The sequence below is a fragment of the Anguilla anguilla genome, chromosome 1 (assembly GCF_013347855.1).
Source record: "Anguilla anguilla isolate fAngAng1 chromosome 1, fAngAng1.pri, whole genome shotgun sequence".
NCBI classification, from domain to species: domain Eukaryota; kingdom Metazoa; phylum Chordata; class Actinopteri; order Anguilliformes; family Anguillidae; genus Anguilla; species Anguilla anguilla.
The window spans coordinates 32,057,011-32,115,352 of record NC_049201.1 but is presented as its reverse complement, the minus strand read 5'-3'; the positions used below and the strand labels follow the sequence as shown (position 1 = coordinate 32,115,352).

At 38.8% G+C, this 58,342-nt stretch overlaps 2 protein-coding genes and 1 long non-coding RNA gene across 6 annotated transcripts; 1 reads left to right on the top strand and 2 right to left on the bottom strand.

The window, feature by feature from the left end:
- Positions 1–12,538: 12,538 nt before the first annotated feature.
- On the bottom strand, positions 12,539–29,634 carry LOC118234014. 3 transcript variants are annotated; one of them, XR_004766608.1, is made up of 5 exons: positions 23,792–24,257; positions 17,490–20,457; positions 17,294–17,337; positions 16,217–17,163; positions 12,539–13,442 (listed from the first exon to the last, which is right to left on the bottom strand). XR_004766608.1 is itself a non-coding variant. In XM_035430271.1 (5 exons), the coding sequence occupies exons 4-5, from the start codon at positions 16,982–16,984 to the stop codon at positions 13,371–13,373; spliced, it is 840 nt and encodes a 279-aa protein (XP_035286162.1). In that variant the 5' UTR covers positions 16,985–17,163; positions 17,294–17,337; positions 17,490–17,621; positions 29,527–29,634; the 3' UTR covers positions 12,539–13,370. The 3 variants fall into 3 exon arrangements, 2 of the variants coding, with proteins under 2 accessions (XP_035286162.1, XP_035286170.1); XM_035430271.1 differs by lacking the exon at positions 23,792–24,257 and adding an exon at positions 29,527–29,634 and having other exon boundaries at positions 17,490–17,621; XM_035430279.1 differs by lacking the exon at positions 17,294–17,337 and having other exon boundaries at positions 23,792–23,851.
- A 19-nt stretch (positions 29,635–29,653) lies between these two features.
- On the top strand, positions 29,654–36,230 carry LOC118234102. The gene is made up of 3 exons (XR_004766625.1): positions 29,654–29,711; positions 34,233–34,299; positions 35,572–36,230. It is a non-coding gene; the product is annotated as an uncharacterized LOC118234102 (long non-coding RNA).
- Positions 36,231–36,880: 650 nt separating this feature from the next.
- On the bottom strand, positions 36,881–55,982 carry cenpo (centromere protein O). Of its 2 annotated transcripts, none has more exons than XM_035430247.1 (6): positions 55,639–55,982; positions 55,236–55,477; positions 54,782–54,944; positions 39,040–39,308; positions 37,915–38,080; positions 36,881–37,202 (listed from the first exon to the last, which is right to left on the bottom strand). In XM_035430247.1, the coding sequence occupies exons 1-6, from the start codon at positions 55,667–55,669 to the stop codon at positions 37,093–37,095; spliced, it is 981 nt and encodes a 326-aa protein (XP_035286138.1). In that variant the 5' UTR covers positions 55,670–55,982; the 3' UTR covers positions 36,881–37,092. The 2 variants fall into 2 exon arrangements, with proteins under 2 accessions (XP_035286138.1, XP_035286148.1); XM_035430257.1 differs by having other exon boundaries at positions 55,314–55,477.
- Positions 55,983–58,342: the final 2,360 nt, after the last annotated feature.

Genomic DNA, 58,342 nt, shown 5'->3' with positions numbered 1-58,342 from the left:
CTAATCCAATTTGTGAAAAGAAAAAAAACAAGTTTTTTTTTTTTTTAATTTATACGTAGTGGAGCTAACTGAGGATATGGCTTTTCTGACTGCATACCCTGTAGACTTTAGTTCGTTTGTGTGTGAGTCAATGACTTCAAGGACAAACCGCCGGTTTATTAAGAATATAAATCTGTGTGTGCAAAGCCAACGTTGAGTGAGTCTACTTGCATGACCGATGAGCACGTTGATTGGCCTAGCCATAAACACACATACAGGTATGGTGGCTCATAATGAACAAACATAGCCAAATGATCTCCATCCCCTTCCTTTAGCTCACACCTCCTATATAAAACAAAATAGCACTGGGTAAATATCAACATTACGGAACATTTTTCTTACCATGTTTTACGATTTTCGGTAAACAACCCAATAATGAACAACCCAATAATGATATTCTTGGTTAAACTTAAGATTATCCAACAGCAAATTAAGGTGGATGAGCAAATCACTTTAACGAGTAGACCTATTCATAAGGCACCCGGTATAGAATTCATCATGACCAATTTCCACAGACGCGCGTTTGCCTTATCTACGATCATTTTTGCATTGCAGTGAAAAGTTCGTGGGAATCAGTGGATATGCTGCTACAGTTGCCTATATATTGTGTGACAAAAACAAATTAACATTAGACCCTTGTTTCAATAAGAACAAAATAATTCACCCATATGTAGCTTATATCCTTTTCCCTGGGCTTCCATGAAGTCCCAGACTATGGCTTGTATGTCCCGATTGATGCTTTTTATTTTATCCTTTGTAGTCTATATATAACTATACTTATTGAAACTATCACAAGGTCTCGTCTTAACTGACTCTTAAAGAGATTAGCAGATGATCTCTATTAGGCATAGCTTCCTCTTCTGCAATATTAGATTGATGTAAAATGATTATGACAACACTTGTTATATTAAAACGTCATTCACAAGCCTTTACAAGTGAGACAATCGATTCGCTTGGCATCGATTGATAAACTTTTCAGCACCACAGTGAAGGCCAGATCCAACTTACGCTGTACCTTTGAGGTGTCCCTTAAGGCAACTGTTAAGGTATAGTTTGGGAAACACTCGTAAAAAAGTGGTTTCCCTTTGAAAGGTATACCTTAGGAGCCTTCGTAAAATGTTAAGGTACATCAAAACTCGGAAACGCAGCCCAGCTCTTTGTTACTTGTCGCAGAATTTACGTGCCATACACCCTGACACATCAACTTATGTAGCCATGGGTGGGACTACTCTCCCTCTTTTGGTGCTTGAGGTCCGAGGTTAAACTGCCAAAATATTTTATTTCAAAATTACCTTCAGAAAATATTGGGAAACTAAGTGTATGGAATGGCCACGCCATATGGAACGGTGCATGCACCCCCACCCCCCCCCCACCCGCAACAACACCAATAATAACTAGAAAGGTTACAATTCCTGAAGGAATTGTGTGAGCTTGCTTTGCTGAAAATCATTACCAGAATATTTGAAGTAAGGATAAAGTTTGAAGTATGAAATTGTAACTGTATGAAGTGTACTTAAAGCAGAATCAAGTTCAAGTTCTGAATTAACATTTTAGAAAGTATGTGTCTTCAAAATGAAGATAAAATCACTCCTTCAGGGCAGTTATTGTTTGTTTTAAAACAAAAAGATGTTTTGCATCAACATATGAACACATACATATGCACACACATCTGTGTTGCTCCCCCTTCTCTTGAAGTCAACCCTCATTTATCTTGATTCCCAAACACTTGAGTTCCATCTGTCCTCCCCTACTGCTTCTCCTCCACCACCAGAATGTGAACATTTTTTCAGACATCCCACTTTCCACCACATCCCTATCGCCCACTTCCCACACCCCATCCCTCCACCTGAGTCCAAAGTCTCTAGAAGCCATCCCTATGTTTTTTGTATTATGTTATTCTGATGACTGTTGAAGCATGCGATGCAAGACAAATTTTCATGTGAACGGACTAAAGTTTTATCTTATGTCCCTCCCTCCCTCCCTCCCTCCATCTGAGTCAAAAGACTAGCGGTAACCCCTACCTCCCTTCCTCCCTCCACCTGAGTCAAAAGACTCTAGCAGCCACCTGTCCCTCCCTCACTCCCTCCCACCCACCCACTTCCCACACCCATCCCTCCACCTGAGTCCAAAGACTCTAGCAGCCACCCCTCCCTCCCACTTCCCACACCCATCCCTCTACCTGAGTCCAGCGACTCTAGCAGCCAGCCACCACCCCTCCCTCTCACTTCCCACACCCGTCCCTCAGCCAGGGTTGGGATCAATTAATGTTCAATTCAGGAAGTGATTTTCTTTAAAATGCAAACACTTACAACCTGTTCATGTCAAAAGCTTTTATTATCCAACCTATTGATGATACATGAGAATGAGTCTTCCATTATCAGCAAGTAATCGTTAATATCTGTTTAAATTTTGAAGTGACTGAATTGAAGGAGAATTGATCCTAACCCTGAAAAAAATATCAGTTTTACTTTATATTCTCTTGATTTTATAAGCCAGGTAATCCAAATGTATCTGAAATTAGTTACTGTTTTGGTTACTGTAATGTAATGGATTAAAAAGAAAAACATTAATAAAAATTGTCAACCTTGTATGTTGATTTAGGAAACCAAGTGGGTAATGTCCAGGATTCATTGTAGGAAGGTGTATCCCTTTGGTTTAGTTCTCCTGCAACAGCATTTTGCTCACATTGGGACAAGTTGTTCTCTCCAAAACAGTGTAATGTTCATCTCAAGGGAATCAAAGTTACAAAAGTCCAAAGTTTCACATGATCACAGTAGTTGTTCCTTGATGTCGTAACTCCTTTGTCAGGATAATTGTCCTTTAGAGTTTGATGAGTAGATCTGCAACAGGTGAGCGGTAGAATAGCTTGGGAATTGTGCTCAATGCAGCCAGGAGATGGCAGATGAGTGGTGCCTTTCAGGCTCTACAAAGATACTGCTTCTTGGAGGGTGTTTGGTATCTCACACATTTTAACAGAAAAAGAAAAATACAAGTGCACAAAATAAATACAAATTGGTTATGATAATTACAAAATTATCACTAGTACAACTGTCACTTATTCCAAATCGCATGCCAAAAAATAGGTCTACTTGTGGCTGGTGAGGTTTGCTGGACCAGGGAGCTGCTGGAGTGGAGCTCAGGAGAAGATAGGCAGCAGGCAAACTGCCATGGAGATGATATGTAGCAATACAGTTTTCTTCGGCAGCAGGTAGGCAGCAGCATCTCTTTCTTGGGGAGCAGCCCAAATGGTGAAGTTTTCTCTGAGGTAGGATTTTAAATCCATCACACCCTCCTACCCTGCCTCTCTGAAGCCGAGACAGCTATGCCAGATGGTAAAGCCTTACTGCCTTAATGTTTGAAGTAGAATTTAAAAAAAACACTACAGTAACATTTCACAGAAATGGGGTAGGCTGTAGACCAGGACTCCTGCCAGGAACTTTCTGAACTTTTACATTTTTCAGAGAAATTCTTATACAAACTTTCCTATTTTTCAATTGCCATCTATTGGATTACATGGAAAGTTTGATGTGGGATTATTAAAAAATGCTACAGTAAAATTTTACAGAAATGGGGTAGGATGTAGACCAGGACTCCTTCTGCCAGGAACACGTGTCAGAATTTTCTGAACTTTTACATTTGGACAGAAATTCTTATCCAAACTTTCATATTTATGTAGTATGTCCATTTTTCAATAGGAGTTTATTACTGTATTTGTTTATATAGACAGTTTGGAGTTTTATTTGCATATGGGGCAGTGATATTTCATCCACACCATTTCAAATGTACATTTCCTGTTCTCTCATACACACGTAATGTTGAGACGATTAGATTTTGAGGAGAAAACAAAATGCGTGACACTTGTGTATCTGATATTTCAATATTACAGAAAACGTAGTCTTAAACGACATGTTAAGTGAACGTAACAAAATAAATAATACTAATAATAATGATAAAAACTCATTTCAAATCACCACCTTTGTTCAATTCCTCACTTGAGCCGTATCTCACTTTTAGAAGCAAATTATAGCCTGTGCAAACCGCGAAACCATCCGATCATATAACGCAACCGATTTAAGGTGGACCGGAAATTTTGAATCGGGAGCCAACTTCAGCGTCGTCAATCACGTCAGCTGGCTAGTCAAAGTCTTGTTCGGTTAAAAAAAGTTGCGCGCATTTTGAGGATAGACATTTTAAGCAGTACTTCGTAACACCCACCAGCGCCCACCACATTTTTTTTTTTTTGACACGGCCCCAAGCAGCCAGGCGACGCGTCGACACGCGATGTTTGACGCTGCAGTGGACATTCCTCGTAACGTGTGATAATGCGTTGGAAATGTAATACACTTGTGCTTTTCTCATGTTCAGTACTAGTAGTTGTAATTATGATGGAGTCATGATTTTAAATGTAATGTTTTAATGGGGAGTTGCAGACCGTACGTAGCCTACGTAGGCTACACAGCCGGCACATGACTTACCTTCAACGTTGAAATGTGGTTGAGATTGAAAAAACGTTGAAACAACGTTTAACGCTAAATGGTTGTAGAAAGGTTAACACTTATAAATCAACGTTGAAATTTTAACTAGATCTGTACGTTGAATCAGCATAATGTCTTCATCAATGTTCTGCCTTTTAAAGTAATAATCTCGAAGATTTTCATTTAAATAAATGTCTTGAGTCAATATCGTTGCATTGGGTAACACAATGGTGATTGAGCCTATTTTTATATTAATTTATACTATTATTATTATCATAATTCATGATTTAAAAACTTGGTGTCTGTGGTGACATTCCCGGGAAAAAAATCACAAGCGGCGCACAGTTAGTGACGCGTTTTTTATCACCCATCAGTGGTTTGTCCGCCAGAGAGAGTAGGCGGAACTAACGCTCTTCAACTCACTTGTGTGTGAGCGGCGTAGTGTGTAACATGAGAGATCATATTATTTGTTGATGTAGATTTCGTATTACATTTAATGACAATGTAACTTTACTAAATTACATAGCTATTTGCACAGCTAACGCTAGCTACTGGACCATGTCAAGAAAGACAACATTAGTTTAGACAACGTTGCGCACAGTCTCCATCTCTCATATCAGGTAACGTTGCGTTACCTAGCTAGCTAATGTAATTAACACAGTCTAATGTCGGCTAACAATTAGAAAAAAACGCTAGCTAACGCTACCGACCGGTACCGACCTCGCAAACCGTCTCTCGAATGCAATGCTATCTTGTTGCAACGTTGCAGTGTAGCTAACTTAAGGCCAGTTCAGATCAATGATTTGCAACGAGACTGGGTGCAACTTGCAAAATTCCAAGACGTCTGATTGTAAATGTTCTAAAACTGCACTTGGCGATTTGACAAGGACGGTCTTTTAAAACCTCAGGGCAGGCAACGGCTCTGCTACTAGCCAGTTCACACCGCTGCAATTTTCTCTGCAACATTCTAAAACCGTTTCGCCTCGTTGCGAATCATTGATCTGAACTGGCCTTAACGTTACCGTTATTTACATTGCCATCGAGTTCATCAATATATTATAATGATCGGAATAAAGCCGGGGTATGTGGAGCAGAGCCGGATCTGATTTCTGAAGACGTCATGCAGGAGAAAACGAAATAAAAGAATACGGCAGTATGGATTAGCATTGTTATTATTAAATAGTAAGTGTTATAGTTGGCGTGCCAACTGACTGACGTCACACAGGCGACACTGGTTGGATCCGGTTGGATCTATGGGAAGTGAGGTCCAAAAACACACCTGCAATTACCGCTTCTCACCATTGGCACCGCCATAGAGAACAAAACTGAAATCTTCGAGATTGTCACTTAAAATAATAATAATGATCATAATAATAATTTAATTAGCATTTTATTATATTTTAATCATAAGACCTCTTCAAAAATCTAAATTTATATGTTAAAAATAGAAAACAATAATAATAATATTATTATTAACATTAATAATAGTTCTTGTTCTTGTTCTTCTTGTTTTTGTTCTTTTTGTTCTTGTTATTCTTCTTCTTCGCTACACTTTATTGATCCCTGGGGGGAATTGAGAAAACATTGGGCAGCATTGCTTTGGAATACAGCTTATTTCATTTCAGTGAGGCAAGGAGACCGTGAGGCAAGGAGACTAATTTCAGTGAGGCAAGGAGACTCCCAGGAGACACCGGAGGGGGAACGAGTTGTAGCAAACTACAACTCGTTCCCCCTCCGGTGTCTCCTGGGAGAGTACAGTGCCAAGCCCGACGTTACTCACGTCTGTATCCAGGATAAACTTCCATCTCAGGTCGGGTGCAGCCAGTACAGGCACATTGCACAGAGCTACTTTAAGGCTAGCGAATGCTTCCTACTGTTCCGGACCTTACTGAAAACTCCGTTCTTAGTCTCCAAACCGACAAGACAGGGCCAGATGTGACACCTCAGCATTTTGGATGTGGCTGCCCTGAACATCCAGGAGGATCTGTTGTGCATCACCATCTAGAGCAGCTTCCAGCTGGCTGTCTTTCGCTGCCTCATCCCGACCATTAATCTCCGCAATTAACTCAAAATTCCACCTAAATGCTTCATAGGATGTCCGCCCATCATATTGGCCCAGTTTCTGGGAGCCCTGGTGGTAAGCTCCGCCCTAGTGCAAGTACAGCACTCTCTGCCGCCATGAATGTGGGGAACTGTAATAGGAGATTATGAGGGTGGTGCGTGTCTTGGAATGAATTGATGCATGGCGTAGGCTCTGCAGCCAGGAGAGGGGAAACCTGATGCTCAGCTAGGATTTGCATCACTGCTGGAACCAGGCTCATGTGAGGCCCAGTCACATGAATGGGCATATTACAGGGGGCACAAGGGGACTCCGATGCACTGTTAGCTCGGAAGTTAGTATTGCTAACCATTTTGGGTGGGAAGTTAGCATGTGGGCTAATGCTGCTATGTTCAGCGTAACCCTCGGAGATCGGTTCCACTGCGGTGGGCAACCTGCTAACGTCATGTGTACCACTGTATGCCAATGAGTTAGTGTGACTGGAAACACAGGGGCGGCTGAAGTTATCCTCACTCATGTAAGAAAACTAGCTAGTACTCTGTTAGCTTCTGCTAGCTGTGTGCTGGTGAACTGGATGTTTTTATGAGGCACAGGGGGTCTGATACGTTATCAGCGGGGTCTATTGGGTGATGCAGTCATTGATGTTCACGCACAGTGACAGCAACGTTCAAAGCTTCAGCTAGCGACAGTGGCAGGAATGGGTTTGTGCTAACTAGCAACTTAGCTAGGGAGCTAATATCAGCTACTTCATTCTGTCCCTTGAGACAACGGCTGCTTTGCCCATGTCGGGGCCTTTCCTTGTCAGCAACTGGCTGTGGTAAGAAAAATCCAATGACCTTACCAGTAGAAACATTTTCTTCCATTACAGGATAGCCTTTGTCACCGTTAATGCTCTCCATTCTTTTTCAGCTAAAATCATGATGAAGATGGTGTTTCACAATCCCACTTCTAACACCAATGTAACGTTAGCATTGTGATCGGGCTGAAAGGAGAGGCAGGAGGCAGCGATTAAAGTGAAATGGAATTAACATAACATAACGTAAGACGAGAACAGGCCATTCAGCCCAACACTGCTCGCCTATTCCTACCACTAAACTGTACTTAATGTTTAGTTTACCTAAAAGCTAGATAGTATCTAACACTGTATCAAGCCAGGCCTTGAATACCCCCAGTGTTTCTGCCTCCATTACATGTCCAGGCAAGCTATTCCACACATTGACCACTCTCTGTGTGAAAAAATATTTCCTAATGTCTGTGTGAAATTTACCCTTTGCCAGTTTACATTAATGCCCCCTCATTCTGCTAACCAAACTCAACTTGAATAATTTCCTGTAGTTCACTTTGAGGCTTTTAAATTTATTAAAGGGATTAACAATCAAATCTCCCCTAAGTCTCCTTTTACTAAGCTTGAAAAGTCCAAACATCTCAAGCCTTTCCTCATAACGCTTATCTTTTATACCCGGAATCAATTTGGTTGCCTATCTTTGGACCTTTTCCAGCGCCTCTATATCTTTCTTGTAGTACGGTCCCCAGAACTGCACACAATACTCTAAGTGTGGTCTGACAAGGGTATTGTATAGGGTGAGTATGATCTCCTTAGATTTATACTCAATACTCCTGGCTATGTATCCCAGCATCCTGTTGGCTTTTTTTACTGCTACAGCATATTGACCAGGCCCTGATAGGCTTCGATCAACTATTACTCCCAAGTCTTTTTCTACATGTGCACATTCTTATTTTGTACCACCCATAAAGTAATCCTGCCCTATGCTTTTATTCCCCACATGTAGAACTTTACATTTAGTTATATTGAATTTCATTTGCCAGATTTCTGCCCACTTCTGGATTCTGTTTAAATCTTCTTGGATTACTTTAGTAGATTCCAAACTGTTGGCTAAACCTCCCAGTTTTGTATCATCTGCAAATTTAATTAGTGTACTTTCTATGTCCGTGTCAAGGTCATTTATGTAAATGAGGAAGAGCAGTGGACCCAGCACCGATCCCTGTGAAACTCCACTTCCCACAATACCCTGCTCAGATAAGATACCTCCTACTACTACCCTTTGTGTTCTATCACGTAACCACTTCCGAACCCACTCTGAAATGCCTCCTGTAATTCCTACTGTCCTCATTTTGATAATGAGTTTTTCATGTGGTACCTTATCAAATGCTTTTGGGAAATCTAAGTATATAATATCATAAGCCCTGCTCGCATCCAGACACTTGGTAGCTTCCTCAAAGAATGTCAAAAGGTTTGTCAGGACACTTGGTAGCTTCCTCAAAGAATGTCAGAAGGTTTGTCAGGTTTGTCTCTAGTTCAGCAGAATCTCTAGATTCAAGTATTTTACATGTGATGCAAGTTAAACTGACAGGCCTGTAGTTTCCTGGATCAGTACAGTCCCCTTTCTTATATATTGGTTTTACAATACCCTGTTTCCAGTCATTCGGTATTTCTCCAGTTTCTAAAAGACTGTCTAAAAATACTTGCCAGTGGTTTAAAAATGATCCCGCTTAACTCCTTTAGTACCCTTGGGTATATGCCATCAGGGTCTGCTGCTTTATTTGTCTTTAGTTTATGTAATTTATTTAATACTTCTATATCCCCTATCTCAATATCTGCCAAGACATTCTGAGTATTGAATATGCCTTCCGGCCTATTAGTAACCTCTTCTCTGGGTTTTAGGTTTATTAGGTTTATTGCCTATAAATGTACAGGCTAATGCGGGCAAAAGGAGGAGTCCTAACTTTTTTTAACCCCAGAACATAACGAAACAACTAGGTATGTGTGGGAGTTCGCTACACACACAGACACACATACAGGCCACACAACAATCCGTAAGGACGTGACTCTCCCTAATTGTTAAAAAGACAACACCCTCTTAAAAAATGTCCCTCTTCTTGATACTACCCCTTAATTCTACCTCATAAAAACAATGCCTATCTAATGCCCTAATTATTCCCACCCTGACACCTCCCCCCAATCAAAAGTGACACAGAACATAAAAGCAACAGGTGACAGGACACACATAAGGGGGAAGGGGACAGATGACACATGCACACACACAAGGAGGGGGAACAGACACAGACAACTGCACATAGGGAAAGGGGCCACGGCGCTACAATTTTTACTGAGACTTGCGCTGGAAAAACAAGAAAAATGTGGCATCCCTAAAATTTGCATGTTTGGCTTTAGACCGCAAAAATATGGGAGAAGAGAATGGAAAATTATGCATATTTCCTGCTACAGGTGATTTATCACAGCTGGTGGCTGGTGTTAACTTCCGGCACAAGAGCAGAATAGCAATTCTTAAGAGGAGACATCGTCAGCGTGTTAGAGTAGGGGAGAGGTAACAGTACATAAAGGTAACAGTTTTCACATTTTGCTCATTTATTAAGGAAATATTGAGCCTAGCACTCTGGACTTTTAGTACAAACAGCTTTGGCATGTCAGTAGTCATTAGCCGTCTCAATTACATTCATAACTTATTCAAGTGAGGTAAAATTTAGACCAAGGAATACTGTCTGATGTTACATTCATACCACTTAGTCCACATGATTATATTGGATGTGGAATAATTTTACAGTAAATGGAAATGCCCTATTATGTGCATGCGTGGGTATACTAATGTTAATCAAGGAAACACATTTCCATTGGTAACGTGCAACCAGCAACATCCTCAGATTATGAAGCATGGGGCTTTATTCATGAAAAAATACTGTATGTAAAAAACGGACACACAAGCAACTTCATAACTTAATGTGAAGTGAGTTGTGATAACGTCCAAATAGATGTGGAAAGGTGCTTTTGTTTGTTTCTTAACACCCAGGAAAACTTTTATAAAGCAAATAGCCAACTATATGGACCAATCTGATGTGTGCTTATAAATGCCTGTGACCAGGTAGCTGTTTTTTTACATTAACCAAAAAATGAGGCTATGTCAACACTGATGCAAATTAGCTGAACAAATTTAACATTAAATTCCAAATTAACTTAAAACTTCAAACACTTTGAGTAAAATTACATTTATTAAAGAAATTAAACCGCATTTAAAATGCCTATGGTCTCCCCAAAATGATATTACATGTAGATAGTTTTCAACTCCATCTAGTGTCCCTAATCTCCAAATCTGAAGCTCTCCCCATGACCTCCCTGGGTACCAAACCCCTCGTTTTCTTTTTAGATGGCATTCTGTAAGCAAATAACAGCAAAAAAACACATTGTTTTCTACAGCAACTCAAAGGCGGTATAATTTTAACAGCTGTTACATTTATATAGATGGGGACATCATGTTTTTTGGTCACCTAGCATCCAATTTCTGCTAGAATACACACCGAAAGCCATACTAACTTTTCAAGGACAGTTTGAAAAGTTAGTAGACATCATTTTTTAAATGATATATGATTGCAACTAAAAATAAAGCCAGAAAATTACTTTCTAAACTTACTTTATTTAGCTTGCTCCAAAATATTTTTTGTCAGTATTTCCCGCAAAGGTTCTCACATTGCTTCGTTCCTTTGGGAGGTAGTAGAGCATTGTACATTGGTATTAATCGTGTTACCTGTATGAAGTGTTACATTTATTGCGTCTCTTCCCTACATTTGCAAAAGGAGGGAAACTTTTAAAACCTTTATAAAACACATGACTTGTCATCTTTACACTGTAAAGAGATACTTCTTGTTTTAACTTTAAAAAGTTAGTGTCCGGTCTGCCTTAAAATTTTAAGTTGACTGAATTTGAGAAGACAAGTTGAGGTAATTTTGTAATGATTCAAAACAAATAAACTTTTCTAGTCAAATAAACTTGATATTAATTCAGTTGTACTTAAATCCTTTAGTTTGCGTAACTTCAAATCACAATTCAGTTCCTATAGAATTCTCTAGTTGAGTCAACACAATCTTTCAATTTCTTTCAACTGGAATTCCAAAGCTGAAAATACTTCATCTACATTACATTCATTATATTACATTACAGGCATTTGGCAGATGCTCTTATCCAGAGCGACATAGAATGAAGTGTATAACCATAACCAGGAACAAGTGTGTTGAAAACCGTAGAGAGAAGTACCGATCCAAGTGCAGGGAACAACCGCATAGCTTAACTTGGACCCTGTAGGTTAATCTAATTAACACTAACACAAACAAGAACAGCAACAACGCAGTCTATGCAAAAAATACAAGCAGTAGTTAAGACACGAGTGCATTAACTAAGTCAACTAATAAACCGCTACCTAGTTACAACCCTAAGCTTACAGTCAATTTAGAGGTTACAGGGAGGTAGGGAGGGATGGGGAGAGGTGCAGCCTGAAGAGGTGAGTCTTCAGTTGTCGCTTGAAGGTGGTCAGGGTCTCAGCTGTTCTGACCTCCACGGGAAGGTCATTCCACCATCGTGGGGCCAGAACAGACAGGAGACGTGATCGGGAAGCGCAAGTGCAAAGAGGGGAAGGTGCCAGGCGTCCTGAGGTAGCGGAACGGAGGGGTCTGGCTGGCATGTAGGGTTTGAAGATCTTGTGGAGGTAAGCTGGGGCTGATCCCTAGACTGCCTGGTATGCTAGGACCAATGTTTTAAATTTGATGCAAGCCATAACAGGCAACCAGTGGAGGGTAGTGAGCAGGGGAGTGACGTGGGAGTGTCTGGGGAGGTTGAAGACCAGGTGAGCTGCAGCATTCTGAATGAGTTGCAGGGGTATGATGGCAGATGCCGGTAGTCCAGCCAATCTCTACAGTTCTACAGTCATCTACAGTTCAGTCTACCTACAATATCTAGTTTACCTAACTATGTTATGTCAACTTTATTATATATTTATATTTGAGTTAACTTAATCATAATTCAGTTCTGCTTAAGATTAAGTTTATACTACATATTTAGTAATTCTCTTTACTTTTATTAGACTTCAGCTTCATTTTAGATTAGGTTTAAAGGTCTCATCTCTACAGGTTATTGGTTGTTTAAAAGAAACCAAACCAATTCCAGTTCTTCAAAGATTTAATAACACAGATGGGCAAGGTAATAAAACAACCTTTGAGTATACAGCAAAATAACAGATCCCATCAAATACAAAAAGATTTTTACCCCTAAAACAGCACAAGCTTGTGGGTAAACATCCCCGCTCTAGAATGTGCACAAATAAGTATTCTCTACTCATTACTGCTGCCGCTATCTTTCATTCTGTCACTATGCTTACTTATACAAGTGTTTGCAGATGCATGTAAAAAAATTAATGAAAAATGTATTTTTAAAAATACAAGTAAAAATATGAGTAAGTGCATAATAAACTAAAAATATCAAGTAAAATTATGCACAACCAAAAAGGTCAATCTCACGGTAGTAAAACAGACTTTGCAGTAAAGACCTCAAACCCCTAGGCTTGTAGGAAAAAAGTTATGACTAATTTCAACTTACAACTTTATGGAAAAGCTCTTAAATTTGCTCAACTGAGAATGTGGCATAAGATCGGTTAGTGAACAAAGTTACGTTGTAATAGTGGAACAGAACTCTAAAGAAAACTGTAGGATAATGGCCAACCAATGTATCATTGTCAGCTTTCACAAAACTCCTGTCTCAGTGTAGTGCCTACACAGTTTTACGAAGAAGTCTATTCCTCAGTCCATGAACGCTTGCAGAGCATTGCTCACTGCCGATATTCATGAGAACCTTCTGAATGACTTTGAAGGTATATTGCAGCTCCTTCGGTTAGTCAATGTTCAGTGCATATAGCAGACCAATTAGCATAGCTACCGCATGTGAGTAGTCCTTGATGCCATGGAGAATGATCTGATCCTCCAGCGCCACCGAGACGTCAAGAAGATCCTTTCATCAGGAGGATGCCGACATTCATTTCCCTTGCCATGCTGTCCTCAGTGTCTGTGGCCTTCCCAAAGACAGAAAAAAAATAAATATTGCTGGTTAATCATTTGTAATTGTCTACGAGAAAACAAGAACATGTTTCTCCACTGGTGCCCCGTTGGTGTGGTGTAGGGAAAGGTAAGTTGTGGGATTAGTGGGTTTGTACATTTGGTTGAGAGTGGTGCTAGAGGAAATGTTATAAGGTAACCAAAATTGATTGTGAATAAAATGGGGACAGAGTTTTCCACAAGCACTGGCGGCCGGCCATACAGCTGGACATTAAACATTTACAGCTGGCTACTTTTTACAGAAACATTTACAGAAGGCACATTGCGTGTTTTGGCTGTTCTGCATGCTTATGTGGAGAAATATTGGAGAAATATATTCTGAAGTGGTTGTTTTGCGCTTATACATTTGCTTCAACAGAATAATGATAAAAATGTAGATTGGGACAGGGCTTCACATGATCTTAGCCAAACTGTTGCTGTCAGGCAACGTTAAGCGTGTGTGTGTATGCGCGCGTGCATTATGCAGTTAAGTGTAAGGGGCACTGGGGTTGTTTGGCACACTTTTTCGCTGTCATATTTCTCTTGCATAATGTTAGAATATTCTAACCAGAAGCAAAGGTCATTCAAAAATAATAATTACACATTGGCACATATGACGTCCAACCTCAAAATCAGCGTGCCAACCAAATCCATACACACTAGGGCCCTGCAGAGGGTGTTGTGTGGGTCTGAAAATTGTCTCAATTTAAAAAAGGATGATTTTGATCCACAGAACTCTGCTGATTCAACCCTGACTGCATGTATAAATGCATTTATTATTCAATAATGTTGCAGAGTAGATATGTCACAAAAAAAAGAAAAAGAGCACCAAGCCCAACTCAAAGGACTCAGTCTTCTTTCTTCATGAAACAGCCTGCCTAGCTCCTCCTTTTCCGATCGAGTTTCATTGATTCATTCAGCATCAAAAATCAAGCTTGCCTGAGGAACTTTGAAGGATCTTCATGGAGGAAATATGGCAGGCCCCTCAGAATGACGGCCCTTTTCATTTAATTGGAATTGTGTTTAAGACGGAATGCACTATTAAAGCCACACAACCACTAGCCACTTAAGTAAATGTGGCCATGAGGACACCGCTTTAATAACAGAGGTCTGACCACCATTTAACAATCTATGGATTAACTAAATTCATGTTCAACAAGCAACAGTCTGTTCACTCTCTCAAAATGGTACTCTGTATATAAGTATACGAATGAGTGACTGAGCGTGAGACAATGAGAGAAAGAGAAATTGTGCAAGAAAGATTTAAGAGTGAGTTAGTGAGGTTGCTACTATAACTCACAGTACAATCACAATGACTAATTGTGATTGTATTGTTTTATTATTGTTCTATTAGTACTACTATAACTACTAATGCTGATACCAATGTTACTACGTGTTAGCATCAGTAGTTGTATAAGTTGAAAGTGTACAATCATCATTGACATTGCCCTAAAATGTTTTTCATGCATGCTGAGAAGTAAAGCAAATGACATCTCACATGCTGGGATTTCTAGTGTAATAATATCAGCTGTGGCATCGGCCAAATTAGACATCACCGTTATTAAACTTTAGAGTGAGTATTGGCCAAAATATATCATTGACCGATACTTTGGTGCATCCCTAAGCTAAAATACATCATCATCAAGGATGCTTAGGAGATTTTTCAGCTCTGGAAAGCTGCCAATCTTGGCCCTGTAGAGCTCCAGTAATCGAGGCAAATGCTGGTTCAGCCCAGAAAAAAAGGGCCCTCTCAGGTCAGCTGAAGTGATTCGAGTGAGTTCAACTTCAATCTATAGGAAATAAAAAAGAAAACCGAAGACACAAACTTTTCAGCTCGATCCGTGCAGAAAGGTGAGCCACCTCGCAGCCATAGGAAATAATGACGTTTTGTCTGGCTCATCTCCCAGCCAAACTGCAGTTCTCCTTCACAACAGCAGATGGCTAAACATTTTTGTTGCTATTGAGTGGGATTGAAAATTTGTTGTTTACATTATTTAAATACCATATTTTAAATAACTTATTTTTGTTTATAATGTTGTCCATTAAAGGCCATTGAAGGAGATAGCTATGACTTAAGACTGCTCAACAAGCTGAACCTTCCTATACTGGATTGATTTTACTCACTTCAGTGCATTCATTGTCTGTAGCTGTAAAGTGAGAGAGATTGGTTCGGGACTCGGTATCGGCAGATACTAAATATTGAATAACTGATCGGATCGAGGGCAAAAAAACGGGTGATCGGGACCACTACCATTAGATGTCAGGCTTCACAGGAATTTGGGTTTGGTTCCTGTTTAATACATAGGCCTAACTGCTCATTCTGCAAATATTAAAAAAATAATAAATACTTTCTATTTAACTGACCACAATAGATGGTTGCTTGAATTATATATTCAAATAATTTTTGAATATATGAGGCACAAGGAAGGGTACATGAAAGCAACAGTTTCTCATCTGTACTTGAGACCAGACATGCAAACTCTTTAGGGTCAGAAATGTGACAGGGCAGATGGGTATTCTGGGGGGATAATAATGGAATTATTCACATATTTCTCCACCCATGCATTATTTTAATATACTGAAGAGCTGTAGTTACTGTATAGAGTGCTGTTATCCCTGTTAATTTGACCAATAACCCATAAACCCAATATAATGTTATATATAAGTCTTGCAAACTAACCCCCGACCCAAATTCAGGATCAGAGTTGCAATTTTCACTTAAAGGTGTCTAGCCTGCACCCCTGACCCTTACCTGTTGCTCCGTGAACAAAGCTGGCCACTGGGTCTTCACCTCTGCCACAGGTGGCTCTTGTTCCACAATTTGCTTTTGTTGCAGGGAGAAGATGCTGACCATCATTTTGTTGACTTTCTTCATACCAGCTTTCTTCTTCTTCATCTCTCCAATAATGGCTAATCTATCTTCTTCCAGAACATTTTTGGTTCTTCCTTCAGGGAAGTCAGGAAGAAAATTGACTTCGGCTTTTTTAGCTTTCTTGAGCTTCTGTTTTGGTCCTGAGGAGCAGCGATTAACTTGGAGTTCAGAGCATCCAGCCACACAGAGCTTGTTCCTGTAGTTTCCCATTTTTAATTTTTGGCTGAATTTCCAGCAGTGCCAACCCTTGGCAGACCCAGGCTCCCTCAGGCAAGGATGTTTCTTGATGAGACTTGCAACGATGTCATATTCTTCTCGTGATGGGTAGGCAGTGTATGCGTACATTGCTTCTGCCAATTTGTCAAGTATCTCAGATTTAGTGTCTTTCCTTGTATTAAGCAAGGTTCTGTTCTCCTGGTAGGCTTCATTATCCCTTTTAAGTTGCAACTCTACATCATTTGAAAATCTAGGAATCTCAAATGGGTCAGGCCAAGGCCGATGGCAGGTGGAAATGTCTTCACGAAAAGACAATGGGGACAAGGACAAACTTGCCGTGTCAAACGTTGAATCAGTGTGATATGACTCAGGGGCCTGCTTGACAGTTACCTTCAGTGTTGCCTTCCCCTCAGGAAGATCAGACAAGCTCATAAATTTGCAGAGCTCATTGTCAAACTCTCAATCTTCATATTGGACCACCAAGTCACCTTCCAATCCAAGCTTACATTTCAAGAATGAATAAAACTCATCAAGAGTCTCTGGCAAACTATCAATCTGGATCTTCCTAATGTCATCTTTGTTGAGAATGATTTGCAGCAGCATGTTGGGCACTGGAATAATAAAATAAGTATTTATTTCAACAGTAACCGCAATTTGAGATTTAAGATACGACACTTGAATTATCAATAACCGTTGTCGTGCAATAGCAGAATTTTGGTAGAGAACAGAAGTGCATCTCACATCATACACGCCAACAGGGGGAAGTAATCTTCAAGCTCCTCTAGCTGGACAACAAGATACAGGGGGTGGACAAAACAAAAGAAACACCCTACAATGCAATCCAATCCAGTAGCCATACATTTGAAAAGGTCATAATGTTGGTGTTTTTTTAAAACTGTGTAAGAGAGGTGCTTCTTTAACTCTGCGGTTAACCCACCTCAATGCAGCAGAAATGATTTAGGAGAAACTAGATGTCTGTCTTGAGCCATATACGCCAACGTGGAAGTAATCGTTGAGCTCCTCTAGCTGGACAACAAACCAGGATGGCAGCTCGTGCTCCACTGTGAAGCTGAGAATGACAAAACATGACAAGTAAATGGCAAGACTTAACTGAAGCAAGATACAGGGGGTGGACAAAACAAAAGAGACACCCTACAATGCAATCCAATCCAGTAGCCATACAGTTATAAAGGTCATAATGTTGGTGTTTTGTTGAAACTGTGTAAGAGAGGTGCTAATTTAACTCAATGAGGCAGAAATGCTTTAGGAGAAACCAGAAGTCTGTCTTGACCCATATACACCGACAGGGGGAAGTACTCATTGAGCTCCTCTGGTTGGACTACAAGCAGAGTGATTTTTGCAGACCTCATAACTCAAGTGCTTTGTGTACCAATGCTGTGTACGTTTCCACAAAAAACAGCTTGTTTTTACAATTAACACATTAACAATTTTCCAAAAATCAGGCAGTCCACTTGTGTTTCGAATTGATAAAAACATTCCTTGTGTGTACTGAGTTCCGTGTAAGAATACAGTTTTTGCAAGAGAAATAGCAGTCACATTTCTGAATTGATAGTGTCTTTGACAGAGGGGTCCAAAATGTCAGGACAGACAGTTGATATTTTTCCAACTTCCAGTGCTGGTTTGAACAGGGTAGGCATGCCCATGTAATATGCGAACATGAGCTGGTGCCTGGAGGCTAAAGTTAGTAGTATATTTTTTTAAATTATTAACATCGCGAACAACCATCTTAAAAAAGCTATGCTTGGCCTCAAATCTAATTGTCCAAAAGTCAAGCAAAGGCCCAAAACAACAAACTAGACGGGGATAATGCTCTAAAAAATTATGTTTTGGTTTCAGCTTAAACTCAGGAAAAACCTCCTGTAGGAGTTGGCGGTGTTCAAAGATTCTGGCTTCAAGATAAAACAGCTTTTCCTCCGTGAACATGGGCGATGCTAGAATTTCCACAATGTCTTTAATATCTAAGATGATACCCCAAGTCGTGCCATTCTCAGGTATTTTATTGCCAATAAGCAAGGGGAGCAGCCTCAAAAGTGACCAATTTTCATGGCCGTTCCCACCAACTGTTCCTTTTGATCTAAAGGCCTTGGGAATTGTCTGTGGTCTATTTGTCTTATCTGAGAATTTATACGGAAAATGCTGAATGGCAGAATTCAATTCCTCTAAGGTAAAGTAATTCTTGTCAATCAGTGTCTTTAAACACAAACACAACTCCACACGTACGATTCTTTCAAATAAGTCATGTAAGAAGTCTGATGGAAAACCTGTTACATAGTGAAAGTTTAGTCTGTTTAGGACACAATCCCTTTTCACTCCATCAACAACAAGACCCTCGTTCTCTTTTACTCTCTGAACAGCTTCAGTGTGCGATATTTTAGTTCTCAGTGGAAACAAACCATCCCTCACAGAGACACTCTGAATAGCATCATGGCTGGCTAAGCAGAATCTACAAAATTTATCAACACAAAGTGACTCTTAAAACCCAGCCAAAGAATGAGCTCCTAAATTGTCTGATGACACATACAGGACTGTGCCTTTGATGCAAGTACTCAACCTATCAATGTAAAATCCCTGGTTTAAAGTATACAAAGCTCCCTAAGAAGTGGTTCAACAATTAGTTCATAACCAAAAGTCTTCACATCACTACTATTGCTCAGTACTGAAAGGTATATATTGGATAAGGCTGATCTGCATCTGACAGACAAATCTGCAAATACCAAATAAATAGCAGTAACTTTATGTTTTTTTCTTGAAGTCCCAAAGGGTTGCATATTTCAAATTCATCAATATATAATCCTAGAGAAATACCCAAGTCTTCACCTGAAAGAAGTGGATTATCTTTGAAGTATAGCCCATCACAAACTGATTTGTACTGACCAAACTGAGGTTTTACATTTGACTGTTCTAGGATTTTGTCAAATACGTCACCCCATTCAATAATTTTGGCAATACAATTGAAATTGGGACATATACAGAAGTTTTCTTGTGCAGACCATCTAAAACATATTCAACTGGCTCAATAACATCAAATCTTTTGTTGTAAAATGACTGCCTTTCATATTCAGTTCCAAGAGGACCACTCTCTGAAAGACAGCTAAGAGGATTGGTTTTCTGGAGGGTCTCAGTCACTAACTTCAGTGTGGCATCATCTATATTTAAGTTATGCTCTTTAAGAACCACTTAAACAGTGTTTTCTGAAAGTTCACCAGCTAAAATACCAATTTCATAAAATTCATTAATTATTTCCTGTGTAGACTGCTTGCATGCGTAGAAGCAAAGATGCAAGTCTTCCCTTAATTTTTTCACCAATGTCATTGCCATGTTCAATGTCAGCATCTTCGTCATCATCTGACTGGAAGTCAACACAATTTCCATCTGCTGATTGAGTGTTAGTATCGGCTATTTGTGCAGCAGTATCTAAAACATGATCTTCTGAGTGTTCAATTTATTTTGGTGGGCCAAGAAGAAGCTCTGCTTTAAAATCTTGTAAAGAGTTGGAGTTATGATAGACTTTTGTGTGGTGGAAAACTGGAGTTAACACTTGATTTAAAAGCACAACGATTAAATGAGCAAATGACAGTTTCCTTATTTCTCAAATGCGTGCCAAGATTACGAAAGTATAGTTTAACGTCTGCAGGTTCTTCAAAGTCACATAAATGGCATCTAATTCTCAACACCATGTTGTCTCGTGTGTTTGGAGAGACTTTTGTAACTGGATATTGTACACACAATCGCTGTAAATGCAGGGGAGAGCTAATCTTCTTCCATAGTGACCATGACTGGATCTGTAGTGTTCAAGTATTCTTCAATGATTTCTTGTGACATAAGTGCAAAACTACATATCCATCTCATTCATGAAGAAGCCAAATGTAGCATCCGACCAGGACCTAAAAGATACAACATCATGTCAGTATAATGGCAATGGTTACAATACACGCTACAACCATAACAAAATCAATTTACAAACAGTTCATACTGGTAATATTGCTAATTAATATTGTGAAATGACAGTTTGTGTGTGTCAACGTTCCGCTACAATCCCCATCACATTGACATTACAGTAGGGCTATTGTTTACAATTTGCAAGGCCACTACTTCTGTACAACTTAACACATGCTCCTAAATACATTTTACAGTTCGCACACATCTATTTTTAGTTGCAAATGCGAGTGAAACGCTTGCACTGTTGAGCCTGCATGGGTTTGGAGGTGGGGGGTCAGAAGCTCGCGCGCAATGCATCCTGGTACATGTAGGCACTGTCGTATGGCAAGCCGTTTTAGCTTTAAATCATTTCTAGAGGATATCACAAATACAATTCTAACTAGTTGGAATGCAAACTCTTGATATCAGAAATTCAATTATAACTAGTTATAATTCAAGCGTTTCCCCCATTCATTTCAATGGGACCTTTCATTTTTGATATCAAGAATTAAATTTTAACAAGTTAAAATTGGACATTCAAATTAAAACTAGTTAAAATTCTATTCTTGATATCAAGAATTCCAATTTTTATCTAGTTACAATTGAATTGATGATATCAGAAATAGGTATTTTAACTAGTTGAAATTATATTGTTGATATCAGTAATTGATTTTATGATATCAGAAATTAGCATTTTAACTAGGTCAAATTCCAACTCCCATTGAAATTAATGAGAAAAATGTTTTCAATTTGACTAGTTAAAATTTAATTTCCGATATCAATAATATGCATTTTAACTAGTTAAAATTGAATTTCTGATATCAGAAATACACATTATAACTAGTTACCATTGAATATCTGATATCAAGAATTTGCATTCTAACTAGTTAGAATTTGAATTTGCGATATCCTCTAGAAATTAATTAAAGCTAAAATGGCTTGCCATACTGCCGGCATGGCTCTGCGAGCCGGCAAACAGAGATGAGGAATTTGTTGCTCCAATTGACTACATTGACCAAAGCACCAGTTAGATGTCTTCACTTATTGGCACCTCCGACGCAACTAAAAACACACATGGTCAATTTGGACTGGACTAAAATCACTGGGGATGTCTGTGATACACGAAATTATTTTTATCTGACGTCCCCCTGTTGTTAAAACAACTAATTGTTAAAACGTCAATATTATTACTAAAAGCTAGGTTAGCTACCGCTAACTTGGTAGCAAAAGAAAGACAAAGAGCCATTTAAGATTATATACTGTAAAACTTCAAATAAAAGCCGACTCCCAGTTAGACTTCAGTCAGTTTAAAAAAAGCCCTGGATAATAATTGAAGTTTTACGGTATGTTTACTTTTAGCTACCTTATCAGAATTCCAGTGCTACAATCCAAACGACCATAGATCCACATGTGGTGAACTTGAACGAGAGTGAAAATGGCGGACAGCAGCAATGGTTTTGTTGGCGAAGCACGTTCAACGTGATTACATATTTAATAAACAGCCAATGACAGAAGCTATTATCTGTACATCCTTTTGATTGCCATTCTTAATTTCAATTGAATCATTTTTCTAAGTTTGAAAACTTTTCATTAGTTGAGACGACATAAACAGAAAATATTGAGTTATCACAACAATTTCAATAATTTGTAGTCATACTGACAATGAATTATAAGTTATTATGACTAATGGGCAAAATTAGTTTTTACAGTGTAGGAACAGCTGCCAATTACATAAGATGGGGACACTGGAGATGGTTGGCTATTGGGTACGGAATTAAACAACTTAAAATATGAAAAATGTGTTCTGAAGTTTTTACTAATGAGGCATTAAGATTTTAACATGGCAGCGCCTATCAGTTGCATCCATTGATCCTGACACCTGTCTTAAACCCGACTTCACCAGCGCTGGAGCGGTACAACAATGTTGCTTTCCTGTCATACAGTATGCAAGAGTTAAATGCCAGCAGTGCATTTAAATGAAGTAGCTGTGGCAGTGCTCATTTACATAACCAGACGCATAATTTTATGGCACTGACAGTAATTTGCGGCATGCTTAGTAAGTCCCCTAAGTCCGCTAAGGGACACCAGGGTACACTGCTTGCTTTTTGCTTCATAGATTTTTAGTACCTCTCAGTATTTTATTTCAAACTGCAGGAGAACAACTGCATTTTTTACAAGATGATCAATATAATTGCATTGGTCGCATCTTATATTGGGGCGACATAGCTCAGGAGGTAAGACCGATTGTCTGGCAGTTGGAGGGTTGCCGGTTCAAACCCCGCCCTGGGCGTGTTGAAGTGTCCTTGAGCAAGACACCTTACCCCCTAACCCCTAACTGCTCTGGCGAATGAGAGGCATCAATTGTAAAGCGCTTTGGATAAAAGCGCTAGATAAATGCAGTCCATTATTTCTTCCTAAATTATGTATATTATCTAATATATTGTAAATGGTATTGTAAATGGTAGAACTGACTTGCTTCATTTAAGCCATTTCCCAAGTCTCTGTGATGCTCACATCTGGAGTTATAACGTCTTAAATAGAACACCCCCTAAATTGGTGAGGATTGATCAGATTTGGCTGTGCGAAGGGATTAATATATGAGTGCTGTATATGTATACAATATTAACTTATGAGAGCATATGATGGACAGATAATATTTATGAGACAATATTAAATATTAAAATAAAGTTATATTTCATCTTCTCGTGTGTGCAGAAAAGCTCTTTGACTGATATGTATAGTCAGAAAATACTGGAAATCTTACAGTGTAATGGCAGTAATTTCCCCTCTCCCTTATCTGTTCTCTTTTCCGATTTTACAATTAATATTTGTTTGGTTGTTTTTCTTATTATTGATATATGATTTCTTATTATTGCTTAAGGTGAGGTTCTAGTATTAGCCCTGTAGGGTTTCCAAGCTCTCAAGCACATTTGATTTTGTAAATTACTTTGTGTACTAACATTTATTCTTTATTTGTGTAAAAAATAATAAAAAATAGATGCTTTGAGGGTGTGGAATTGGGTAAAGGAAGGCCACTACTTTGTTATTATATACTGTACCTTTGTACTTTGAGGTAACATTAAGCCTATGTGGATGTCCATCCATCCATTATTTATACCCGTTTATCCTGGGCAGGGTTACGGGGGAGCTGGAGCCTATCCCAGCATGCATTGGGGAAGTGTGAGAGGCAGTAATACACCCTGGACAGGCTGCCAATCTATCACAGGGCACACATCATTCACTCACCATTCACTCACACACTCATACCTATTGGCAATTTAGAGTCTCCAGTTAACCTACCTGCATGTCTTTGGACTGTGGCAAGAAACTGGAGTACCCGGAGGATACCCATGCAGACATGGCGGAGAACATGCAAACTCCACACAGAAAGGCCCAGGCCAGATTCAAATCCAGCTCTACATCCATCAAATAGAGTAAAAGCAGGGTTACTTACTCCATATTGCAAAAAATAGGACTCACGCATGATTGGATCAGTTGTGGTTTTGTCATGTTTAAAATACACTTATTTATGTACAGCTGTCTATGTAGTCATGTCAACAGATTAGAGTGAAGAGACCTTTATCTGCCAGTTGTGATTTTCTGTAGGCTTTACATCATTTGTTGGCCAGTTTGTAATCATGTGTCAGGTGGAAAAGGTTATGCCTTTTCTATACCCTTTTAAACATATGTTCTATTTACATTCTACATGTACACTCCTGGGCAAAAAAATGGGCCAAGCCCAAAATGGCAAAATATTAAGCTTTTAATGGTCTTACCAACAAACCACCGTGCTGCTGCCAGATATGCTGTAGATACTACAAGAATATTTTTTCCATGGAGTTCAACAGGAAAATTAATCAGGAGAAACAATGCTTGTAGTATCTACTGCATATCTGGCAGCAGCATGGTGATTTGAGGCTCATTTGATACCTTGGACCCTTGATGACTTAAAGCCATTTAGCCAGCAAATGTGTTCTATACAGTATCAGCATAATTTACAGCTGAATCTAGTCCCACCCCCCAATTCCAATAGAGATCCATTCAAATACAAAGAGTTTTTGTATCGCTTGTAGGACAACCTGAAAATAAGATGTCCAGTCTCTGATGATGTTGATAGGTCACAGACATCAGGAAGTCATGGCATGCAAATGATATGCAACCAAATACAAAACATGACTCTTTTATTTAACATTATGTTAATTTGTCTACTGTATAAATTAATTTCCCTGTTTCTAGCTTTCCCCCAAACAGTTCACTGCAGCAAAAGTAAACGAGCAAATAGTGACACAGGAAGTCTCAGAAGTGTATGTGTTTAATTCTTGCTAATTTTCTGACCAATGATTTGTTGTTAAGACCATTAAAAACTTAATATTTTGTTTTGGCGGTTGTGCTATGGGGTGGGGGGTCGGGGGGGGGGAGGGGTTTTCGGGTGTGTGTGCCTGGGGGGGGGGGGGGGGGGGGGGGTGGCGGCCTGGCAGGTGTGCGTGCTAGTAGCATTTATGACCACTATATATACATATATATATTTTTTTCTTTCTTTTTTTTCTTTCTCTCTTTCTCTTCTTTGTTTGATTATTGGTTTTCTTTCCTCTTTTTCTGTTTTGTTCTGGTTTGATTAGGTCAGTTTATTTTATGACTTTGTTACCTCCTCTGTCCTTTTGTTTTGTTTGTTTTTGTTCACTTAAATAAAAAATTAAAAAAAGGAAAACAAAAAAAAAAATTAAACTTAATTATTTTGCCATTTTGGGCTTGGCCCATTTTTTTTTGCCCAGGAGTGTAGATGTTAAAAAAATGCAGCATGGGGTAGGCTTGCTCTTTTGCTGCTTAGCAATATCTATGAGTAAGTAATACTAGTCAAACCTATGCTGATTTTGAACCAGGAGATACAGTAAATTATCAAAATAAGTGTATTTAAAGCATGACAAAACCACAACTCATTCAATCAAGCTCAGTTCAGTTAAGCCATGCCATTGATATGAATTATGATAGACATGTGCCTTATTATTTTTCTTCTTTCATTTGAGCAACACCAAATCACTCCCTTGGTTTTATTTTGTTTAACAAAACTTCCAGGTGCTGTTGTCATCATTTCTTAGTTATAGAGCATTTAAGCTATTTAGCTGTAGGTTTAATGTGAAATTAAAACTGACCCATAATAAATGTTTAGACAATTTTATCATTCTGAAGGAAAATTTTTATCATTCAGTAGAAAAGAGAAGTCTCTGTGAAATGTAATGGAAAAAGAGCAAGAGCTGGATTGGAGCAGAGATCCCGGCACACTTCAAGGAAACCTGCCGGAAATGAGTGGCAACTGAAACATTGAGATTAAGTCCTGGCTGCCAGGGAGAGAGTGAGGAGGGAATGAGAAGTAAGTGAGTGTGCAGAGTGAGTAAACCAATGGGTGCACATGTGCTAGTGCTTATAGGTGGTGGTGGTGGAAACTTTGTGCCAGGGAGGGAGTGAGGACAGGTGAGGACTGAAACGTATTGCCACTTTATTTCAACACTTTAGTGAACTGTTTTTGTTATGAGTAGAGCCTGGAGCCATGCCAGTCTTCTTTGAAAGGCTGCCATGCTGAAAGAAGAGACAGAAGCAAAAGGGGAAGACAAAATGAGATATAAACAACGAGAGGCATATAAAGTGAGAGTATTACAGAGAGGCCGAGAGCAGAAGAGGGATAGGTTATGAGGAGAAAATGGGAAGGCAAGACTTAGCTGAAGCAGCCGAAGCTTGATTTGTTTTAGTGACATTGCTGTAAGGGAATAAAAAGGCAATGCTTAACCGGCTCTGTTGGAATACTTTTCGAAACAAAGGAGAATTTTAATTTCAGGCTGTCAAGATCGGGCACTGCCACATGGATGAAGAAGGATCACAAAGAAAACAGTTTATACTGTCTGTTTTGTTGGAACACATTATTTGTACAAGTTGGGTTCTTGTTCCTTACTTTCACCATCAAAGCTGTTCCCGGTGACCCCTCTTGAAAGGAGACAGACAGATAGCTCAAGGGCTGGCTGTCCAAAATCTAAAGAAACAAGAAGCAATTTTTTAATCTCTTTGCTCCTGAGCACATCTGTGGATTCAACCACATCTTGGATGGAACCATGAGAAGTTCATTTCCACAAGCCAATTAATACTATTTTATTTTAGAAGCAGTGGGAATATGGTTTGAAATCGAGTGGGACGTCCACTCTCATCAATACGAAATTTGGATGGGTTTCACCCTCCCTGCTGCTCCTCTCTGAATGAGGGCTCAAGCTGGCAGAGCTCAAACATTTCTCTGACCAAGTGTGTGGACCTTCAAAACAGGAGCATGATTGTCACTTGAAAATTCCTGGTAAGCTTATTTCTTCAATTAGCTTCTATCAATTTGGTTCGAATGGAATCTGTTTTTGCTGTATCCCCAGTGCCCACGGAGGTAAACAAGGAATTAATAACTGAGCATTAAGCTTTTCTGAACTTGAACAAATGCCCAGCTAGCATAAGATGTTGCAACCTTTTTACAAAACCTATTCAAAACTGAAGTTAAATTGTAAACAGGTCCAGAACATGTTTTAAATACTGGGGCCCTGTTTCACATATGTGGCTAACTCAGTTAACCTGATTAGTTTGTTAACATTTGGGAATAAACTCTGGATTTTTGGTTTCAAGAAGCAAGTTCACAATTTAGCCGAACTTGTCTTAAGCCCAAACCGGCAGAATCACAGATTTATGTTTAAATTAGCTAAATCACACAAACACCAACAGCAGAAATTAATGCAAGGTTTTTGTTGATGAACAACTCATCGCTGTAAGAAGAGCATTTAGAAGGGAACCTTTTAGAAACCGACAAGATCCTTCAAGGCATTTATACAATTATCTTTATGATTGCTACTGATTTAGTTGAGGGAATTATTTACCTCTAGCAATTAATAGCAGGGCTCAGAGTGAAGAGAGCCCTGACAGTGATATAAACAACTGTATGGAGCTCCGCCTTCTTGCACTGGTACATTTTAATATTTAATAACTCTGCTGGGTCCAGTACTGGCTGAAAAAGAATTTAATACAAAAAAAACTCAGGAACAAACAAAGGGGCCATGAGGGGCAAAACCACAAACTCAAAAAAAACCCCCAAAAAAACGAACAGAACACAGGCAGGCCAAAACACAGGCAGGTCAGAAATACGGGCAGGCGGAACACACACAAACAGGTGGAAACTCACAAGCAGAAACACAGTCAGAAACACAAACACAAGCAAGCAGATACATACAAGCGGAACACAAGCGGGAATGCAGGCAGGACCAAATCGGGCAGATACATAGAGTCAGAAACAAACACAAGGAACCAGCACCCGCGTCAGGGGAACAAATAACTTAAATAGACAAGACACAAGTGAACTCAATACATAATCAAACGAGAGGGAAGGGATAACGAGAGGCAGGTGGGGACAATGATGAAATAACGAGACAGGTGGGAACAATGATTAAATAACGAGACAATAATGGAAAACAATAATACAATTAACACAGGGGAAACCAATGAGGGAATGAACAGAAATATAAACACTGACAAGTGCCACCAACTGGCGGCCCAAAAAGGAAAAATAGAAACAAAAAGACAGAACCATGACTTGAATAACCCCTTCGGGTAAGTATTTACTTCACTGGACTATCTCTAATCAAAGTACAGATTTTAGAAGGATTCAACTTTTAAAGGTAAGTATGGATTTCACTAATTATGGGTTTCCCCCATTAAGGTAAGTATATTTAACCCAAAACACCATATCAGGTAAGTAGCCTATAACTTTCACCAGAGTTACACAAATCTATGATAAGTATGAACTTCAACAAGATTATACAGGTAAATATCAAAAGTACCAGTAATAACTAACTCAGGTAAGTATGTTAACAAATATATAGTCCCATTTATTCACAATTATAGAAAAAAAAACTTCAGTTTAGTAATAGATTAGCCAATAGAAAACACAAAACAAATAAAAACAGGTAATTTGAATAGTAGCTTTTTGTTTAGGACACTCAAATTATGCCAACAGGGCTTCTAATAGGCTATTCCTTTCACAGTGCAATTTAAAATAGCTTTCCGTTCAGAAATGCAAAGTTAGTGACCAAAAGCACTTTGCTCAATATAACACCTTCAAATATTTTGTGGGCCCACACACCTTGAACTCAAAAGACACAAGCTGGCAATGCTTAAACAAAATAAAATAAACACCCATTGCAGGCCTGATCGTTGCTTGGGTACGTTGTGACTAAATATCAATAGCCCCTTCACTCCGACAGAGCAAGAAACAAATATGGTACTCACAGTCCCTACCGTAGGTAATCTGTGGATATGAGATGATGCTGATGGTGGTAGAGTGACACAGGTGGGTAGATGAATGCTCTCAGGAAAAAGGGTATTTCTCCAAAGCTGCCAGAGGAACTTGCGGGCTTTTCCGGTCATTTTGGTGGCCCTAAGAAAATCTAAGGGGGAGGGGGGGGTGCTGTTGGATTCTGTCGGGGGGGGGGGCATTTCCCTGTAAAATCCTTCTTACATTACATTGTTATGAAATGCTCTGTTGCTGTTCCATTTAAAATTAATACCGTGAGTTCCGCGATAGGGGATGAATAACGTTATTACAAAAATAACGTTATTTACCTCATATAAACATTGGATCATGTGGCCCCCCCTCTTGGTCGTGTGGCCCCCCCTAGCGGTTGTGGCCCTAAACAACAGCATAGACTGTTTATGCCACGGGCCGGCCCTGGCTATCTGGGATGAATTCTTGGGTCCTGCGCTGCCAGAGGAACTCACAGGCTTTTCCAGTCACCCAGAGTGCTATCTGGGTCTGCAGTTTTCACGTGTAGTACCGAACTAGCTTAGCTAACTAGCCCAAACAACATGGGTGTAATTCTAGACTTCAGTAGCTGACCTAGCATTAGCCGCTGAGCTCATACCAACTTTACAAAGCTAACAGATACAAAAGTGTAATTCACAGACACAAATTCACACTTTGGTGCATTAACTACTTGCATGCAGTGTGTAAGCTTTTCAATTACCGTCTTTTCACCTAATACATAATCTGATACGGCTTTTATCTTCCAAGCTGCATCTGGCTCTCGTCATGCAGCGCTCAATCCGGCACTCACTCTCCTCTCCTCTCGTCTCTCCCCGTATTCTCTCTAGCAGCATCCCATACTTCTCCGCATGTCCCACCCCACAACCAGTCAACATCAAATAAAAGGTGAGTGACGTTCATCTGACCAGTAGGAGGTTGTTTTGGACTGCAAGCAAGGTAGGCTGTATATATAAATTCACACGTGTAAGTATGTTACTAACAAACTATATTTCGTGTCTCCATTTCTTTTTCTAAAAAGGAAGATATTTATTGGATAAAGCCCAGTCTTAAAGGGCAAAGCCCAGGGCTACAGAAGTAATTGCCGTAAAGGCTATCACATTGCTCCTTTCCTTTTGGAGATGGTAGAGGACTGAATTGCAAATGTACAAACCTGAAATGGCTACGGTAGCCACATTGTACATAAAGTTATTGACCGTTTTACATTTATGGGGACTCTCCCCTATGTTTGCAAAAAGAGAAAATCTGTCTAATTCTTTTAAAAATACATCACTACTTCATCTTTAGGAACAGTTGCCTGTTAGAGAAGTTGAGAAATGGTGTCTCTGGACTCTTCCTTATCATCAGCACAATCACAATGCTACAACTAATAATACAACATTTTAATAACAGCAGACTGTAGCAAAATAACAATGCAGTCAAAATACTAATATGGTGGCATAATAGGATCTTTATTTAAGAGCAACATATGCCAGTTTTATTACTTATCATTTATTTGTCAAAATTCATCACCATAAGCAATAAACACAAGAACATTATGGCACGTAACATTATAATTTGTAATATTAATAATAATATTATCAAAATAGCAATATGATCAAAACAATACTGATGGTGGATTCATATAATTCTAGGACAAGGTTTAATACTCAACGTAGGCCTACTCTGATACATCGGTTCTGTGCTCCACAGGCATGTCTCCCAGTTCAAGCCCTTTTGGCATTAGTCAATTGACCAGTCTGTCACAGCCTCATTCTCGTTCATTTGTGGGTGTGCCCGTTATGCGCATAGTGACGTAAAACCACGCAGACCCATTTGGAATGAAATTAATCTTTTTCTGTGGGTCTCAGAAAAAAATTGGGGGCCGGGAGAGTGATTAGTTCAGTGTGAACAAATTTTAAAGTGTTTTAAAAGTACTGTCCAAAATAAATTTTTGTAGGGGAAATTTGCTTTTTAGAACCAGAGGCTTACTAAACTGCAATTCCTTGAGTAACCACTGGTGGTTGAGTGATCGCAAACATCTCAGACAATGGCAATCCCTCGGCCCCTGAGTACAAGAGGCCAGCTTTCGGTTCTCAACCTCAGAACCGAATGAAATGTAATGGCTGATATCTGTGCTTTTCTCTCAAAATTCCATTTTCCCATTGAATTCCATTCATTTTTGTCAGCAAAATAAAAATACTTCCACTCATATGTTGATGTTAACTTGCATTATATTAAAAAGAAAACTCATTTATAATGTTTTCCGAGGTGAAACATTTTTTTTTCCAACCACACAGACAAAGATATGAATTTTAAAATTTTCAGCCAACGTCATATTTTCGCATCCTAATGTTTGTTGTCCTGTTCTTTTAAAGGCAATATTCAATATCCTGACTGGTTAAGAATATTGATTAATAATCAGCTAACCTCATTCCATTAACATTGTTCAATGTTGGTACATTTGTGATATGTAAGCCATTGTGTCATAATGGCAGCTGCTTACAATTGTAACCATTGTTCAGTCTCAAACTCAGGTATACATCTTTTCAGGTAGCTAACTCCAGGGCAGCTTGTGAAGCTGGTATTGTTACAGAATTCCCTTAACAGCTGAGCTAATCTGGTTCATAAAATGGTAGGTCTATAATAATGTTTCCCATAGCAGCTTGGCCTGACATGTTAACATTATGTTTCTTTGTACCGTGAACAGTGAATTAGCACCTTTTATTGTTTTGGCCAATTCTAGCATAGCCTACACAAACAACATACAGTAAAATGCACTTTGCTATCTCCGTACATAGGCTCTCTAATTAGCCATCGGTGCACATTGGCATGAGGTTGCGATTTTCAGGTTTTGTATGATTACCATTTTCATCTGTGAGGATAATATTTGGTTGGCTGTGTGAGTAGGCTATAGTGTAGCGTAAGAGCGCGGAACAAAAGGACTGCAAGACGGTTTGTTAGATGCAATCACGTAGCGTGTCTCTTTACTATTTACTTCCTCCTAAATACAATCACGTCACTTTAGAGCGCTCGCTCAACATCCCCGCCCCTCTCTTAAAGGAGTCCAGTCTCAAGTGTCCGCCCAACCCTGAGACTAACACAGGGCAAATATGAGTGAATTCTACTGTCCTTATGTGATATCCCCCACAATAGCTAATGTTAGCTGTCTGATGATGCTGAAAAGTTTAGGAGCTGACTAATGTCAGTTTTAACAACATACATTGTTTGATGTGGTCCAAAAACACTTTACTCAATATAGTAGTGTTGTTTGCCATCTGTGAATGTGGGTGCTTTATATTCCAGATACATAAGTGCATTGCCAATACAAAAACTGGCTTTTAATTAATACCCGTGGAGGAGAATGAAGGGCTTCGTTTTGCCCTCACGTCACTGCTCTGCGCTATCCTTGTTGTACACGTGATAGGCACGTGACCAAGGACAAAACTGAGAATGTTAATTGAGCAAAAAAAACTGTGCTTCCTGGTTCTGATATACTGATATAGGTCTATATTGGTATTGGTACCGCTCTCTTTCTCTCTCTCTCTCTCTATATATATATATATATATATATGTGGGGGTCAGTTAAAACAATAAATACAACGAATACTGAGCAGGTGAACAAACAAGCACCACATATATTACATTAGTTTGCCTATGGCATAATTCTCAGAGAAAAAAAGTAATAATTCATGTCTGGCTCTCTAGGCTTATATGATGAGGCACTCAATCACTAAATTGAGATAGAAAACATTCCATCATATTTATTGCAGTTTGTGGGCCAGAAATAGACCTAACATTGTATGGCAGTGAGAGAGAATTCTGCTATCTTAATATTTGTGGCTTTTATATAACTTAATTTAACATCAGGTTACCTAAACAAATAACATACAGTGATGAATGCACATCACACAGATGTATAATTTAATAGGCAGTTTAGCAACAAATTAGATATGTTGATCATCATTATTGGCTATGAAAATCAGGCAGAGCTCATTTGATTGCAAGGGGAATGCTTTTTAAGTGGCACAAAACACCCATAAAAACATGCGTTGTAATGGCAAAAGATGGGCGTAAAAAACAGGCACATGCATTTTTATGCATTTTGTGTAACATGTAGTGAGAAGAAAACGTGTTTTTACACAATTTCTGGAAGTAAAACGTATTGAATTTAAGGCGCAATTGTGACCCATTTGGTGTTCAATATTTTTCTGACCCACTGATGTTGCATACATTTGCACATTGTGAACACACAGACAACACATGTTAAAAATCAGTCTTTAGGATTAGCATTAAGGCACAACATTTTGAGAACTGTGACTAACAATAATTATTGATCATGATGGATAAGTTACAATAGTGTTATTAATGAGTTTTAGTTTTGATTGGACCATTGTGACCATCTACGGGCTCTCATTGGGTCGCCAGGCAGCGATTCCTTTTAGATGCTGCTGTTTAAATGCATTTGGGAGGGGACGGAGGGCAGGGCACGATTAAACCGAACCACTGATAGCCAAAGGTGCAGGTTGTGATCTCGCTTTATTTTGTGAAAAGCACTATGGACAGCCACCTTATACCTGCACTAAGGAAGCAATTGAACACAATGACTCATTAGAAATACCTATGAACCCATTTGTCCGAAACATTATCGTCCCTGAAATATGGGGTTTATGGATAAAAAGCTCTGTAATTTGTACATGGTGAAACAAAAATGTATAAATATTTGAGTTGATTACAAATCTAAACTTAAGGAGTACAGAGCCAAATCAAGAAAAAGTTTGTCCCAAAAATTATGAAGCTCACTGTACTGTATATCAAAGAGTAACAGTAGAGATCACTTATAAACCACTGACTGGTATTTTTATGTAATCCCTAAAAAGTATAAATCCCAAACTGGAAGCTGAATACCAAAATATAAGAGGGCTGCAATAATACAGGAATCTATACACAATATACATTTCAGAGTTGACATCATATATGGCAATTATCTATTCTAATCACAGCATGCCTCTTTTTGGTTTCGTACACAAAAATATAAAAATACTGACTTCAGCTGGAAAATTCAGCAATAAATAAGACAATACATTTCCTTTTAAAAGTACATTAATAATGTACAATGGCTTATTCCAGATAAATTGAAACCATCTTATAATCACAAGGTTTTCTCTTTAGTAACATACCATAAAGTTATGTGTGGCAGTCACAGTGAACATGGCAGGGCATGGTTTTTTTTTTTTGCCAACACCCTCTCTCCTAGGAACATGATATAGGACTTAAGAACAATAAGTCTTAGGCTGATAACCAGTCCAGACTTATTGTCGTTATTTCCGTGTGAAGGCCTTTAAATACAAAACAGACTGAATTACCATTCGTGACTTCAACTGTCATAGCAGCAAATCCACACTTACAACCTATTTCTTAATTCCGTAGGCTAAAAGTGCTGATGTTCGATGCAAGGATTTCTAAGAGGTCTGTTGACTGCAGTCCATTTACCAAGGTAAGCTTTACAGCACATTTATAATTATACATACACTGTATCCCATTAATGATTTAAGTTGCTAAGTAACAGACATTTACAACAAACAGGTTTTGAGTGACTACATAAGGGACCCTGTATTATCTACTGCAAAGAAACAGGAAATCAAATGTTATGTTACAATATTTGCAGCAAGATTGGTTAAATGCACACGTATTTGAGTATTTTTATTTGAATCAACATTTTTAGAAGCTGTTAAAGGTGTCAGTAACACTGGAGCAGTAACAGAGACGAAGCAACAGCGAAATTACATTTAGGTGTCTGATGTGTTTACTTACACAAGGAAATTCCTGTGCCAAAACGCAGTTACAGAATTACAGTTTCATCTTAAAGCTGGCCATCAGCAAGGTTAGCACGACTGAGGAGGCTTTCTGGGGATAGTGCAGTTACAGTTTCTCTTTCTTGGTTTCCATCTCTAAGAGGAAATACAATAAGCACGAGTCATGTGCTGGAGTCTCAAGAAGCTTCCTAACGTAAGGGCAAGGACAAAATTACTACTTTTGTAGTCAAGGGGCAACAGCAGGCTCCCAATAACTGAATAGTGAGTTGTCTCCCTGGGTGCTGATCTGGGAGCGCAGCTCTGGCTGCAGCAAATTTATAGTGTTGGTAGAGCCATGTAGCATTAAATGTAAGGGGGGGGGGGGGGATTGCAGCTGGACAGGCAGTCTTGCCACAAATTATTTAAATACCTCCTACAAGTAATAAATATTTCACACAATACTAACTGCAATAGCTCCTTGCAATCTCGATCACAACGCGATGCGTTTTGCAAGAGTAAAATGAGTTTAAAGAGCTATGTTAGCATAAAATGGCTAACATGGCTTAATGCGTGGATTTAATTTAAAATGTAGAGCCAAAAATTATTTTGTATTTATAAAATACTGTATGTCAAAAGACATTTAAATACAGCCAAGATGCATGTTCCAATACATTCTTTATTCAAGTACTTTATAATTGTATTTCCAATTCATTCAGATTATAACAAATTAAAATTTTTAAATTTTGGATCAAATCATGACTTAATCATGGCTACATATAAATATGACATACTTGATCAGGTACCTCCCTAAAAATATACCAGGATTACAAAATGTACAAAACAAAATGTATTATTTGAATTAAAATGACATTGTAGCAAATCTGCTTAATTTAGCTGACTAAAAAACAGAATTTCATGTTTGTAACTTACATGAACAATAAAAATCCTAAAAAACAAAATTTTGGGATTTTCAGGTGCTAAGGAAACTTCATGATGAATAAGGCAGGCAAATCTACAAGGGCGAGGTCTACTTTTTCCAAAGACATGAGGCTAATGAACAAGTATGAGGACATTCATCTCCAGCAGGAACTGGACCTCATTGACCGCAAGTGCCGGGCCATTCTCACCACACTGAGCCAGGACAGAGATTCACTGGTCAAAGATCACAAAAAAATACTTCACCTGAAAGTCTGTGAACCACGAGCTACAGTTGACAACACTATGCGAGAAATAATGGAATCTAAAGAAGCTAACTTTGACCTGCTTTGCCTCACGTCCCCTCCGCAGACATCACAAAACAGACTGCGCTCCTCCAAATCTCTGCTGTACCAGAGGGACACAACAACGCTCATCTCAAGGAGATCAAAGTCAGCATACGCTTTTGTATCAAACACCAGAGGAGGCAACTGCTCTTCCTTGATGACTCAACAGGAGGACAATCGGAAAACCATGTGTCTTTCTCCTTGCAGGCCGAAATCGACAGCCAATTTCTCCAAGCAGCTGACAAAAAAGAGATCCCTGGAGTCAAAGAGTCAGGTTCTTTCGATTATGCAACTGAAACAAATGGCTACAATTGACAACATCTCAGAAAAAGAGCTGGCTAGCAAACAAGAGCGCGTAATACAGGAAAGGGAACGACTGAAACTAATTATAAGAGAGAAACTACATCAGAAAATACAAACCTTCTTGCAGAAACTTGATGTCCTCGATAACAATATGCCCACAAAACCCATAGGCAGGAATGAGAATTGTGCTTAAAATTAGGGCTGTATTGGAGGGAAAAACTTGAAATGACACACATCAAGCATTTTCAAATTATTTGCTTTACAATTCACACATACTGAAGACAGACCTGGAAATGTGATTGCAAATGTAAATTTGGGTCATACTCAATCCAGTTTTGACAAAAGTAACAAATGTGATGCCACCATCAAACAATAACACATCAGACGGACACAACTGCCAAGAAATATCCAAGAAATAAAAAGGATGCTTTAACCAAAATCAACAGATTACTGAAGCTTGCACAGTTTTACAAACAAACACTTATGTGGGCCAAGCTTTTCCCTTGGAGAACTGGACTAGCTCAACTTAAATATCAATATGAATTATACTTTCAGACCAAAAATAACAATGATGTTGAAGGGTTTTTTCCATGTAACATGTTTAGCTGTCGTTTCAATGCATATTCTATGAAATTATAAAAATGTTCATCAAGGTCAATCAATTATTTGTTAAATATCAAGATGCATAAAGATTATTTAAATGACAAAGAAAGACCTGTCAATGCATGAGATTCCTTTATTATTTTGTTGGAATACAGGAGTCAATAGATGCACAGCTGTAATCAAGCGCGAATGGGATGAACACCAGAAATATCTAGATGGTATGTAACAACCCAAAGCTGTAAAACCTCTTATGGCACAGATAGTAAGTAACATCACATGAAACAAATAAAACAGAAGATGGTAAAAGGGCCTTTGTATAGGCTAGGATTAGGCAATCAGCCCCTTCATCTTCAAAGCCTGGAATGCTTTGTGTGCTGGAGTGCACAGGAGCAGAGACTGGCTCTCCTTCCACCATGGTGTACTAGGCAGGTCCTGATCTGCAAGCATACATACAGGCATGAGACTTATTTATACTGAATGGAAAGACCAACAGCCATAAAAGTATTTGAATACAGAGCCTTGGCGACCTCCACAACTTTTACTATAAATGCACCTCAGTGTGCTTATAATACAGTCTTTTCTAATGCTCTGTAAGTTGCACCAAATAGACATTTTTAGTAAGGGTTCTGCAAATATCTGCACTACAAGGCCAAAAGTACATGGACACCTGACATCCAATTTCTCATCCAGAATTATGGGCATTAATATGAAGTTGGTCCACCATTTACTGGTATAACAACCTCCCTCTTCAGGTTTTATACTAAATGTTGGAGCATTGCTGCTAGGGATTTACTTCCATTCAGCCAGAAGTGCATTATGAGGTTGGGCACTGATGGAGCACAGAATCATCTAGAATGTGATTGTATGCTTTAGCATTAAGATTTGCCTTCACTGAAACGAAGGTGCTGAGCCCAAACCACGAAAAACAGACCCAGACCAAAGTCAATTATGTAAACAGAGACCTTAATGTAGCAATAATTGTTCCCTAATTTCACCCAAACTCAATTCAGTGATATCAGTTTAGATTCTGAGGTTTAGTAGCACAGTATTCTTCTTCTGGGTTTAGAGCAGTTATTAATCACCAACACCAAAAAATACATGTGAGGAACTGATTAATGATTTGCCCAAAGATTACCAAATGCACTGTACCTTCGGACTCTATGGTGACCTTGGTGGGCAGGTATCGAGAGAGGTCTGAGTACTCCAGCGTGCAGAGTATGGCTCTGCCATTCTCTCCGGCGTCCTTGCACATAAGAACAATGGTGTTAAAAAGCACGTTGCTCTCCATCACCTCCACTGAGCCCAGAAGAACTTCCTGAAATGTGACAAACGGAGACAGAGAGATGGATTAGTCCGCGACAAAGAGATGAGACAATTTTTCTCTTTTAGCCAGGGCTTCAGAAGTTTCCAAGCAAGTTAGGCAGCATGGTCCTGAAATGCAAAAATGAACAGAGGCAATAATCACTGCGAAGAAATCTGATTGCCATCTGCTTTCATCAGCAGTCGTGCTAGCCCATGATATGTAGCGTCTCTGGAATGCAAGGCATTTCAAAATCTGTGTTTTACACTGATTCACTTGCGTTCTGATAAAAATAACTATTTTCCCATGATATGCCAACACACAATTATAACACAATAAATGTATGGAATTCATAACTTTATTATTACTCGTAACAGAAGCGGGAACCTACAAATAATATTTTGGCGTTATGATCAAAACAAAAAAATTGCCACACAGGCTAATAATGTACAAAAAAACCCTAGGAGCAATTTGTTTTAATTTACGAATGTTGAGCAAGCTAGCGAGACATCTTGTTTTCAACTGTTCATTCAAATTAAGTGCTCTCTTTTTGAATCATGCAATGTTACCAATGGCTGTGTAAATATTATAATTAATAAACACAAATGTCAGACACAGAAAGACGACTGGCTCAAATAAACAGAAGCAATGATTTTGTTGTGGTTCATGTCTGGGTCATCGCCTGCTGTAATCTTAAAAAAAAGACCTAAAATAATTGTTTAAAGAATAGAGTGTATTTTTTAAAATATGCATTTTGCCTCTTTTTTCAGCATAAAAATGCAGAATCCTGCAATTACGCGACTGTCGTTTCATGCAAGTAACTTAAATTATAATCAATATATATATTTTTAATGAAATCAATCAATTCAGGGTGTTTAAGCTGCTTTTTATGAATACTGACAAGAAATATTGCATCACTGTAAGTTTAGAGACCTCAGTCAACCATGTAGCCCCCCCCACCCTTCACACGGTACCTGGATGAGGCAAACTTGTTGCCGGCGCCCAGCAAAAGCGTTGAGGTGGTCGCTGAGGGCACTGAGAAAGTCCATGAGGTCTGTCTGTAGGTGCACCTGGGCCAGCTTCTCCAGGGGAATGAATGGGGGGATGTTGTGACGGCAGATTTGTACAACGTGACCCAGGTCCAGCTCCAGGTTGTATGTCTCCAGGTAGAGGCCCTCAAAGGCGGTGGCTATGGAAATGTACACACCTTTGCCTCTGCCAGTCTCAGTCACATCGTAGCCACCTGAGAAGCAGAACAGTGACAGAGTAATTGTGCTTACATTGACACTGGCATCATTGTAATTTAAGTTTCTGTTGAATCCTCCTGGTTTGTTCTGGATTTTGTCAATCACATTTAAAACAATGTTCCCTTACACCAGGGGTGTCAGACTGCAGTTCAGGAGGGCTACAATACCTGCTGGTTTTTGGTTCTTTGGCTAGGGTCCAAAAACCTTATTTCAAAGACCAAGAGACCTCAGACTGAAAGGAAACCACAAAAAACCATAGACACCGCGGCCTTCCAGGACCCAAGTTTTGCAGCTACATTTTACACAAACAACGCTGCTTTATCGGTCTGATTTCATAGCCTGCAGTTGAGTGGAAATCCACTCTGAGTCCCTGTAGCTATAGCTTGACTAAGGGTTACACTCAAGAGCAACAAAAAAGTAACACAAACATTTTAACAGAAGCGGAACTAAACCAAACATGTGGTTGCAGAATGCTGCTGGTGTGTAGGCTGACAGGGCGATCATGTGAGGCCTTCATACTAGGGCTGGGCGATAAATCAATATTATCAATTATCGTGATAAGGTTTGCCACAATAATGGCGATAAAATCTTCAGCATGATTTCTGATACAATTCTGTCCATTTTCCTCTACCCACATTGTCATTACACACAGTGGCGGCTATGATCAGTTATAACATGCAGGCAAATGTTACATGAAAGGCTGATCATGTGCCACAAATAAGCCTACAGAACAGAAAACATCTGTAACTGGTGAGGAGTAAACACTTGTCAAGTCGATATTAAAATAATGAGTGAATACAAAAGCTGTAAAGAAGAGAGGAAGAGAGATCCACACTGTAAGCTTCAAGCATGAAGAAATCCGTCACCAGGTCCAAAAAAAGTGAGTGACTACAAGAGTAGCGTTCATTGCAAATAATGCCAGAGACCAGCGACAAAAAAAACAGCCAAGACAACAAATCTTTTCCACCATCAGAAACCATACCACCAGTTATAGCACATAAGGTTTCATTTTAAATGGGACATATCATGGAATTCACATATTGCAATATTTTCAGTGGTTTGTAGACTCTGCTGCAGCAGTGTGAGATCTGTAAAATAGTTTGGAAAGAGGTTTTATGTGGAGCTTTTTTTTTTATATCGAGTTTTTCACAATTTCTCTCTTGAAATGGGCAAATCTGAACAACAGGTATTTTCTATTTTCTACATAAAAAAAACTGACTGCACTTAATTCAACCATCTTTTACCTGCTAGTCCTCCATCCTCCCACCACCCAGCAAGTAGGGACCACCTACTCTTATGTAAACAACAGAGAAATGTTACAAATATTTACGCCAGCTGCCTACAATCTATCTGAGAAAAAATAATTAATAAATAAATGATTAAATAAATCAATTGGTGCATTTTATTTTTGGGCATGCCCCCATGCTCAGCTTAGCTAAAAGTATTTGTTTGCACAGGGCATTTCTCAGCGAGCAGATTTTCCTCCAAGTTAGTTTTTATTTATTTATTTATTTAACCTTTATTTACCCAGGGTAGGTTCGCTGAGCACAGATGCTATTTTGCAGCAACGCCCTGCTTCACACTCATACACATTCACACCTGGGAGCTGCCCAGAACAACCACAATACTCTATTGTTGGCCACTGAGCAGCTCCACTGGAGGGAGAGAACATATTTTAGTCAATTAACTCAGGGGATGATTAGGTGGCAAGTTTTTGCGAGAGCCAGATCTGGGATTTAGTCAGGACACCGGGGAACCCCTTACTCTTTGCGATAAGTGTCATGGGATCTTTAATGACCACAGTGAGTCAGGACCTCGGTTTAAACGTCTCATCTGAAAGACGGCATCTCCTACAGTACAGTGTCCCCATCACTGCACTGGGGCATATTTAACCAGAGGGAAGACTGCCTCCTGCTGGCCCACCAACACCACAGTACTAAAACCAGGTGTAGTTACAAATGTTTGAGACCTTACTGCAAACGTCCAGCCTGTAAGTTAGAGCCCCGCACCAGAATTGGGATGTTTAAACTGATGCAGGTGGGCAAAATAGAATAGTACATTAGTACATTGCTTATGTACGCAAAGACCATCTAGTTTGCAAATGGCATTCATTATCAAGAACGATGACAGCCTGGTTATTTTCTTTTCCAACTGCTATGACATACACAGTCCCTTAAATTTCAACTTTGTTAAATCATATTGACCAGTTTGAATTAAGATTTGTGAGTGAGGCCACAAATTCTGTTTTAAATGCATTTTAGAAATGCCTCCATGTAGGCCTATATTGCTGATGCAAATGTTATGTTAAACCATGTTGTTTCAGTCTTTTTGGCTCATTGTAACCATGCCTTTGGTTCTACAATAAGTATCCCTTACATTTAACCTACACATTTAAGTTGAATGACTAATCTCTCTATACAGTTGAGGCCAAGTGTTTACATACACCCTGGCTAAAGACATTCAAATCAATTTTTCACAAATTTCATGTTACCATATATTTCCTGTGTTAAGTCAATTAGGGTATCTACTTTATTTCCATAAGAGGTCATTGCAAAATAATAGCTAAGGCACGCAACCAGACATCTCTTGTCAGGGGGGCTAATAGAGTGTTACAGTGATAATGTCATTTTGTAGGCCAACCCGGAATTTTCCTCCACTATGGATACCCTCTGCAGATTACCAATACTTTTCTCCCATAGAGATTTCAATTTGTCATTTTCTGTTTCACGTTTTGTTCTACCAGATAAATTACACCCTTTAATATAACCAACTTATTAGAAAATTACTTTTCTAAAGCACTTTTTAAAGCATGTATCAGCTTGGGATACCCTCCAGACCAGTCGTGATCCAGTTTTATCAATGCACCATTGAGAGCATCCACATCTCATCTATAACTGTGGTTCAGCCAATCCTCTGCCTGCACAAAGGACAGACTACAGCGGATCATGCACACGGCAGAAAGGGAGACTGGCCAGAAACAGCTTTCAGTCAAGAAGCTGCATGACACCAGAGCCAGGAAGCAAGCTGGAAAGATTACCACTGACCGCACACACCTAGGCAATCACGTTTCGGAAACACCCCTTGGGAAAGCGGTACTGCTCCATGACAACTAGAGCCACATTTGGTTTCTCCACTCAATCACCAAAATAAAAAGATGAAGACACCCACCCCCCTCTCTGTCACTGTTAAATTGGTGAATTTACAATACATGTTGAATTTATATGTTGGATGGCACTGTTTGGATGGTCACACATTGTTTGTGCATGACCTGTTGCATGTGTGCATATGTTTGTGTATATTGTAGATGTTGCACATCTGAGTTGTCATTTCTTTTATACCAGTATTGTTGTATGCACTGAACTACCATGTTAAATTTCATTGTACCCTGTACATAGGGTAACCAAAGAAGTTCTGAATTCAGAACAGTGACAGATTGCTTTCCCCCCTCACTGGTTCCACCTACATGCTAATGATGCATTACTGACTGTATCTAGAACAAAACATAACTATTTAAAGTGAATGCAGTGTTCAATAGACAAAATATTGAACATTTAACAGATAGTTCTGTCTCTTGCATAAAGGAGTCTGGGGCCTCATTTATAAACATTTTTTAACTATAGATTTGATCTTAAGTGGAAATCAATGCACAAATTGAGATTCATAAAACTAGAAACTGACTTGAAAACATTCTTCTGTAAGCAAACTCGAGAATGCTTTTGAAATCCTTGTGGCTATGCAGCTGTACTGCAGTCTCAACACATTTTTTCTCTGACATTACATTATTTTGCCAAACCCTCACACACAGTATGTATGGAGGATTATTCAGCCCAAAATTAAAATCCAAATAGAAAATGGAAAATTACTTATTTTTTTATTGTAGAAGTTGGAATGATCATGCCATTATAAAATGTTGAAAATTAAAAGATAACAGAAAATTGACACTGAAATGTCAAATAGAAAACATGAAATGGAAAATTAAAAAATGAAACTGAAATCAGAAAACTAAAAGGGATAAAGTGTAAATGGAAAAAAAATATATATATTTTTTTTAATGAACATGGTCTCCAATATATCAAATAACCATTTTCCAATCAAATTTTCTTAACTCCCTTTTCCATCTCCCATTTTAAAGCTGTAGGTAAATGAGGGGTTGTGGCAAGCAGGGTGGGTCTCATTTTGAGCGCAGCAGCAGCAAGCAAGCTAAGGGTATAATTTGCATACTACACTCAGATTTGCTAACAAAAACAATGTTGTTCCACCGGACACCATTAATGAACAAGGAGACGCTTGCAAGAGGAAAAAGTAGGTAAAATGGCACAATGTCATACTTGGTAATGCACTTGCATATATGTTTTGTGAAAGGATATCTTGGGGTTTTTCAGGAAAAACGAGAGCCAGACTAGAATCCTTGTCCTCACTGCTTGCAATAAGCATTCACAGTCAGTGCACCAACTGCCTGGGCACCACCCTACACAGAATTTTTTTAGTTGCCTAAATGTGTGTGGCAGAGCAATGAACACAAAAGTTTATGTGCACTGCGCTTGTGTCCTGAGGAGTATTTTATGGTTCTTGGACACTCAGAGCCTAGAAAATTCCAGTTATTCAAATTGAGTTAATTGAGTCTGACACATTTTTAGCCAAGTCTGCTATTGTACTGAAGGTGTTCCAATCATAGGTCTTTGCCATTTACTAAGGATGCAAACAAATTGGCATTAAGGATGATGATAAATTATTATTTTGAAGATATTTTTTGAATACAATTGATTGATTGAAGATATGCAGTTGCATATGATGGATGTCGCTGTGTCTGTCTCAGTGCCACCTCTACCACCACCCCCACCGCCCCCCCCCCTCCAACTCCTTACCCTCCCTGTAGGACTACAATGGAAGTAAGCCTTTGCCTTTTTCGTCATCCTGGCTTTTCATTTTGGGAAGATCTGTTATCTCTTATTTAAATACGATGGTGTCAACACTTGCGTGTGTGGGCATGTGTTTCATATATTAGGAAGCGTTATCTTTTTTTGATCTGTGTCTTTCCTTGCAGTATGGAACAGCAGTGGAGAGTGCACAAGAAATTTCCCTATGGGACAATAAAATACAGCATTTTGTCAGCCTCTTTCCTTTTTTGTTGCAATTTTGACCATTGACCCAAAGAAAAAGCCTTAAAATTCAAATATGACATTTATCCTCATCTTGTACTACTCCTCGAATCAACAAATTTTCTGCATGGGTGAAAATGATAACTTATGGGATACAGCAGGTCTTTTTTCACTACTGGTGTGGGCATTATTTTATTTTTGACAGACTCTTTTTGATACTTTGGTGTCAGTTGGAATTTTATCTAAACAGATATAGGCCTAGTGTAGAATCATATCATTTCTAAGTAAATGTGATAGGTCAGTTATCACACCCATGGCTTTCAGGGGACTCCAAGTATTAATATATGAGGATTTATATAATATGTGGAGATAGGTCTGATACTGCATTGCATTAAGATTGGCGAGAGTAAAGAAGAGATATTCAGTTGAATACTGGAAAACATGCCTTTAAAGTGTCTCGGTAAGCCTATGCATAGAATGGTCATCTGTGGAAATAGACTGGCCAATTCTCCCTAAATGTTTTTCTCCATTCACCGCCTGTTGATCCCACCATGCATGTTTTGAAGGCTCACCCCTCATTTACAAAAAACTAAAACGGTTTGTGGCAAGTCACTCTCTCTCATGCAGTCAGAAGACATCACGTTGTCATTTATAAACATTATTATGATCTAACACTAATTATTTGACAGACCAGAAAGCCGCGAAGCGGCACACATTGCTCAGCACCAGCATGTTCTATTCACATTCGATGTTATTCACATTCAGTGCAATTTGCATACTGAACCGAATTTCTGGCAAGGACATTCAGACTCTGCCAGAAATGCAGTTCAGTATTCAAATTATACCCCTTTACTTACCTACAAAAAAGAAACTTTACAGCACTACAAAAGTTACTTGTGACTGCGACATTAGCATGCTACAGTGGTCACTGGTTTCAGATGACGTGTTCGCCGCCGCCGCAGCGGTTCTGCCGGCCAGAAGGAAATGGATGCGGGGTTCGGACAGTAGAGGGCAGCAGAGTGTAATATTTCCTCATAAGGACAGCTTGCACTATTCTGCATTGTACTTGACGTCACACCGCGTTGCATTTCAGGTCGATTCGCAATCATAAAATGAGTTTAGCTTTGTGATTTTAAGATAACATTAGTACTTGGGAAAAATAAAGCCCTAATACCAGCTGATATTGGGCTGGTATCAGCATAGAAGCCATTCAAATATTTGTATCGATCTGGTCACTCTCTTTTTTAAAAAATTATTACAACAGTTTGCAACATAAAACTCGTAAGACCCTAAAAGGGACTTCAAACCCGTTTTCGCGATTTTTCAGCACAGTTTATTTTTCACAATTGCATAAATGCTACTCAAATAACAAATACCTAACAGAAAATAACAGCTGTTTTCTTTAATACGAACCGAAGTCAATGGGTAATTATTTAAAAAATCTAACCTTTTTGTTATAATAAAAACCGAACATAATACCATACACTATAAAATCAAGAGTTAGTTCAGTTTATGTAATTGTAGGAAAATTTTGAGACTCCCCATGATTGAGATGACGTCACATGTTAAAGTTAGGGTATTCCCATCAATGTTGATCAAACGGTTTCCTCCAAACTCTCGATGCTGCATGATAAAAATATATCACATGTATAACTATACACTAATATAATCAATATTTAATCCAATAAACCTATATCAGTAGTTGCAGCTAAGCTTATGGAAACGCAAGAAACCACAGTGTACACTGTAGAAAAAAGCAAATGCAGAAGGCTTCAAAAAAACCATACTTACTCGGCAGAAAACTAACACTACATTATTGCCAAGTAAAAAGGCTAGAAGGCAAATATTTTTCCAAAACTAACACAACGCTATTGAAGTGCTAGAAGACAACATTTTTACAGTGACCCTTATGTAAACTGAATATATATAGAAAAGTACAGGAGGCTATAAATCCTGTAACTTGTAACCTATGCTTAAAGAAACATTACAGAATGAAGACTAAGATTTGTATAAAGGAAAGTTGGGGCAACAGTTCACAATAATGTTATCATCTAAAGAACAGAAAATCAGTGTGGTGCCAAAAAGGTCAGGTCGACCCAAGAGCAGGAAAATCTAAATCATTGTGGTGCCAAGAAGACCAGATGGCTGGTATTTTTAGAAATGTGTTAAGGGGAGTTGTGGGGTACATTTGTGTATAAAATGTATGTGAAACTGACAATCGAGGTTCAATTCTGCAGAGTAGATCCGGCTTTGTGCACCTGTGCAATAAAGTCTAACTTTTCTGAAGAGCTTGCTGCTGTGGTGTCTTTTCCCTCGTGAAGTAGTTTTCTACAAATTAATGATTGGACTTTGAATTCTGTCGGTTCCTAGACACGACAGTATGTTTAATATCATTCAGTAATATGAATAACCAATTGATTCTCGTTTTTCGATTTATGTTTTAAAATGAATATCGAACACCCATTAATTTCTTGCTTTTTAATTTCTGTTCCTGAAACGGTTGGCCAAAAACTACACATATCCTTTCTCCCCAATGATAGTTATTACTTGCCGAGGGAAGCAGCTAATTTTTTAACATTGTAGGCTATTAAAGGAAACAACTATTTTCTTATGTTCTGGAAAGTCAGCGATTCATATATTATTATTTGATTATACTGTAGCATTTATGCTATTATGGATTAAAAATAAACTGTCAAACTGTTTTCTGAAAAATCAGTTTGACCTCCCTAGGGGTATGCATCATCACACACTGGGAACTGGGAATAGAAAAGACGCATCTCCTTTTCACCGTAATTAAAACACCCATTTGTTAAACTAAAATGCTTTATACCACACTGCAGACATGATCTTAAGCCTACGTGACCATGACCGATAGATGGCCTAATGTAACACACTTCACCAATTTCTTTGATGACAGACTGTCCGATTTACGCCTCTAATTAGCTACTCATTTGCGAAACAGAAGGAACCTGCCGGGTGAACAGAGATTTCACTTGCTTTCTTACAAATCTTCGAGCAAATAGAAAATAAAAAATGTTTCTATAAGTCTTTACACAAATGTGATCGTTCAACATTTAAAAGGCTGTGTTTTTATTACTTCTGCTACTTCCCACAACAAGTTCATGCATATTATAAAACAGTAGTTTGTTGCAAAACTATTTTCTTGAAATAAAGCACACAGCTGGATCAATTCCAACAGTTGTATTTCTGAAATATAGCGTTTTTGTTATATAGGCGATAAGGGAGGTATTACCCTTTTAAAATCACTACACACGAGAATACACGTTTTCTTTAACCACTGCCCAGTGGCAGAGCTTGGATATTAGGACAGGCCCGTATTGGCACATCACACTTTGTTACAGAAATCTAGGCCTAACTCAAAGGCTATGACCACAGCAATCGCGCAGCAAGGCTATATCAGAAACAAGTCAGGCTACGGTGAAAATGGAGAATTCATGCTTAATACTTGTTTGTGATAGTTAATACTTGCCAGCTAGCCTACTAATTAAAACATTTTCATTGTTTTTAGGAGTTGGGTGAACGTATTGTAAGGGGGAAATGAGAAATTACTGTTTACATATTTACTCGCTTTTATATAACCTTAAGAAATCATTTAAAAATTTATTTTCTAACTGAGAATTATTTGGAATGCATAGCCCCTCCCGCGCATGTTCCTATTTTCCCCAGAAAACGGTATTTCTCCATTGTTTTTAGTCACTGTGACATGATAGCCTTGAAGAAGTCAGAATGTCTAAACAAGTCTGTACCTCAGAAATCCAATGTTTTTAACCAATCAGAGACAAGCTGCAAAACAGTTTGAGACAGACAGGCTTTGGGAAAGTTCCAGAACCCGCCTTTCACAAACTTTTAATTGTATAAAATGAATGGCTTTTCACCTGTTATGAGAGCTTTCATACAGACGTGTTGTGGCGCTGTGTGGATTCTCTTATTCGGCCGAATAAAGGTATCTGAACTGAATATTTTGTGTAAGTCTGTTGGACTCTTCTCGCCGACCGGGGGAAATTAAGGCAATTTCCACCACAGTATGAGTGTTAAACAAACTCAATAATATAGGCCAAGTCAGGATGACTTTAAATTTGAGGGCAGTTTACTGGAGTTTGGCTAGTCTTCACACCCCCACTGCCTGACAATAGCGAGGTGCTGATGCGGATGTGCGAATGTGTCTGTCTCTCCTCTGGCAGGCTATTTAGCAACTGAACGATCAAACATCAAACATTATCAGTGGAATAAACTATATTCACAGTGTAAGCTATAGTGCTACTGAGGATAAATTGACAATACATTTTCCCAAGACTTCTGGACCACAACAACCATAGTTTCAGAAACTGCTGTGCATAATGAAAACTATAATCACAAAAAATGGACAGACGAGGTTTTCCTTGGTTGTTAAATCAACTTGGATTTCTATATTAACTTCAATGAACAGCAAGCGCTTTTGCCCTGAAGTATGCGCAGTAGAGACGGTTTCCCCGTTACTTCCTAGGCTTCACCGCCTGGCCCCTCCTACCATCTCCAGTTCTTATGTACGCGAGACGGCCTGCGTACATCTTTGCTGGTCTCTCTTAAAAATGCCTCAAAAAAAAAAAAAAAACATCAGACAACGTTAGAGACAACGGTAATGAACCGACATTATCTACGCTCGCTTCCTTCATTTCCCCTTTAACCATGATCAAATACTCAAATGTTAAATAATGATGGTTTATTTAAATGATTCAGTCATTTCAATAATTGTCCATTCCCCTATTCGGTAAACGAGGAACTAGACGCTGGCAGGAGAGAAATGACTAGGGGAAATGTGCCTTGAATACATTCTAATTTAAAACAATTCACACAAAACCAAATAGCTAAAGCAGATCAATCTGGTGTGTGCTTATAATACATGTGTGATAAATGCTGTTTCTTTTCCATTAATCATTTGGTACAGGACTGAATTGTGCATATACAATTCTCAAATGACAACTAGCAGCAATGAACAAAAAGTTATTTACCGTGTTACATTTATGATGCGTTACATTTATATAAACTCTACCCTATATCCTAAGTGAAACTAACATGGATGACTTTAGACTGTGCTCACAATTATCTGACTATTATTAAGTTTCACAGTCTGACCATGAAGTTCGTTGAATAACCGTTTATAGATGTAAATGTCACTCAAATACACACAAAAATGTTACGGGTAACAAGCATGTCCCTATTTTCAGCTTATCTTTAAAATGTATTTTCCTTTCCTCTCCTTTCCCGTTAAAATAAGAGCGGCGATAACACTGTTCTACTTTGCTCGGGAGTGCCACAGTTGAAGTGTTAACTGCCAGATATGGTTTTGAGTGTTCACATTTGCCACCTGGTGGTGGTTTTGCGAACAAAAGTAGTTCCTGTAGAAATACAAAGAAAATGCATGCAAATTTGCCGCTGCCGGGAAGATCTCTCGCGGCAGAAGCGTCATCTGAAACCAGTGACCACTGTAACTACCTAATGTTAGCCAATTAAGAACCTATTGCTTGCTAGCTAGCAGAGTTAATGCAGTCAGCTATCCCACTCACAGTTCCTGCCTAGCAGGGTTGATGAACTGTTTTCATGGTTGTCTCCTGGAATACAAACATGAGCTAGGAAGACTTGTAACCTGCAACTAGCAAATGAGTGCCATTATTTCGACCAGCACTCGAACATTATTATTATTATTATTATTATTATTATTATTTTTTTTTTTTTTTTTTTAATAATTGGGCCAATATTCCTGAATTTTGATTAATTTCAATAGCTTGTAATATTACCATATAGTACGGATGGGTAAGCGTAATGGACTGATCAATTACTCATCAGGTACGTGCCTTCACAATCTTTTTTTTCTCATAAAGCCTAAGCATGTACATCTATGTTATAGCGAGGCTCCAATTATTTCATTATACAGTATGTAAAAAATAATAATAAACACATTAAAATAGGGGATATTTCATCTCATATGAACAAAATAGAGAAAACGTATAGTTTATTTTGATTGCAATATTAATTGCAATCAAAACAAACACGTTTTGATTGCAATTATGCTAAAAGTAGCTGATCCACAAATAAATGTTGCTGGTTTTTGCATTGCCTGTGGCTTGCATTTATTTGTGGATTTTTGAGATAATCCTCACGTCATGATTTGCAAATGGGTTTCTTTTTCTCCTCTGAGTACAGTCCAGCCAATCAAATTTTAAGACATCCTTTCGGTAACGCCAACATTACTCCGACCAATCACAGTATGTGTACACTTCAGGATAGTGTTGTGTAGCGCCAAGACAACCGCTTGGTTGGGAAGATTGCTGTAATGGCTCTCTCTTTGATCATCGAATAAAGCAATCAAACCGTGAACCAAAGTAAAAACAGATAATCTTACAGTATATTTGTACCATCCCATTAGATTTGGAGAGGTACTGGAAAAAGCTGTAATGTATGGTCAATGTGCCCTTAAAGGCATGCAGCACAACTACAATATTTAAATATTTAGCTTGCTTACTGTAGACCCAGCACAAACACTCAATTTAAAACATAACTACATACGAGGCCGATGTCATTATAATGCTGAAGGCACATTAGTCAGCCACAGCTTGACAAACACTAACATTAGCTAGCTAGCTACTGCTGGCTAAGTATGTCAGCAGGATGTTATTTGCAGAACTTAACTGTAGGACGTAACTTCAGCCAGGACTAAGCAAGCTAATTAAATACAAGTTGTAACTTGAAAACTGCAGACTGATGTCAATATTCTGCACCCTTTCACAGCATGATACTCAAGTGTTACAAGTTGGTACACTTGAGTATCATGCTGTAAAAGGGTGAACAATACTGACATCAGTCTGCAGTTTGCAAACTGGAACACCTGAGTAGCTAACAGTAGCCCCATCTCTAGTTGTTTTAAAATGAGTGTTTGTGCAGCGCCCACAGCAAGCAAGCGAACTAGTTAAACATAAGAAGTTGTGTTTCAAGTCTTTACGGGCAGCCATGCTGACCATACGTTACAGCTTTTTCATCAGCCTCTCTCCATATCTGGGAAAGTACAAAGATAAGATGATGTTGTTTCACTTTGGTTCACTTTTGCTACACAACACAATCCTGAAGTGTATACTTGCTGTGATTGCTCAGAGTAATGTGTCCATTAGCAAAAGGATGTCTTAAAATCTGATTGGCTGGACGAGAGTCAGCGGGGGGCAGACAAAAAAAAAACATATATATGGACTTCTTACAAACGTGCCACACAAACAAATGCAAGCGACAGGCAATGCACGAATGTGAACCAGTTGCTGTTTTTTGTGGATCAGCTACATTCCTTTGTGTATGTTACATTTATTTGTGGATCCGCTGCTTTTATTTGTGGATCACCAGCATTTATTTGTGGATTAGTTGTTTGTTTATTTTTGAATCAAATAATACCCCAACACAAATATCCCATACACGATAACACTTATGACCAAACACGTTTTTCTAGTAGCCTCTCTCAACCAGGTTACCTAAAATTCACTTTGGTTTTGAAGGTCCAGGAAATTGAAATCTGTGAATTCTTTGCCAATGTGTTGTTTTAATACTTTTCTGCATTTACCAACGACTGAAATTTTTTTAATGATGTGGAATCAAAGACTTTCTTTATTCTGGTATAATGTCCAGACTGCTCTATAGTCTAATGTTAGTGTACTGTAGCTCAGTGTTACAACGTTATTACAGAGTGAATGGTCTTCAGGTTTAACTACACCATGGTAAAGCCTTGTTTATGTTGCTTTCTTTTGTTTTGTCTGGCAGTGCAAGGTTACAACATGGGGCAAAATGCCCTAACTGTCTCTAACCTAGCTAGCGATGAGGAATGGTTTACATTAGAGCCCGACTGATGCCAGATTTGGGAGAGTCCTAGCCCACCGATTACCGATGTTTTGACCGATATTTCGTCAACATTTTCAAATCAATTTGAAAAACTTATATTTGATCAAAGTTTCTATATTTGAGAACATTTAACTTATAAGCAAACAAATAAAAATAAACACAAAAAGCACAAACACACTTTTTGATTGATAAAAAAATGTAAAAGATGATATTAAATTAAATATATATATTAACACCATCTTCAAGTGGTGTGAATTCAAAATAACTCCACACGTTGCTTTTACTCCTTTCTTTTCCAGCCATCTATAAAAAAATTAATTTAAAAAAACTCAGTTTTCCAGTTTCAAACATGTATTTTTATGAATATTATTATTATTGTTATTAATTTATTATTATTTCTTAGTATCTATTCTCAGTAAATGAATTATATTTTCTTATTTTATTCCTACTACATGATCTCAAAGAGTAAGACTATCTAGCGAGCTTCCCTGTCCATAAGAATTCGGTGGTAAAAAAAAACTACAATGCGCTCTGACGCGTGACTAGATGACACACACTCGCAATAACGCATTAGCTGTTGACATAGCCTCATTATTTCTTATTATTTATTCTCAGGAAGTTAAATGAATTATATTTTCTTATTTTATTCCTACTACATGATCTCAAAGAATAAGACTTTATCTGGTGGAGCTAATTAGTGAATCAAGTGTAACGTTAGATGAAGCTAAATTGACTGGATGAAATACGTAACGTGAGGCTTGTCCATAAGAATTCGGTGGTGAAAAAAAACTACAATGCGCTTTCGTGCAGGTTACCCGGGCTAAATGTTGGTTGATTCACTTCTCCTACAGCAATCCTTCTCTCATGTTATCACAACAAAGCTAGATAACATGGCTTAAAATGATCCACATTAGAAGTGTTTTATCGGCGTTTTTACTGTCTGGCTAGCTTGCTACGATGACGCGTGACTAGATGACACACTCGCTTGCAATAACGCGTTGGCTATTGACACAGCATCATATAGTAGCTAATATCATTATCTCAGATTTAAAAAAACAAATGTGTGATGCATTCAATCACCATTTTATTTTGGCTGGTTATTTATTTGAGAATACAGCGATGTCCTCTAGAAATGTAGATCCTACGCTGCTTATGTGCTCACTGCCACTTCATAAAGGCTTGCTAGCCAGCTAGCTTGCTAAAGTGAACCAAATACGTTAGGTAGCTCGCTCGCTTGATAATGACGATTGATAAACATAGTGGTCGTATAAACGCATTTAATTAAAAACTTTCACTAAATATACATACATTTATTGCGGCAATGGAATATGTGCAGACAAGTCTTGCAGTGGAGAATATTGGATGAGGTACGAGTGACAAACGTCTTATTAGGCCTACAGAAGTAGCGCGTCAGCTGCTTCAGTTCACACTTGTATTAGAGCTCCCTCTACTGGATAATTCTAGTAAATAGCAATTACAACGTTCGAACAGACAAGTACAGATAAATAATCAATGTTTTTTTGTTTATTATACTTATTTAAAAATCGTGACACATCGGCTGCATAACTGCCGATCCCGATGTCGTCAAAAAAGTCAAATAATGGCCGATATATCAGCCAAACCAATATATCGGTCAGGCTCTAGTTTACATATGGAGTGTGGCGCAGTGGGCAAGGAACTGCGCTTGTAACCGAAAGGTCGCAGGTTCGAATCCCGGGTAAGGACACTGCCGTTGTACCCTTGAGCAAGGTACTTAACCTGCATTGCTTCAGTATATATCCAGCTGTATAAATGGATACAATGTAAAGTGCTAAGTAAAAGTTGTGTAAGTCGCTCTGGATAAGAGCGTCTGCTAAATGCCTATAATGTAAATGTAATGTAATGTAATATGACGTGTCTTACGGATCTGACTGTCAATGAGCACAAAATACACGCCCACCATGTCCTTGTCTGCTAAACAGGTCACAATAATCTAATAGTGTTTATTATAATTTAATGGATATAATTGGGTTGAAAACTTGAAAGAAATATTAAGTAGACAATCAGTTTTCACTTCTGGGGAATATAACCATAATTTGAACCCAGAGTCCTGGACCTTTAAGTCACTGTCTGGAGTTCATAAGCTTGTTCACCTGCATACAATTCTAGGATGATTTGTGATTTATAAATGGATCATGCATATAAAGTATGCATATGGACATTTTATAAATAGGTCGTAGGAACATTTTAGGAAACGACTGTATGCTCACATTTAGGATGAATAAGATGATTTTTATAAACGAGGCCCCTGGACTCTTTGGCCAATAAATGATTATATAAATCAGTTTGCTAAACATTAAAAACCAGCAGATATTGTGGTTCTAAGGGACATAAGTCTGTCAACCTTGTTTTGGAAGTAAACAGGCTCAGCTTGCAGGGCAGGAGGCTGCACAAGTTACTCTCCAATTTACATAATCACCCATGCTAGTGAAGCCTTTGTAAGAGGAGTTTGGTACCGATGAAGTGATGGGCCTGCAGAAGGTCTTTCACTTGAGTCCTCCTGGCCACCAGAAAAGAAAGCTGGGACTGCGCAGTCCTTGAACTACCCCCTGCATTGATATCATCTTCATTGCAATCCACGTTTCTTTGGTCAGCTACAGCCTTTAGATGTTGAAGGGACTGGAATAAGCACAAAAAAATACATAAAATTCTAAAATGTATTTGAAATTTTAAAATGAAAAATACATGGACTAAATGATAGAACATCAACTGTATGGTATAGACACAAAGATGAGGCTGCCATCTGAATGTCAATAATGTAGTGGAATAGCCTACATGAAATTAGGGCAAAAGGGCATTTTTGGATGTATATCGTTGGGAGAAATTAACCAGGACGCACTCCTGGACAACCTGAATATTAGAGAACAAAATGCTGGGCTAGATACTACGTAATTTTTGTTGTGATCTTACATTAAATGTCGTCCGCACAGCAAACATTACGCTGGGTCGCATGTTATAACCAGAAACTGCTCCCCACGCTCCTCTCACCATGTTGGTCTTCGCTCTGGCTTTGAGCATATCTCTGTGCGCCCTCAGTTTCTCCACCATGATTCGGAGGTCATCCACTCGGCTCTGCTGTTGCAAACATAGCTGCTGCCGCCCGGAAAGCGCCAACGCCTCCACCTCCAGTACGTTCAGGTGTTTCAGCACACCTGAGGACACCACCAGTCATATGTGCTCCGTTTGTTAACTATGCAATGTTAAGCAATTCTTTCGTGTCGTATGTGTCCACTATAGCTAAATTAATTAATGAGACGTTATTCTCTAATGAATAGCAAGCATGCCATATTTGGTCTCATTAAAAAACGCTTACCTTCTCCGAGACATTCTCGAGCGTCCTCCATTGGCTTATTTTGTACTTCGACGTTCGGATAATTCCAACGTCGAATGTTAAGAACACTTCATATACAAACGAATAGCTATCCAGCCAATTATTTTGGGTTCTCGATGTTTCCTCTGCCTCAAATAAACGTCTGATTAAACTTCACATGTCCTAGTTAGGTAGTTAAAGCAAAGCAAAGCAAAGCAAAACAAAGCACGATAGAAATAACAATGGAAATAATGCGAAGAGTTATTGCCGTTTCTTATAAAACAAATAATTGCAAACTTTGTATCCACCATTTTAAAGAATTCGCGCTTCGATGTGAAACTAGCGAATTAACTTCCCGTGTAACTCAACGAGCTAGAATTTCAAAATAAAAGCACAGTCTCTCAGCATTGTCACTATTTTAAAACAGTTAAAAGTGTGTCGATGTAACGAGACATATTTAAATAAAAATGAGGTATTACTGGCAAAATAATGATATCTCAAACTAAAGCTGTTTATTATGGATATTTGGCAGATAGTAAAATGCATCATTTACTATTCGGCATACCATTTTAATAATTAGGGTTCCACTGTGAACCAGGGATCTGTCAGTATCACAAGTATTATGAACCTAAGTCGTGACTCGATCACAACGAAAATAAGGGACAGTTTTGCTTGACAACGGTAAAATATGCCCAAACGGCTGCAGAAGAATATTTCAATTCCAGGTGATTAAATCTATAAAAATCAATAAATACAAAAGTAACAATATATAGTCATTGTTGGTAACCCGTTGTATATAAGTGGAATAAACCCCTCCGGGCTGTCCCGGTTATTAGAAAATAATGTAGGCTACTTCGGTGGTAGTATGGAGTAACAGAAGAAATCATAGGACAGATGGACCGACGACAACGTCGCTTTTTCATACGTCAGTGGGCTAATTTGCCTAATCTTCGCGGGACTTTAGACCGTGGTGGAAACGCAGACAACAATGGGCTGAAGGAACCTTTTAGTTCCTTGAAAAGTAGTTCCTGGGACTAAAAGTTCTGGGTACTTTTGGTGGAAACGCGGCTTTAGTCCTGTATACCTGGGATATTCTCCATTAGGAGCATTTATTTTTCTGTTTGTTTACTTTGTCCCCTTCCTCTAGTCATTCGAGACCTTGTGGTTACTCCACCCTGTGTGGATGGCTTTCCGATCCCCGTTCAGTCACGTCTACGAACCCCCCTCCCTCACACTGGGTGTATACCAGCCAAAAGATCTATTGTTGTCGTATGATATTAATTACACTGGTATGAACAGAAGAATTTACGATAATCTCAATATGTGGAGCTTGCTTCCACTTAACCTTGGCGACAGAATTAGGTCAATTAAGATTAACATTCTGCCTAGATTGTTGTTTTTATTCTTATCACTTCGGTTGAGATCCCTCTCAAACAGTTCAGAGAGTGAAACAAGCACATATCAAGATATATTAGAAATAATAAGAGGCCAAGCTTGCAATATTAAACACTCCAGTTGCTGAGGGAGAGTGGGGGTTTAGCTCTACCCTGTTTAAGGGTTTACTACCTATCAGCCGAGCTGAAACCACTTGTATACTGGTGTAAACCCTCCTATGTGGCTAGATGGAAGGACATTGAATTATCTTTAACAGACACTCTTAGTCCTATGCAATCACTGCTTGGCTGTTTAACAAGGATGAGAGCATAGTTACCCAGAATCCATGGGTCAATCTTTCACTCAAAGTTTGGTAGGAGGTGGTTAAGCGATTCCAATTCCAGAGAGAGGTTAAGCCATTAAATTGGCTAACATATGACCCAGACTTTGTACTAGCATCTTTAGATCATAGGTACAGGCAATGGTCTCATGGTGATAGTACTGCTCTTTGTAGAATCATAAAAAGGAGTGGGTGCCAGATAGCTTTCAGAATTTATGTCAGGAATATGAGCTGTATGGGTTGGATTTCAATAGGTACTTGCAGCTCCGCAACTACTTTTAGAAAGCGATAAAAGGCCCCAACCCATAGGAAATACCAACTATCATTCAAATATTAATTGATGTTTATAACTCAGGAAGTAGCAAATGCCTAATAAGCAGGTTATATTATGGCATCACATTGTTGCACAACCACTCAACAGAGTGTAAAAAGCGACGGTGGGAGAAAGAACTGGACATAGAAATAACTGAGGTGGTGTGGCTGGGTGCCTGGGAAAGCCAATCCACCTCTACCAACAACCTGACTTGGAGAGACTTTGGTTGGAAGAACCTGATATGCCTTTTTTATCGTATCCAAACCGAAATATAAACAAACTGGAACTCAACTCCGGTGTTGGAGGGGGTGTGGGACAACTATGACAGACCGTGCCCATGTTTTCTGGTCTTGTCCTTGCATTCTACTTATTTGGGAGGAGGTGACACAAGTTATCACAAAGCATTAGGTTTTGATATCAATGTCACATTTACAGCTCTGTATCTTGGACATATTCCAGAGGATTTAAGTAACGGTGATGCCTATTTTTTAAAGATATTTACGGCAGTGCGTAAAAAAGCAGTCAAAAAATGTTGGCTCTAGAGAAGCAGCCCTTCCATGGGCCTATTTGTTAAAATTGTAAACCATTTGTATCACATGGAACCTATAGACCTATAGTCTGAGGTTACAAAAAGATAAGGATGAAAAACACTGGGAGAAACTGAACTTTTATTTAGCCCA

What these genes read in the sequence shown, in the direction of transcription:
- LOC118234014 (XM_035430271.1), bottom strand. Translation starts at nt 16,984, where the DNA reads ATGAGCTTGTCTGATCTTCCTGAGGGGAAGGCAACACTGAAGGTAACT. An exon ending in CTTTGTTCACGGAGCAACAG is followed by an intron (nt 13,443 to 16,216) that starts GTAAGGGTCAGG and finishes GTCTTTGGGAAG; the next exon opens with GCCACAGACACTGAGGACAG.
- cenpo (XM_035430247.1), bottom strand. Translation starts at nt 55,669, where the DNA reads ATGGAGGACGCTCGAGAATGTCTCGGAGAAG. An exon ending in GCAGGCCCATCACTTCATCG is followed by an intron (nt 39,309 to 54,781) that starts GTACCAAACTCC and finishes TCTGCTTCTCAG; the next exon opens with GTGGCTACGATGTGACTGAG. An exon ending in AACAAGTTTGCCTCATCCAG is followed by an intron (nt 38,081 to 39,039) that starts GTACCGTGTGAA and finishes GTCACATTTCAG; the next exon opens with GAAGTTCTTCTGGGCTCAGT.